The sequence below is a fragment of the Strongylocentrotus purpuratus genome, unplaced genomic scaffold (assembly GCF_000002235.5).
Source record: "Strongylocentrotus purpuratus isolate Spur 01 unplaced genomic scaffold, Spur_5.0 spur5_scaffold_20, whole genome shotgun sequence".
Classification (NCBI taxonomy): Eukaryota; Metazoa; Echinodermata; class Echinoidea; order Camarodonta; family Strongylocentrotidae; genus Strongylocentrotus; species Strongylocentrotus purpuratus.
Genome location: NW_022145606.1, coordinates 37,297,359 through 37,369,447, shown reverse-complemented (window position 1 = coordinate 37,369,447; position 72,089 = coordinate 37,297,359). Strand labels below are relative to the sequence as shown.

Below are 72,089 nucleotides of genomic sequence, written 5' to 3'. Positions count from 1 at the left end.
AGCATATTTTGATACCTTATACATGACACTGGCAGGTTACTAATTGGCGTGGGGTCCAGGGGGACTAAGCCCCCTGAAACTCGGTGATTTAAAGGTAATACAAAGTTTTGGTATATGGTCTGGATTTTTTTCCAAATAAACATAATGGAGGCATATTCGATCCTACAATATTCAGTTATCGTTGTCGCGGTTGAAATCGAGTCTACAGTTATGAAATTGTGAATAATAAACTCTTCATGTTGTATAGTTCCCTTTCAAGTTCAAGATATTAATTAAGCTATAAAACAATGTTACTTGACTACAATCGACCGATTTGCTATTACCGTTTGGATATTATATATCACAACTACATATTCTGAGATTTTCATGGTCGCAGCTACCATTGTACGACCGTAGGCGCTATTTGGAATTTATTAAAATGTACTGGGAGCAATTTTCCTCGAAAGCAGAAGTGTTTTGGTGCTCAATTTTCTAGTGCTTATAATACGTCCAGAGGGGCATCCACATACATAAAAATTGTAAAAATTCACTATCCACCCAATTTTCAAAATTTCCCAAAACTTTGCATTTAATACCTTTAATGCATTTTAAAACGGTCATAAAAGCATCCAGGGGCCCACATAAGGCCCCACTGGTGGGGTCAAATAGGGCGGAGCTCCCGGAAGCTCAGGAGTTTTAGGCATTTGCTAACGGTGAGATAAGCATTCAGGGGCCCGCCTTAGGGCCCCTGGTGGGGTCGAGGGGATAGCCCCGGCAGCTCAGGGATTTTAGGCATTTAATTACGGTCAGATGAACATATTTTGATATATTTGTTGTGACACTGGCAGGTCACCAATTGGCGTGGGGTCCAGGGGGCGTAGCCTCTATAAGGTCATGGGTTTTAGGTATTGAATCGCTATCATATGAGCATATTTTGATACATCATTATTTTGTGACACTGGCAGTTCACTATTCTTTCTTTCTTTCTCTCTTTCTTACTATTTCTCTTCATGATACTTTAAAAAAAAAAGGGGGGGGGGGCTCGAGGCCCCTAGACCCGTCGTTCCCCGGTCCCTGACTTTTAGGCCTATAAATAAGCATATTTCGTGCCTGACTGTAAACTTAGGAATTTATTATTTTCCAACAAACGCAAAATAAAGTATGATTTACTAAAAAAAAGTGAAGAAAAATCTCTGAAAATTGTATCATTTCAGCAACATTTTAAAATCACCGGTATCGAATCAGAAATAAGCCACTTTTGAATAATACTTTGTGTTCCCTTTTAGCTCTCCTATATTCCTTTCCCTTCCTTTTCTCTTTTTTTTGGCGGGGCTTGGGGGGGGGGGGGAGAGGCATCGTCCTTTTACCCCCCCCCCCGAATCACAGCTTGTTGGCGGGAAAATTGCAACTGATTTCCCCCTTCTTTTTTTTCTTCTTCTATTTTTTCCTTCCCTTTATCTCTTATTTTTCTCTTTTCTTTCCCTTGCCTTCCTTCTCTCTTTTTTATGGGAGGACCCAACCTGGGAGGCAAATCCCTTTGGACCCCCCCCGATCTCCTTCTTTTCTGTTCTTATTTCTCTTATTTCTTTGCCTTTCTCTCCTCATTTCCTTTCCATTCTGTTTCTACTTTTTCTCTTTCTCTCTTTTTTGCGGGGGGGGGGGGGGAGGCCCACTCACCCCCACTGGATCCGCCCCTGCTCTCATCCTTTATTCATGTATATCTTTATCTTTGATTCTTTTACCATCCATTTCGTGAATTCCTTCTGCTATAACTTCTTACCCATCCCCCCCCCCCCCTCACTGGATACGCGCCTGCCAATGACTACACCTCTCAATTGTGGTATACAAATATACACATTTCCTAAGGAAACATCCATGGGCCGATTGGCGGTGAGATTTGGGTGATTTTTTTTTCTCCCAAGAGCTGCTCTTTTTTTCCGGATCAAGGTCCAATCGATTTGTGGTCTGAGGGCTTCTTCATTTATCCATCTTATATATTGCGTGGACTGCTCACACCCAAATTTTTAAACAATTCTCAGTCCTGTTTCGCCCTAATAAACACCAAATGAGTTTGTGTCAAATACATGATGAAGACAAATATAGAGGCCTGTCTAAATGCTGTATTCTGCTTTTTCGACAGAGCTGTAATAGTTTTCGTTGCTTTAAGATCTAGTGATCTAGTGGATAGCCATATTTTTTCCTATTTGATTTTACCTCATTAAAATGGAATACAAAGACATAATATATCAATTTTGATAGTCAACTTGTGCTAGTGTGAACAAAAGTCGCCTAAATTTTGATAATGTCACCATTTTCTGCTTAATAGCCGAATCCAAGGTTAACGAAAATGCCGCCCCTCCCCCCTCGGAAACAAATAAGATAAAATAATGAAATTAATGAGATTGAAGGAACACAATTGGGGTAAAATACTGGTCTTCAAGACTCTCCTTTTCAAAACCAAAAGAGGGATTTCTATGTGTGGAAAATCAGAAATGAAAATGGGAATTTCATTCCCAATGCCAATTCATCCGGAGCAATAAACTAAGCTTTCGGGGGTATGAATATTCTTAAATTTTAGGAGTAATGAAACCAATGGTAAAAAGAAGGTTGATATATACGGTCTTCCACCTTTTACAAATTATTTTTAGTTACATTATTATAGCTAATACATTACTTATCTCAAATTACAATACATTATTTGTTAAGTTGGTAAAAGCATTTATTATTTATTTATAATGCAACCATCAGAATACAATAGAGTTAATTAAATTGATTTTGATTAGTTTCATAAAGGTGGAAGACCGTATATATCAACCTTCAGGAGCAATTCTGACATGTAAAATGCTGTTCTTTTAAATGTTTTTTCTTTAATAATGAAAGAAGAAAAAGAACTGGGTCAGCTTTGACATCCACCTGAAAATAATTTACACCCAATAAACGCTCCAGCATTCTGCATGGTCTTCTGAAAAAAATACTTGAGGGTTCACATGACCGGCATGTCAGTCTTGTGGGCATTCTCATAATTTTTCTCACGGTTCAAGAGACCTACATTCTTGGTCTCGTGGGTTGTCTTTATAATCCCAGCTAGACCAGAAGCAGGATTTGTTTTGTAGCTATCTCTCTTATATTATGTTTAAATATTTGTCTTCACCAGATAAACCGAGATACTGGCCGCACTTAGGGGGGGGGGGGTATCCACGAAAGCACCTTTTCCCGCTCAATATAGGTATTTCACATACTGCATAACTCAGTGAAATTTATAACAAATCGAAGGTTTTTAAATTATCCATCATTTGAAACCAAACCGTGGTGAAAATACATTTAACTTAAACGTTATTTTTAAAACCCAATGTTAGCCCCCCCCCCTTCTCCCCACTCCCCACTCCCCACTCAACGCTACGAGATTGAAAACACTGAATGGCGATGTTCTTTAGAACCAGCTATACCCCCTTCACATACATAGACTTGGGGGAAGGTATAAAAGCTGCGAAATCGTAAGGACTCGTAAATTCTCGTTACTTACTCGTAACTATTCGTAACGATACGTACACCGGTCGTTAAATGCCCGTAAATTGCTCGTAGTTATCCGTGACAACTCGTAACACGTCGTTGAATTTTGCCGTAAATACATCGTAATAACTCTTAAATCGGTCGTAAAAGTGGCCAAATCGTAAGGATCTGTAAAAGATCCTGGAATTTGTGCGGGGGTATTACCTGTACGACAAACTAATAGTACGATAGCATTGCTCTGTAAATGTCTCTTCGTTATGTTATATAGAGCTATTTGATTGTTTTATCCTGCAAGGGAGACAAATATTTATCATGCTTGTTGTGGCGGCTCAGAATCTTCTTCAAAGACAAGCACATAGCTGTAACTCCATCTGTAAAGTACTTATGATCTCACCCTCCACAGTACCAATACCATGTATTCTATGTTAACATGAAGTTAAAATTATCTTTACCTGTTATCTTATGTAATTAATGTGTACTCCCTTACAAATATATTCATTTATATTATTTTCAATTATTTTGTCCTGATAATTGTAATAATATCAACGCTTAATTATATCCAATGACAGATTGTCGATGAAAGCGTCATTCGAAAGAACAGGCATACTTTCTACTTCGAATTGGATTTTAAGGAGAGAGCAGATGACCTACTGGTGAAGCTGAAAGTGAAACAGTCAATGCCTCCGTTGGATATAAAGTTCAGAACACATTGCTTTGCTTCTCGTGGTGGGTTATATTTTTTAAACTCATGTCTTTTGTTCGATTATAGTAAATACGGCTCTGTACTTCACTTTATCTATAAGCCGTAACCGTTACTGTATTAACAATGATACATTATTATTTCATTTGATAACCAAAGCATTGAAGTGAATCGTTTTTATTAAATGTTATCCCTCTAGATGATTCAATTTACTAACATTCGGTAATCATGTTTACCTCCTAAATTAAAAAAAAATGTTCATAGCTACTGACGGATGAGATAATACAAGATTATTTTTAAAAATCTCGACTTCGGTTCTATTTATTATTTTAATATAAAATAATTTAGTTCCGACTGCTCATATCGATCGAATTTTAAACCAAGTTCCAACTTTTGTCATTGACGAATGTTTTGAGTGTCAGGGGCAGACATGAACTTTGATCAAAACCTATGGATTTCCTCTTTAAGATATATACACACCTACTGTGTGTTCTGTCCTTTTTTGGAATCTTTATATTTCCCTCCCCTCCAATTTTAAGAAAGATGCTTAATGGAGATGTAAGAATTTTGCTTACATTAATCAATACAAATCGATTAGATTCAAACTTAAACTAAACATCATGAATTGCATTTTGATCGCTAGCAGTTCACGCAATAAAATACAAAGGAGTCAACAAATGTAATCAATGAAGAAATATATTTGTCTAATTAAATCGTAATTAAATTGTTAAATGCAACATGATTTTACAACCAATATCATGAACATAATGAATACATAGTTTTACAAAGTAAACATATTTTCCCACTCTTAAAATAGGAGTAATCGAGAAATCACCAGGAAAAACAGATTCCACATGCCCAGGAGCGTCGGCATCCACACCAGTCGACATTCCTCCTCAAGGTGCATCAGCAGCCGGTGAATTTTCTACTTCTTCAGCCAGGTTCGAATTGTTTCCTAATCGTTATTGCCGCTAAACGCTAATCATTATTGACAAAAATATCATTGATGGAATCATTTATTCCTTACCAAATAATGTCTCGATATGATATTAACCATCATAGATTTTTTAAAACAACAACAAATATTAGCAAAATTTGCCATGATTTCGGTTTGCGTTCTATTACTATATTTTCATTTAACGATTTAGCAATGCTATTATATAAGTAGGCTATTTTAACTAATATTCAGATTTGTATAGATACATATATATATATATACCCCCATCTTATTTTAATGGAATGAGAAAAAATAGAAAAAAGTAAGATTTGAAAGAATTGAAAGTAATTATGTTCTCCTGGCACTCATAAATAATTTATACTTTGACTCCTATCATTCACGCTACACAAAAGGATGTATACCATATAATCCGGCTAGGAAATGTGCACAATTGCATCTAACAAAAAAGTAAGAGAGACCCCAAAAAGATGAAAATAATTATAATCAATGCGTAGGCTTCGGAAATAACCGAAAATCTTTTCAAAGTGGATATATATATAAGGCACATTATATAGAAAATGTGGTTTACAATCGTAATTATTTGAGGTAGTATACATTGTAAAATCGGTTAAGTGAGATTATTATATAAAAATTAATTTTTCATATTTTCTCCATACAAATAAAGACCTACCACGGAATCCAGTGAGCAAAATTTTGACGACCTTCTCAAGACAGTAGCTAGGCAGATTCATAAGATTACTGACATCGATAGTCTAGGCAAAGAATTGGGTTTTGACGCTGCGGAAATAGCACGTTACATACAAACGAACGAAAAATACCAAACTGTCACATACATGGGAACACTAAGTATGCTTCGTGATTGGAGGAACAGGACTACAAGGTCCGGAGAACGGGAAGAATTGTTGAAAGCCCTAATCGCAATTGGTCACCAACGTCTGGCAGACGACCACCTGAAAGACGATATGGCAAGTTTGTATGAACAAGGAAAATAGACAAACTAAATATTGAAATCTGTGATTTATTTATGGTTTAATTGTTTACCATGCATGCGAATTAGCCTTTTTTTAATAACAAACAAAACATATAGGCAAAACTCATTACCAATCCCAAACTTTTGCCTTTATAATAGTTTTTATTTAATGGTAGGCGTAGCCGTCAAAATGGCAAATTTGGAAACCTGTTTCAAATGTAGTCACAACTACAATCTTTTCGGATTGCCTGGTTTATATGTGAGTCCCAATTGTGTCCTTTTTACATTTTTTTCTTTTTTAGAATAGGCTATGTTCGTAATGTAGTAACATGTAATGTTCACATTTTTGTTAACTTCGTCGATACAAAATATTTCATTCACATGTTAAGAATAATTGTATTTCAATAGTCAGAATGTGAATTGCATACATTACGTGTTGTTAGGTACACGTAGGACAAGCTTTATATTTATGCTACCTAGCAATAATTCAAGTATGAAATTCGCAAATGTCTTATCAAATTAAACATCAATCACTGTAGAATTTACAAATAATAATTGGAAACCTTTCATCGCAGATTTATGTGTAATTTGAATACTTGCCTACCTTGAAAGATACTTATGCAATATTTAAATCTCCATTCTCGAAGTCTGCACCTCATAATGTTTAATGTATTCAATGTATGTATATATTTCATTAGATTTCATACTAAGTTTGGATTTTGTGTGCATACGTCTGCATATCATGTCCAACGTTTATATTTATATTTTATATGATGTCATACTGAGTTTGGACTTTTGTGCATAAGTCTGCATACCATAATGTTTAATGTCCAATTTGTATATTTATATTTCATATGATATCATACTGAGTTTGGACTTTTGTGCATAAGTCTGCATACCATAATGTTTAATGTCCAATTTGTATAATATTTATATTTCATATGATATCATACTGAGTTTTGATTTTTGTGCATAAGTCTGCACCAGTCCTCGTAATGTTTGATGTATCAAATGTATGTATATATCATATGATATCATACTGAGTTTGGACTTTTGTGCATAAGTCTGCACCTAATAATGTTTGATGTTTCCAATGTATGTATATATTTCATATGATTTTATACTAAGTTTGGATTTTGTGTGCATAAGTCTGCATAACATTTTTCATGTCCAACGTTTATATTTATATTTCATATGATATCATACTGAGTTTGGACTTTTGTGCATAAGTCTGCATACCATAATGTTTAATAATAATAATAATAATAATAATGGGTTCTAGTATAGCGCTCATGTCAGTCAGATTTGACCCTCCTTGCGCTCCCGATTATTACCCTGGCTTTGTATATTTCATATGATATCATACTGAGCTTGGACTTTTGTGCATAAGTCTGCACCTCATAATGTTTAATGTCCAATATATGTATATAGTTCATATGATATCATACTGAGCTTGGACTTTTGTGCATAAGTCTGCACCTCATAATGTTTAATGTCCAATATATGTATATAGTTCATATGATATCATACTGAGCTTGGACTTTTGTGCATAAGTCTGCACCTCATAATGTTTAATGTCCAATATATGTATATATTTCATATGATATCATACATAGCTTGGACTTTTGTGCATAAGTCTGCACCTCATAATATTTAATGTATCCAATGAAGATATAGTTCATATGATATCATACTGACTTTGGATTTTGTGCGCATAAGTCTGCATATCATGTTTCATGTCCAATGCATTTATGTGTTATATGATATCATACTGAGATTTGACTTTTGTATAAAGTCTGCACCTCAACATCTTCAATGTGCAATGTTTACATATATATGCTTTTGATACGATGTAATCCTGAGATTGGATTTGTGTGCAATTAGTCTGCAAAGTATAATGGTGAAAGTCCAATGCATTTATATTTTATATGATATCATTCTGAGATTGAATCTTTGTACATAATTCGTACATCATGACGGTGAATGTGAATGTATATAGTATCATACTGACATTATAATTTTGTGTATAAGTCTCAACTTTATAATGGTGAATGCCCATCGATATATATGTTATATCGTTTCATACTGAGATCGGATTAGTGTGCATAAGTCTGCATACTATAATGTTGAATGTCCGTCGCATATTTATTTTTATATCGTTTCATACTAAGATCAGATTTGTGTGCATAAGTCTGCATATTATAATGTTGAATGTCCGTCGCATATATATTTTATATCGTTTCATCCTGAGATTGGATTTGTGTGCATGAGTCAGCATATTATAATTTTGTTTTTTGTTTTGTAGCATTATTTTATTGTATTCATTCAGTACAAAATATATAACAAACAAACATACAGTTTCATTGATTTACATAACATTTCAAAATATAAAGAAAATTGTACATCTCTCAAAAAATACACAGTACATAATGTTTTCAAATTAATTATACTGAACGAATATTATAAATCAAAGAGTTACCTTCAGACAGACAGATACACCACACACGCTCACATACTCAGACACACATACAAACGTACATATCCTCCTCCCCCCTTCACTCCAAAGCTCAACAACCCCCCCCCCCCTCCCTTCCCGAGCATTCACATCTACACATTTGTTGGAAATCCTGTCTCTTCCTTTTCCTTAAAGATAAAGACCAGTTCTGGTCATGCGATTGCATTGTGAAAGAAACATTGTGGAATCGATCAGAAAAGGTTGATCATCTAGCATCTAGCATCTGCAAGGTTCTGAAATCATCAAAATGATAAGAAATTTGGCCCATTCTTTGTAAAGTTACAAGCACTATACACAGAAAGATGTATATGGGACTACCCTATATCTCTAACAGACCATGAGAGAAAAAAAATTACCAAATATATGAATTAGTAGGTGGTTTCCCAGCAAATTTGTATCATCATGTATTAGTCAAAACATATTCTTTCACATGAATCGTAATGAGAGCTTCCATTTCATTTTTTGAAATTGGGGCGTTTCCAATACTGGTCTTTACCTTTAAGACCAAATTATATATATATATTTTTTAAATTAAACAAATGTCTGAGTCTGAGAAAGAAGTATTTGCCTCGCCGTCCTTAACTGTAGAAGTTGTCCCTTTTTCTGAAGTGAAGTGTTAAAGAGCCTCTCTCCCGCGCTAATTCCTTTTCTTCTTGCCTATTTTCTATAAAAAAAAATTAATTCTTGAGGAATAGGGGGTCTATTTTTTTAGTTGAACTAAACATAATGGTGGATTTCCATCGATATATATTGTATATCGTTTCATACTGAGATCGGATTTTTGTGCATAAGTCAGCATATTATAATGGTGAATGTCCATCGATATATATTTTATATCGTTTTATATCGGATTTTTGTGTTCATAAGTCTGCACATCATAATGTTTTATATCCCATGTATAATATATTTCATATGATATCATACTTAGCTTGAATTTTGTGTGCATAAGTCTGCACATTATAATGGCGAAAGTCTATTCCATATATATTTCTTGTAATATCATACTAACATTAGATTTTGTGTGAGTCTGAATATTCAATGCTGAATGTCAAATGCATTTATTTGTTATATGATATCATACTGAGATCGGATTTTGGGGTTCATAAGTCTGCATATCATGTTTTATGCTAATGTATAAATATATTTAATATGATAATACACTGAGTTTGGATTTATGCGCACAATTCGTACATCATGATTGTGAATATCAAATATAATATTATACTGAGATTAGATTCTGGTGTATAAGTCTGCACAATTATGATTGTGGATATAAAATGTATATATAATAATTTGTGTGTAGAAGTCTGCACATGTTGAAAGTTTAGTGTATTTACATATATGATGTCGAGGTTGAGATTACTGTACATAAGTCTGCACATTATAATAGTGAAAGTCCAATGCATATTTCATGTAATATCATACTGAGATTGGATTTTGTGTGTGTGTGTGTGCATGAGTCTGCATATCATGTTTCCGATGTCCAATGCATATATATATATATATATAAATGTATTATATATATATATATATATATATGATATATGAGACTGGATTTGAGAGCATAAATCGTACATCATGATGCTAGATGTCCAATGTATATATTTCGTATAAATATCATACTTACATTAGAATTTTGTGTATAAGTCTATACATTATAAAGGTGAATGTCCATTGCATATGTATTTCATATTATATCATGCTGAGATTTTATTGTTGTGCATAATTTTGCAAATTTTCTCGTATTTTTTCCAATATATCATATATATCCAACTTTTACGCATTTCGGTCCGGAACACTGCACAATTCCATCATTTATTTCTCCTGTACTTTTAATTTAATTGATCTTTAATATAGAATTGTACAGATGGCATATGTCTACACAAAACTATGATTTTGAATTTTCATCGTGAATTGTGGACGTGACGGTTAATATGGTGCTTCACATGTTCAAGCGAAGCCGTTAATATAAATACTCTTGTTCTATACCATATCAACCAGTTGAAAATTCATATCCTTTCAGGGTACACACCACATCTTGATGTATCTTTGTAGTAAAGTTTAGATCTCTCCGGATTTGCATTATTGTGCAAGATTCTGCACACTTTGTGATTTGCTGTTGTAATTGTATCATTCGACATCATGTAGGCTCTTTTTTATTGGATGTGTGTCCATTATTCTATACAATTATATTTTTGAATGTCAGAAAACTATCGTGCGTATTATCGGGGTACACATTTTCAGAATAACGCATAATTGAATACATATAAGTCTACATATATATTTGCCCCAAGAGTCATTCAGATATGTTTGGTTTCGTTTCATGTGATGTAAAGTGTAAACAAGTTTTTGCAACTACACAGGGTTGATTATGTTGATGAATTATTGGCCTATAGGCTATGCTAATTCTTGTTAAATATATCCATTTTCCCGTTGCCATTATGTGCCTTCAATCCGAATTTCAATAATGCTATTTGTTTCGATAAATCTACATATTCAATAAATTGATTACAGTGAATAAATCAAATGTAATTATATGGTTCCTGTGTCACATTTTTTGTCATTGCTAAGTGCATGGTGCCGAACTACTAAAAACTAAGTTCATTCACCGCTTAAAGAGGATGAGTACTGGAAATGTGAAACATAATTTGTGAGACTTTACATTGTGTTTATGTTATTGTGAAACAGTGTCACAAAGAGAAAAAATGTCCACGAAAAGGGATAGACTTTCAAATGGCCTCATTTCCGAATTAAGCCAAGTAAAAGATAAATTAAATCAAAGGGTTGGACCACGTCTATTCATTTTGCAGTCCCGTATACACGTTTATGTGTATAGAGTATGTGACTGCTCCAATTTCCCATCATTTTGATAATGTCAAAACCTCAAAGTATACACCCATACTGGTGTGCTACACGATCAACCTTTCAAGTCAAACCTTTCAAACCCTTCAAAAGGGACACTTATTCCTTGTACAAGAAACTTATTGGACAGCCGACATTGAAAATAGTGTGAAAAGTGAGTGGCCTGGGCCGTGTTATTTTTCACCCGGCACAAATCACTCCAAATGAGTTGCTATACTATTTGGTGCACACCTAGACATAGATGTCACTAGTATAGAGTAGAGTGATGATGGAAGAAAGTTGTTACTAAAAGTTAAAATGGAAACCTTTTTATTTACAATGGTAAACGTATATGCACCAACTAAGAAAAAGCAAAGAGAACGGTTTTTTTAGAAATCTAAATACTTTCGTATCAAATTCTTGTGAAAAATATGAAAAATCTAAATTAGTAATGGCAGGAGACTGGAATTGTGTACTGAATGTCAAGAAAGACACTACACATGTTCACCCGATACCAATACAGTTACAGTAAAGTATCGAAGCAGATTACCCAAAGTTGCTCAGTAATATCAGAGCAGAATATGTAATCTGAAACCCAGGTGACAAAGTTGCTCTGGTAATGAACTGGAACTATTGTCACCTAGGTTAGATTTATAGAACAGTAGTGAACTGTAGGATTGAGTAATTTGTGCGCCCTGATAGTACACTGGTCTGATGAGTTTTCTTTACTCCAGACTTTACCTATTTTTAATCGCATGGGCAATGAAAATATATATGATATAAAATAAAACGCGTGCATGCTCCTCTGTGTAAGTTGTTCATGTTGTTTAATGTTCACTTATTGATTTAGATTTTGTTGGCACTGACATAACTTTTTTTAATTCACTTTTTTAAATATTTTTAGGGGGTTAGGGGCAATGCTTCATGCATGCATAAACAACGAATTAAGCAAGATCATAGCTTTAAAAGAACCTAGCGGTAAAGAGTACCAATTGATCACCAAAACAAAGGTTGTAGTGAAGTTAGGAGTTTCATTTGTTCATAGGCCGATTGTATAACATTTTAAAAGAGCTATACATTGATATTACCCCTATTTATAGACCCTCGATTAACATAAAATCGTCTTGTGAGTAGACTATTACCTCTTACTTAAATGTTATCCAGATTACGGTAGCCACAGTAACGCACTGTTCCTCTTTATCACCTGAGTATTATAGTGTCTCTCCTTCTTTCCTCGTCCCCTTCTATTCTCTCGATCCCTCATCCCCATTCTCCTTTGATTTTCCCCTGCCCCCCCCCCCCCCCCCCCCATGCACCCCTTCAGCCATTTCCCTCTCTTCGCCGTAAACCCAATCATCTTTCCCCCATCCTCTCTAAACTCGTTCTTCCGCCGGTTTGCTTGCTCATCCCTCCCCTCCTCCCCTTGCCTTACCGCTTCCCTTCTCTAGCTCTCTGTTTACCACTCTCTCCTTCTTTCTTCTCTCCCCTTTCATTCTCTCCTTCCTCATTCTCCTCCAACTTTCGTCTTCTACCTTTAATTCGCTCTTATCCGTTAATCCCAGTTTATCCAATCCTTTCCCCTAGTTCCTTCACTCCCTTTTCGCAAACCTTCATCAACTCATTCTCCAGTCGGCCTGCTTATTCCGCCACCCCCCCCCCCCCCCTCCTCAATCTTCCTTCCCTCCACCCCGCACGCGCTCTTTCTCCCTCTCTCTTTCCCTTCACTATATCCTGCGCTAGCTCTTCTTATTTCCCCTCATTTCCTAAACGCTCCACGGAGTATACGCCCTTATTCCCTTACCCGGCCGGCCGCCCTCTTAAATCCAAAAGAATGCCCCCTTTCGCCTTCTCCCCACCTCCGCTCCCTTTTCTCCGCGTCTTATTAATGTTGGTCCCTCTCTCGATCCCCCTTTCTCCCTGCTTCCCCTCTCAAGGCGCGGATCCAGGATTTCTTAGGGGTGGGGGCCCAATTTTTTTTCTTTTTGCTCTCGGAAATTTGAAAATCGCGCCAGCCGAAAATGCGCTCAGTGGGGGGTTGGGGGGGGGGGGGGGGTGGCGGGTAGTAGTGAGCACATTTTTTTGGGGGGAACCCCTCTAAAATTTGCATCCCCCCCCCCTCCCCCTTGAGCGCCAGGGGGGGGGGGGGAATCTCCCCAAAAAGGTAAAATTAACGTGTTTTTACACGTTTTATTTTTGAAGGGGGGGGGGACGGCCCCCCCCCCCGATCCGCCACTGCCCCTCTCTTACATCGCTCTCTCAGCTCCACCGTTCCTCTCTGTTTCCTCTACTTTTTGTTCCCCCTTTAACCTCCCCTTAGTGGGGTAGTGAGCACATTTTTTTGGGGGGGAGGGCCCTCTAAATTTTGCCCCCCCCCCTTGAGCGGCAGGGGGGGGGGCGTGGGGGAGGGGGGGGGGGGTAGGGTAAAATTAACGTGTTTTTACATTTTTATTTTCGAAGGGGCCCCCCCCCCCACCCAGATCCGCCACTGCCCCTCTCTTACCTCGCTCTCTCAGCTCCACCGTTCCTCTCGCTTTCCTCTACTTATTGTTCCCCCTTTAACCTCCCCTTAGTGGGGTAGTGAGCACATTTTTGTTTTGGGGGGGGGGGGGGGCCCTCTAAATTTTGCCCCCCCCCCCCTTGAGCGGCAGGGGGGGGGGGTAGGGTAAAATTAACGTGTTTTTACATTTTTATTTTCGAAGGGGGCCCCCCCCCCCCACCCAGATCCGCCACTGCCCCTCTCTTACATCGCTCTCTCAGCTCCACCGTTCCTCTCGCTTTCCTCTACTTATTGTTCCCCCTTTAACCTCCCCTTAGTGGGGTAGTGAGCACATTTTTTTTTGGGGGGGGGGCCCTCTAAATTTTGCCCCCCCCCCCCTTGAGCGGCAGGGGGGGGGCGTGGGGGAGGGGGGGTAGGGTAAAATTAACGTGTTTTTACATTTTTATTTTCGAAGGGGCCCCCCCCACCCAGATCCGCCACTGCCCCTCTCTTACCTCGCTCTCTCAGCTCCACCGTTCCTCTCGCTTTCCTCTACTTATTGTTCCCCCTTTAACCTCCCCTTAGTGGGGTAGTGAGCACATTTTTTTTTGGGGGGGGCCCTCTAAATTTGGCCCCCCCCCCCCTTGAGCGGCAGGGGGGGGGGGGGGTAGGGTAAAATTAACGTGTTTTTACATTTTTATTTTCGAAGGGGGCCCCCCCCCCACCCAGATCCGCCACTGCCCCTCTCTTACATCGCTCTCTCAGCTCCACCGTTCCTCTCGCTTTCCTCTACTTATTGTTCCCCCTTTAACCTCCCCTTAGTGGGGTAGTGAGCACATTTTTTTTTTGGGGGGGGGCCCTCTAAATTTTGCCCCCCCCCCCTTGAGCGGCAGGGGGGGGGGGGGCGTGGGGGGGGGGGGGGGGTGGGGTAAAATTAACGTGTTTTTACATTTTTTTTTCGAAGGGGGCCCCCCCCCCCACCCAGATTCGCCACTGCCCCTCTCTTACCTCGCTCTCTCAGCTCCACCGTTCCTCTCGCTTTCCTCTACTTTTTGTTTCCCCTTTAACCTCCCCTTAGTGGGGTAGTGAGCACATTTTTTTTTTGGGGGGGGGGCCCTCTTAATTCCCCCCCCCCTTGGTGCTCAAGGGGGGGGGGGGGCGGGGCATCTCCCCCAAAAGGTTAAATCGACGTGTTTTTACACGTTTTATTTTTGAAGGGACGGCCCCCCCCCCCCCTCCTCCCCGGATCCGCCACTGCCCCTCTCTCACCTCGCTCTCTCAGCTCCACCATTCCTCTCTGTTTCCTCTACTTTCTGTTCTCCCTTTAACCCCCCCCCCCCCCCATTAATTCCTCTTTTTCCCCCTGCTTTCACAGAGTCTCCTCATTGTATATTATATCAACTCCCATTTCTTGGCCTTCCTCCTCTTTCAGCCTAACATCATATATCGGGCATATATCATTATTATTGTCCCACTCATTTCTAGCCCTTCCTCCATTTTCTTCCCCATTTCATCCTCTTTTTCCTCACTCAATCCGTCTCCTCCCTTCTTCCCTATTCTACTCTATATACCTCTCTCTTCTACCTCCTGCTCCCGCCCTCCTTTACCCCTCCAATTCTGTTTTCCACACTCAGTCTCCTTCTCACCTCGTCCCCTTCTCACCTCGTCCCCTTCTATTCTCTCGATCCTCCTTCCCCACCCTCTCTAAACTCATTCTATCGCCTCATTCGCCGTCTTGCTCATCGTGTTGATATAGGTGATATATTACTATATTATCCTTGTCTCCTTATGTAGAAAACAAAACCTGTTACAATACAAAATATGGGGCACCTATCCCTCTTCACCAACCTCTCCCCGAATCAAAGAATAAGTACAACTCATGGTTGGGAGGAACAAAAATTTAAATTTCCTCATAAAAGGAATCAATGTTACTGATCATGCTGAGCTTATAATGCAGTCGCTTGTCTTCACACATTCTTTATATATGAAACAGCCCCGGCAACTGAGTGGCCGGTGGCCGCCTATCACACTGCCCAAATCGCGTTCCAGAGAAGAACAAAGTCCACACAAAGAAATAAAATTCTCGACAAGAGTCAAGTGTTGAAGTGGATAGTAACTTTATTACAATTTATTACATATAATCATGAAAAGTCACATCTATGGGCTGGAAGCCCCCAACTCTGCTAAAACTTTAGCACCTCATGGCGGCAAAGGAAATGAGGTATGAAACAAAATGAGGAAGTCATCCGAAAAGTAAAAGCTCGTGCCAATTCAGGAACTGCTTCCCATTTTATACCTTCTGACACGTGTGTTGCCCCTTAATAGGGCGTGTCACTACGAGGCATTGCGTCAAATTAATCCCTGGAACCATATACACCCATATTAAAAGGAAATTTATTAATTTTGCGAACTTAACCTCCAGAGTTGAGCTCACCGGACCCACCATTACTCCTCTACAATCCATTGATGTGTATTGCATGTAGTCCACAGTCAGGAGGGTCACAAACCCCTCTACATGTACATCCACTGTCACATCTTGATTCTTGAGATGAACTCGGTAGAAGTATCCACATTGTTTTGGAGTTGCATGCTCCTTCTGGTGACTGCTCCCCCCTTCAGCTACTAGTACAGAAAAGTCCAATGGCATCCTTGTACGCAATTCCGACAAGCCGGCTGTTCATGAATAAAATATAAACTATTTTCAAATAGTATACAACTTTAGGAAGTCAAGCTGACATCATCAGTGTATTTCTTCTTCTTTTTCTTCTTGTTCTACTTCTTCTAGTAAGTAATCTTCAAAGAGTTATTCGTTTTATAAAAACATATTGTTCGTTCGACAGGAGTACATTCCTTATTTTCCATGCTTATCAGCCCAACGACAGATCCCAGATAATTATAATAATACATGGTCTTCATGGTCTGAAATGAAATTACTGTATTACCAAACATGCCTTTCATTACTAATATACTACGTTTGCGTAAAAGATCTAATTAAACATTCAGACCATTGTTTTTATGTTTAAAATCACCAATCCAAACGTTGAACTTGGGTTACTGTTGTTAAGAAAATATATTGTGAAAGTGGGATGGGTTGCATGTGGTAAGGATGTGTTGCATGTTAACAATTGCAACAGAAAGTTCTCGCTCTTCTATGGGGCGACTTACTTCAGACACTGTCATCTGGCCTCCGAGCTTTAGACAGCAAGGTCCTTGTCATTGTGAGCTTCTCATTCTACCCTTCATTTGCATGAAATACATTACATGTACAGGCACCTGTTTGTATAGAGACATAAAATAAATTCACTTTTACGGCATGTTCATGAAAGCAATGTGAAGTACTAATTATAAAGTGAACAGCAGGGTAGGGTTCTTGCAGAATTTCTAGAACTCGCAGTAAGGGTGTAATAAATATAAACTTTGAACAATACTGGTATGTAGAAAGGGATTTAGGGTAGCCCGAAATTGGGTCTGGCAATGTTTAATACATTTAGGGTTGACATTATGTTTAGCAATGGATCCAGGATTAAAGTTAAGAATTCATTTTGTGTTACAACATAACCAGTACATAAATGCCAATAGAGCACGTTGTAAAAATCGCTGAATTCTTTTAATTGGTAATACAGTGCTACATGTTTCACAAACTGCAGGCCAGTGTGTTTTTACTTTATAAAATCTATTTTAAATGATACTGTGTTACATACTTTTTTTCTTCCACTCTACATCATGTTTCTGCTTTCACAATACAGAGGAAGATTTTAAAACTACCATTGATGAGTAAAAGATACATGCAGCTCCACCAGCACCTGGAAAATCAAGTTGTACAACACCTTCTCCTGTGACAATTGCTTCACATAATTTTTCTACACTATTAAACTTCATCCCTAGGCCTAACCCTAAACCTAAACCACCTTAATCACAATTCCAACCCTCAGTCTAACCCTACACCTTTGACAAAATAAAGCCTAGAGTAGTCGTTGCAGGAGCAAATGTTGAGTTACTAAAAATGCCATGACAGACTCATATGCTATGAATTTATCTCTGTTTCTTTCCCTGATTTGTTAAAAAAACATTGTAATATGCATTATGAATTACCAGTCCATTGTGCTTCGCTCATATATTGCCAGGCACAAGAGGCCATCGCTTAGAGGTAAGGGGCAGAACATCAAGACTGGAAGTGGAACCTCAAGGCACCCCATGATCTCTCAACAGCAAGCCCTTCCTCTCCATCTCTGGAACAGAATTATAAAAATATTCAATAAATATTAACCAAATATGTAAGAATACACAAAAATTGCATTATTTTTTTTTCTTCAATTGTCTTCAATGTTTACTTTCTTTTTCAGCAAAATATGAAGGTCAATTATTTTCTTTTTGCTTGTCATTCTGTTTCGTGTATAGGACTCCCCCCCCCCCCTCCCCCCATCCCTTCTTCAAGGCCTTCAAATGTTAATTATAAAAAAAATATATATTGGAAGTTAAAATACACTATAAATAAACACTACAGCAACTTGTTAGTAGACATCTTGTTGCACACATACCATGTAGCCACCCCTGAATCGATACTTCTCATACCAGCCCTTTGCATACCCCTCCAACTTGGCCTTATTTAATGCCCTCACCCATTTAAAAATTTCCTTTTACTTGACTAACTAAACAGGTGAAGTTTTAAAAAGTCCAAGTTAAAAAAAAAAATTAAAAAAAATTACCTTTTCTTGTTGTGGTCCGTTTTCTCCAGGACATTCTTGTTTCAGGCACATACTCAAAGAAGCAAGCATATGGTAATACACTCTGTATATTTCCTGTAAAAGAGAGGGGGAAAATTTATTCTTAAAATAGCTAGGTTCACATTCAGACTCAGTGACTGAAAACAACAGTCAATGCTACAATGTTTGCAGTCTAAAGACTGAGAGTAGAGACAGAGTCTTGACGTAAACTAAGAGACATAGAGTCAAGACTGCGCCAAAAAAAGATCAATACTCTAGAGTAAATTTAGAAACCACTAGCATGACTAGGCACTAGACTACACTACACTGCAGAGTGCAGTATACTTCTTCTCCTTCTTGAAGATAATCTGCCTCCTATCCTTCAATACCGGTACTGAAGATTCTTGCAGATGCCGTATATTCATGTATATATATATATATTCGGCCTGAGTGGGGTGTGCATGTAGACCACTACATCAGGTTTTTCCCCTATTCTTATACGAATAGTGCCGTGGGTTCTTAACGTGCAAGGGTAGTGATTATCCTGTACACGGGGTCTCCTTTTAACATCCTATCCGAGACGGATTGTTTTCCATGTAACATAGCCTGCGTCTATGAAACAACAAGGGGAGGGGCACGTTAACACACAACGCTTGCTTCAGTCATCCGCTTGGGTGCGATTCGAACCCAAGATCTTTGGGCCGACAGGCAGACGCTTTACCGACTGAGCCAATTTGCCTCCTAGTCCTCCTACTGTCTACCGACTAGACTCTAGATTATTTACATTTCTATTTTAATTCTAACTTAACTAAAGTCTAGTGAAATCTTTACTCCAGGGAGCTCCGTCACCGAAGCCCTTCGGAGGCCGTAGGCGGAGTTCTCTGAAGCATGTACATGTATAGCATGGAGTTAGTGAAATCTAAACACTGTTTGGGGGTTTGCAGTTTATTGCAGGAGTTGTTGTTTTGGCTGCTTACAGCTTAGCCTGCCCTTGAAATAAAAATGGAATTTTCAATTCTAAATTTATTAAATCCGACAGCCAAGTCCGGATAACAGCAATGGATGACAGTAGATCTACTACTACAGTATACCACTCCAGCAAAGTATAGACTGATATAGACCGAAAGCTTCAGTCTCTGATATCGACGGTTGTTCTGCTGAAATTGCATCTGGCTCATCTGACCGCCTCTATACATAGACTGAAGTACGTCCTATGGTGACTGAGTGGAACAAATGGTTTGGTTCGGCAGGACCGCGATGAATGAGATATGCAACAAGATTTTTACTCTTTACATCCTCATATATTCACTTTGGCTGTAAAATTACATTTGACTATATTAACAAATAAAAAATAACAAAGAAATATCTACTTTGACTTACGATAGCTTGCTCATTTAGATCCTACATTAACAAGTCAACGCAAAGCGTAGCATCCCCTCGCAGGGTACAAATGGCCTATATACATGTACATCAGAACAAGTTAACTCCATTGGACTATACTATTATATTACTAGGCAAGGAAGTTAACCACATTTTCACATATATGACCTTTCACCTTTCACCTACATACTCGGAAATTAAACTTAGCCTGTATTTTGATATCATGTACCTTCATATCAAATTTCATTAAAATCCGTCAAACATTACCGAAGTTATTGATCGGAATCCAAAATTGTTACGGACGCACGCACGGACGCACGGAAGGGCGGACGGCAGTGTTTCTATATCCCCTCCGACTTCGTTGCTAGGGGATAATGATTAATCCGAGAAAGTCTTGTAGTCAACATGATTCGTTGTCAGCCACCTGGTTTTTAGATGATGAATATTCATTTTTTCTAGACTAGTACTAGCCTAGATCTAGTAGTAGTAGTAGACCTCTAGGTGTCATCAATTGTCACTAGTAGGGTGTCTGATCGCGCACCCGTTGTTGTGCGCTAAAATTCTTCCCATAGAGATTGCACGCATCCCTATGCAGTCTACGTGCATTGCGCGACCATGCAAAAAAAGACAAGTTTTTTTTTTCAAATCGAGATTCAAACCTTTATCTGTTGTGATCCTGAAGGTGATAATCAATGAATGAGGTGTCATATGAAAGAGCAGGATAATTCCAATATTTCCAAAGGGGCGTAGCCCCCGAAATTCTAAAAATATCTTGGTCAAAACAGCGATTTAAACATTGTGTCCTGGCTAACTCCGAGGTTTGTCACTTTTGAGATATGACGCCCCGGTCGATAAGTAGTCCCAGTCCTAAGGAATATATGTATGTGTTTATTTTTTCGCTAGCCCCCAGGGATCACAACTGATAACAGTTTAAAAATACCCTTCTCGCTATTAGGTGGATCAGCTAATTAGGGAGGCGTGACTCTGCTCAGCCCAAATCCATGGTGACAGCGCTTAAAATCCGCTAATGCATATGCATTTAGATCACGCAACGTTCAGCGGCGCTTAGCAAATTTTGTGCGTGCTACCCGTGTCGCAACCTTTGTACACACTATGACGCAGCGTTGAATATGTGTGTATAATAAGATGGGTAGAAGAATCCCTGCAATCTGATTGGTCAATCTGTGATGCGTTTGCCCGTACCGTGTGTGTACTACTTGTGTGTGTATTCGGATCTGTCTGTGCTGGTGTGATGTATTATTAAAGGCGGGCAAGTCGCATTGTAATTGTCCCCACTGCCTGAAATGTATATGTCGCTAATGGTTAATTTACATTCATCAATTTGCAACGGGCGTCGCTGGGAACGAGCCCCTTATTCACGTGACATTATTGAAGGCGGGCAAGTCGCATTGCAATTGTCCCCACTGCCTGAAATATATATGTCGATAATGGTTAATTTACATTCATCAATTTGCAACGGGCGTCGCTGGGAACGAGCCCCTTACTCACGTGACATTATTGAAGGCGGGCAAGTCGCATTGCAATTGTCCCCACTGCCTGAAATGTATATGTCCCTAATGGTTAATTTACATTCATCAATTTGCAACGGGCGTCGCTGGGAACGAGCCCCTTACTCACGTGACATTATTGAAGGCGGGCAAGTCGCATTGTAATTGTCCCCACTGCCTGAAATGTATATGTCCCTAATGGTTAATTTACATTCATCAATTTGCAACGGGCGTCGCTGGGAACGAGCCCCTTACTCACGTGACATTATGAAGGCGGGCAATTAATTTAAAAGGCGGGTAATTTAAAGGGCCATCTAGTGCAACGCGTATGCGCTGCTTACGTAATTACGAGCATTATCGAAATCTACTCGATTTACGACTCTACTCGACTCCAGCTCTGAATTAGTTTGCGATTGAAGATTTTACTCTGTTATCACCTGGATTCAACTAGCTTTTCATCTAGCTTTTCATCTGACAGCCAACATTACGTAATTACGAGCATTATCGAAATCTACTCGATTTACGACTCTACTCGACTCCAGCTCTGAATTAGTTTGCGATTGAAGTTTTTACTCCGTTATCACCTGGATTCAACTAGCTTTTCATCTAGCTTTTCATCTGACAGCCAGCATCATGAACCCTGAAGCCGTAAGTAACTTTTTGAATTGTTTTCAGTCTCCTCCAATAAAGAAAGAATACATGACATTTCAGGACCTTTCTATTTTTTTCTCACATTTCGACATCTGGCAAGAATCTAGTACTGAGTGCAACGGCACACAAAGGGAGTGCCTCTTGGCATATTCTAAAACGGTTTCCAAGAGCCATATCAATGTCACTTCTATTCACTTTGGTAATCTTAGGAGGAAGACAACGTACAGCTTGAAAAAAGGGAGGGGGGATAAAGTTGTACAAGAATTGCATCAAGTGTCGGGGTTGGGACCAAACTGTTCAAAGATTGGGGTATTGGAGGGTGATGTTCAAGCTGCGTTGTGTGACGAGTATGGCCGTGAGAGGATGGGATGGGCGTGGATGACGAATGGTGTGGTTTTAGAACTTTATGCGTGGGGTAGGAAAAATGATCTTTCCACCGAAAGTTTCAAACAGTTGCTGCGTGCGCTGTTTGAGGTTAATGATAGTGTTGGTAGTGTAAGTAAACATAGGCTGAACAACAAAATACAAAAGGTAACTGAAAAAAGGAGCTCTGGATTGAATGAAAGAGACTTAGACATATTCTTGAAGGAGGTGTTTGTAATTTTGCCCGTAAGTGGTAATCAGGCAAGTGGGGTTGGGGGGAGAAGAAAGCCGGATGGCGGGAAGGAGAGGCAAAGTGGTGGGAAGGGAAAGCGCGGGAAAGGGGGTTCGAGGCCAGTTCGCGAGAAGGTTAGTAAAAGTCGAGAAAAATCCAATTGTAAATGTAGATTTCGAAAGGAATGTATAATACTCAAAACGAGGTTAAGGAAAATGAGAGTAAGGTTGACCGCCGTAGAAAAGAAACTTAACGACTACAAATTAAGTTTAGCAAAATCGGAAGTACAAAGGCGACGATTTAAGATAAAAGATGAAGGTAGGAAAAGGGCACTTGATGATCAAACAAAGGCAGTAAAAAAAATGCAAACCGAGTTGCTCTCAAGAAAAATGAAAATTTCGCTTCTTGAAGAACAAACAAAGCAGTTCAGAAAGTTAAAACAACAAAAAGGGGCGATGAAAGTAATGTGGAAGAAAAGACAAGTACGCTTGAATTATCTAAAGAAAAGAAACGACTTGCTTTCGAAAACTATCAAAGAAAATAAATCTCTCAAACGAAAATTGAAGAAAATGACAGTTAAGTTAGGCAAATTAGCGAATCCGCTATCGGAGATTGTCATTCAGTCAATCGAAAAAGGCAAGTACACGGATGAGGTTAGGCTGGTATACCAAGAGTTAGAGTGCAAATTTGGAGTCAGTTCAAGGAACTGTGAAGGGGTGGTAAGGTCAATAATCGAGGGTTTGACAAAAGCGGAGGTGGGGAAATTACCAAAAAAGGACTTTGCAGCAGATATGTTTCAAGAAGCCAGAGTTCTAAGTCAAATTCAAGTATTAGATACGCTGATGAATGAAGACCAGTCAAATCTTACAATAGGGGGAGATGGCACAACAAAGGGGGGTCATCATTATGGGGCTTTTGATATTCACACACAAGATGGTGACTGCTATGTCATGGGGGTAAGAGAAAGTGTGGGGGGTACCGCCGAAGAAACTTTAGATTTAATGAAGGAAGTACTAGAGGATATGTGTAATGTTTTAGATGATGAAGGGCCCCAGAAGATGAACAAAATTCTGCAAAAGATGAAAAACACTATCAGTGATAGGCATATTGCTCAAAAAAAATTCAATGAACTCTTACAACAGTATAAAAGGGAGGTGCTGCCTAAGGTTGACAATGGGTGGGATGGGTACAGTGAAATTCAGAAGGAAAGGGCAGTTAGTATGAACAACTTCTTTTGCGGCTTACATTATATGGTGGGATTAGCAGATCAATCGTCTCAAACATTGAATGTATGGGAGAAAATGATATTTGGTGAAACTAATGTTGGTGCCAAAAAGGTTGGGGTCTCATCAAAGGGGAATGAAGGGGGGACAGAGAGACTAGTCAGAACAGTATGCAAGGCCATACAGGACAGGGGTTGTGAAAAGTCAGGAAAACCTGTTCAATTTCGGGCATTTTTAAGGGAGAGAGGAAGAGACTGGGTGCCACTCGCTCCATTCAAGGGAAATAGGTTTAATATTTTATTTAAAAACGGGGCTGGCGTGTTCTACCTTGCAAGCGATTTAAAGGATTTTTTTAATGATTACAAAGATGATAATTTACTAATGAGAGCTGTCCACGCCGACCTACATGTACCACATTATCTGGCGGCGTGTAGGGCTCTTGGTCTCATTGACCGGTTCGTTACCAAACCCCTTTGGCAAATTCTTGAAACAAAAGAAAACATTAACACGATGAATGATAGATACAAAACGATGATGAGTAAGTTTCAGGAATTTGCGGAAGACTCCTCAGAATTCATGAAGGGCAAGTGTAAAATATTTGATGATGTAGATATTCCTAACGATGTAATGCTAGATAAGTTAGTTAACCATGAAGGGGATGACCATTTGACCCAACAAGTACTTGAAATGCTTTTCATTGGGTTTGTAACCGTAACGAATAGACTAGTACATGATCATCTACAGGATAAGTACAAAGACAAAGACGGGGAAGTAGAAAGCGTGCCAAAAACAAATGTATCTGTAGAAAGGGACTTTGGAATGCTTGACCGAACAATGAAATGCAAACCCAAAGCAAAAACAAACTGTTTGGAGAGCATTATCATGTATTCCAAAAACCAAACAAGCAAGTGGGTCTCCACTTTACCCGAAGATAAAAGAAAACAATATATGGAAGTAGCGAGAAAACAAAAACATGTTCAAAAACAGAAGTATGCGATGCGTGCCAAGAAAATTTGGGAGGGTAGGGAAAAAGCAATTAGGGACAAAAGGGAAAGCAAATTGCACAAAGAGGAAAAGGACAACGTAAGAAAAGAAACAGTATACAATGAGGTTAAAGATATGTGCGGGGGGATCTGGACTAAGGCTAATGACGTCACGGTGGGACTTGCAAATCAAACACCAAAACAAAAAATAGACATTTTAAAATTGCAACTAAAAGCTCGAAGACTTGTGTTCGGTGACAAAAATGAAAACGGTATTTTGAATTTTTCGGAGAAGGGCAGGGTTAAGACATGGGTTGAACTCAATAAACAACTACTAACACTCATTACAAAAAGTCAGGAACGTGCGAGGTTAGTAGAGGATGAAGATCGGGAAATAACAGAAGCATTGTGCGCTCCTAATGAGAAAGTAGAGGAATACAAAATAAAAATGAAACGGAAAAGGGAAATCGAGTTGGAAAGGGCTAGAAAGCGTCCCAAAATAGGAAGACAGGTGCAGTATAATGATCTGGTTGGGAAGATAATTGAACACTTGATAAAGGAGGATAATGACGAAAAATGGTATAGCGCGTTTGTTAGTTCTAAAACCAATCAGGGATTAAATCTTGTTTATCTTACTGACACCAACAGCGTCTATTTTTTTAGCCAGGAGGAAATAAGGGCAGACATGGAAACAGGGGATATCTATGTGAAAGAAATAAAAGCTACAGATTTACTGGGTTTTAAAATAAGACACAAGTTTAATGTAGAAGGGGAAAATGTGTGGTTTACTGGGTACGTAATAGACGCAGAAGAGGGGGAGGGAGTAAATAAGCCATGCAAAGTGGAATACGAATACTTGGAAGGGGAAGAGGAAGAGGACGAAGATTTAGAGACATGGGAAGGTCTCCTTCTTGAGGATTATTGGAAGGGTGAGGTGAGGCTGTTGGAAAAAATGTGAATTAATATGTACAGGAAACATATAGGTTTTTGTAATTATTTGATAATGAATTAGGCAGTAACATTCTTTTTTACCTACCTCATAATCAAGAATGCTAGTCATGTTTAGGTCACACGTTCTCCTTCTTCATCTTCTGCTGCTTTAAAGGTAGTAGCACTCATTTGCACACCTCCCCCAATTTCGACGAAATAAATGGACAATAACTGAAATTGTGCTATATAAATGATTTGATTTGATTTATTCATTTATTACAGATATACAAGTTTAAATATTTACATTTGACAGCAATTTATATATCGTACATTGGAACAAAATAGCAACATGCTAAATTAGGTTAGCCCCAATATTGTTATGAATTACGTCTAATAAATATTAAAATTATAGTGGTACAATTAAATTACAGAGGTTCATAATTGTTATTAATTCAATTGTAAAATACTTAGTACAGGGGTACACCTCTCTCTTTACTCAAGGTCAGTATCTGAGACGGGAGTTCCAGTATACATGGCCTATGTAGAGGGAGTGGTGTGTGGGCCCTCTTGAGGGATACTTGTTTTATTTTCGACAAATTATGTGATAATATTTTTGTAGTGTATAAGATCACTGAATTTATAATTTCATCCCTCTAGATCAATACCTTAATCACGGGACACAGCCTCATACGGGACCTCGGCCAGTACTCGCCCAACCTAAACCTAGCTAAAGAAAATATCGAGATCCACGGGTTCCCTGGAGCAACGGTAGGTTCCCTCATTAACAAATTTCATTCTTTATCATTTCTTAAATACCAGCTTGTCATTTTCCAAATTGGAGGCAATGACATCTCTGCCCCACACTCCCCCCCTGACAAGGTTATGAAGGACATCAGTCACCTCGTAGACAGCGTTAGGTACCTGAACCCACAAGCCCATATCACGTTCATGGAGTTACTTCCCCGTAAAAAGACTAGAGCTCACAAACATGACGTACACATTGATATTTATAATTCTAGGGTAGATCAACTAAATGATTTGCTAAGAGAATTCCTCCCTACTGTACAGGCGAACTTCTGGCAACATTCCCAGCAAATTAAAGACCCATGTAAGTTTTACAAGGATGATGGGGTTCACTTTGCTTACCTACCTCCATACTTTAAGTCCGTTAGAGGGTGTACCATAGAGGCTCTAAAAAACTAAACACTAAAAATGGGACCGGCCCACGAGACTGCTTTATAAATGGAAAAAGGGGAACTTGCTTTCTTAATGCTTTCTATAAACTTCAGTGATCTTTCACACTTTCCTTTTTTTGCTATAAGATTTAGATTCAAACAAAACACTCAAACATTGTAAGGCTAAAATGAAATTGTTTCAAGGTAGCATTAACTAAAAGCCAACACTTTATGCAAATGGTCCAATGTGTTTAAAATTACATTTGTATTTTCTTCCGTCCGTCTGTACTTCCTTCCGTATTTCTGTCCGTCCGTACTTCCGTATTTCCGTCCGTCCGTACTTACTTCCGTACTGCCTTCCGTCCGTCTACCTTTTGTCCGTCCGTCCGTCCCTTTGTACTGCCTTCCGTCCGTTTTTGCGTCCGTCCGACTACCTTTTGTCCGTCCGTCCCTTTGTACTGCCTTCCGTCCGTTTTTGCGTCCGTCCGACTACCTTTTGTCCGTCCGTCCGTCCCTTTGTACTGCCTTCCGTCCGTTTTTGTGTCCGTCCGACTACCTTTTGTCCGTCCGTCCGTCCCTTTGTACTGCCTTCCGTCCGTTTTTGCGTCCGTCCGACTACCTTTTGTCCGTCCGTCCGTCCCTTTGTACTGCCTTCCGTCCGTTTTTGCGTCCGTCCGTCTACCTTTTGTCCGTCCGTCCGTACTGCCTTCCGTCTGTTCTTCCGTCCGTCCGTCCGTACTTACTTCCGTACTGCCTTCCGTCCGTCTACCTTTTGTCCGTCCGTCCGTCCCTTTGTACTGCCTTCCATCCGTTTTTGCGTCCGTCCGACTACCTTTTGTCCGTCCGTCCGTCCCTTTGTACTGCCTTCCGTCCGTTTTTGCGTCCGTCCGACTACCTTTTGTCCGTCCGTCCGTCCCTTTGTACTGCCTTCCGTCCGTTTTTGCGTCCGTCCGACTACCTTTTGTCCGTCCGTCCGTCCCTTTGTACTGCCTTCCGTCCGTTTTTGCGTCCGTCCGACTACCTTTTGTCCGTCCGTCCGTCCCTTTGTACTGCCTTCCGTCCGTTTTTGCGTCCGTCCGACTACCTTTCATCCATCCATCTGTCCTTTCCGGTCAAAGCTCATTTAATATGCGAAATACTTGATTATATATGCAAAAATGTGGTTAACTTCCTTACCTAGTAATATAATAGTATAGTATAATGGAGGTAACTTGATCTAAGCTTTGCGTTGACTTGTCCATCTTTGTATTTGGCTACTAAATTGCAACTCATTATAGTGTTATTAATTCAATTGTAAAATACTTAGTACAGGGGTACATCTCGATCTCTCTTTACTCAAGGTCAGTATCTGAGACGGGAGTTCCAGTATACATGGCCTATGTAGAGGGATTGATTTGTGGCCCCTGGGGATATTTCGCTTCTAAATTGCAATTCATTATAGTGTTATTAATTCAATTGTAAAATACTTAGTACAGGGGTACATCTCTCTCTTTACTCAAGGTCAGTATCTGAGACGGGAGTTCCAGTATACATGGTCTATGTAGAGGGAGTGTTTTGTGGCCTCTGTTGAGGATATTTGGCTACCCAATTTTTAACTAAAAGATTCATTAAATTTCATGAATTCTATTGAAACTGCAGTGTGCCATGCACCAATAGTATTAATGCTACACGTACCACATGCAATGCAATGGAATTTTAAATAATATCTGAAATTTACTTTTCTAATAATTTCTTTATTGATTCTTTTTCTTCCATATCAATCATGTCATGACTGGATACTGGGAGAGAAATGCTTTTGAGACTTTGAATGGCAGACAGAGGTAGTGGACCCGGTAGCTTCATGTGAACAACTGATCCTTGCACTGTTGCAGCTCTCAGTACGACCATCAGCACTGTTTGTGATGCTGCAGATTGCTGAAGTGATCACCGGACGTTTCCTGTCCTAGGAAGGAGCCTGTGAAGAACTGATTACTCCATCAAATGATCATGATTTTATATTTTGTTTTTATACTATGTCAGAAAATTATGTGATATTTAAGTTTTCAATATCTTTAATTATGATTTTATATACCAGTATAGTTTTCAAACCATGTCAGAAAATTTGATTGATTTAATTAATACCCATTTAAAATGAAAGTTCTTCTGTAATATTTAAGTTTTCAATATTTGTATTTTGTAATCATGATTTTATATTATGTTTTTATACTATGTCAGAAAATTTGGTTGATTTAATTAATACACATTTAAAATTAAAGCTCTTATGTAATATTCAAGTTTTCAATATCGTTAATTATGATTTTATATACCGGTATTGTTTTCATACCATGTCAGAAAATTTGATTGATTTAATTAATACCCATCTAAAATTAAAGTTCTTCTGTAATATTTAAGATTTCAATATTTTTAATTATGATTTTATATTATGTTTTTATACTATGTCAGAAAATTTGATTGATTTAATTAATACACATTTAAAATTAAAGTTCTTCTGTAATATTTAAGTTTTCAATATTTTTAATTATGATTTTATATTATGTTTTTATACTATGTCAGAAAATTTGATTTGATTGATTTAATTAATACCAATTTAAAATTAAAGTTCTTTAATTTAATTAAGTCTTCAATATTTTAAATTATTAGTTGCACCAGTAGCATACGCAGGATTTTTCACGACTCAGCCAGCCACTGAATAAGCGCGGGGGGGGGGGGGTAGTTAAAGAGCACATTATTATTGTGAGCCTGTGTTTACATCATTTTGTCTTATACATGTAACTCTTGTCATCGGAATCTTACAAAGAAAAAGGGCATACTTATATAATGTTGGTGAATTGTGGGGGGGGGGGGGGGGTAAGAGCACATTATTATAGTGAGCCTGTGTTTACATCATTTTGTCTTATACATGTAACTCTTGTCATCGGAATCTTACAAAGCAAAAGGGCATACTTATATAATGTTGGTGGATTGTGGGGGGGGGGGGGGGGTAGGTAAGAGCACATTATTATTGTGAGCCTGTGTTTACATCATTTTTTTCTGATACATGTATTCCAAACTGCATCTGAAGAATGAAATGAAATGCAATTTTTCAAAGAAAAAGGGCATACTTGGTACACATATTTTTGGGCTAAATAGACCCTGACTTCTTGAAATTATTTTAAATTGTTTAAAAAAGAAAAAGGGGTATGATAAAAAGCATATCACATCCTTATGAAATTGGCCAGATCCAAGAGCATTTTGCTTGGCTGCACGCGACTTCTGATCGCAAACGTGAGCCGTAGGGGAATTTTCCAAACTATTGATTTAGACTGTTGGGTTTTTCGCCCCTACTTGGAGATGAAGTATGACGGTGCTGTTTTGGAAGATGCACCATTGTAGTAAATGACGGTGCTGTTTTGGAAGATGCATCGTTGTAGTAAATTACTGTAATCATATATCTACATTTGAAATGTACCGATAGATTATTCAATTTTTTTTGTATAAACATTGCCACTTAACGATAGAACGTAACTTGGTCTAGATATACATTGCTTGAATTATTTTTGCATGCACATTACTGTAGATAATCAGTGACATGTATCCTTCACTTTTTGAATGATGATCTTAAGATGATTGCATATTTTCTCATACCTGCATTCGGACTGCAGAGTATTGTCTGTGTCAGACAAACAGTTGTAAATAATTGTAAATTAAAAAATCAACCTGTGATTGTTGATGGAATAACACACAAATAATGAATACAAGCCTTTCTTTTGTACATAAATAGGAGAACTAGAGAGCGAGGAGGGGAAAACTACTGAAATTTAGATTTAGGGAGAGAGAGAGGGAGAGATCGAAAGAGACTGGGCAGGACAAAACACAAGATTGATATGAAAAAGAGAGCAATAAAATAAAAAGATAATAATACAACAAAACTGGACAATGTTTGAGTCAGAGAGCGAACAATAGAATTACGAGCAAGAAATAAAATGGTGTGTACAAATGTTAGCTGAAGATGGGGAAAATGAGAGACAAAATAGATATGAGGGAGTGGTAATGAGAGGATATAATTTCAAAGCACAAATCATGCAACAAAAGTACAATAAGCTGGTTACTGTAAGGGTATGAAAAGAGAGTGGGAATTAAAGGCTACTTTAAACAATGCAATTGATAGTCAAAATAAAAAAGAATGGTAGTAATAGAAGTTTTAAAAATATAAGCACAACAAAAATTGTTTCTGTTTTTATCATTAGATAAGTGAAAGAGATCGAGATCATGGTAACAAAAAAATGAAAGGGAAGGGGGAATCAAGCAAAAGAGAGTGATGGGATCCGATGAACAAATGAGTAAAAAATAATTAAAATCATGTTGGCAGTGTCAAGCCAGACGGCAGACAGCCAGCGATCAATGCATCATGATTATACCAGCCCATTGAAGCTAGTGCATTCCGAGTGCATTGCCCGTTCAAAACACGAAATCACCATACACTCAGCTCACTCAGTCACTGCATTGCATTGCACTGCACTAGCGTTTGTGTAGCTTTAGCTAGAACAGCACGATTGTATTTTGATCTGAATCTAATATCATTAGGGATCAGGCTGTATAAGGGAAATACCCAAGTGTTTTTCGCAACAATTAATTCATGCAACAAAGAGATTGTTATGAATACGCACCTGGGCTTGGGAATCCCCCCCAGCTGAGCTGACGTGATGACTCAGCGCGCGATCGCCAGCTGACTGCCGAGTTTGGCTGGCAAGCTGAGATCACGTCATCATCGGCGCCCATCCAGAAATGCAGCGCATGCGCATGAGGGAGCGATGACATCATGTGCAATGTCAAGGGTCATCTTGAGAACGGACGCGTATGCGGATGCACACTGAAGATGAAGGAGGAGGAGTTTAACAATCGCGCACAATAAGCGCCGCAGCTAAGCAACAGGCGTACGCTATGCATATAGCGCTACGCAGATTGCTGTGCGAGCTGCTCAGCTGTTGAGCACAATTTGCAACTCTGCGTGTAACATCTTTTTCGACCATTCCGATCAAAATCATATGAATATTGAATAGATTTGAGGGGGCTGTATCTTTTGATAGAAACATCGGTGAGTCTTGAAATTTGAAATGGGTAGTTATGAGTCCATGATTTTTCTAAATATCCAACAATAATGGTGACAAACGATCCGAAAGTGAAAATTGAAAAATCGTCCAGACACCCTATCACTAGATCTAAGTAAAGTACACATTTTGAGTGAAATCAGCTGAGTTTTGTACAGTGCTGTGTGAAATGTTGAGAATCAATAGCACAGCTTTTAATACACAGCCAGGACGCAGGAGGCGAGTTTGCTCAGTTAGTAAAGCGTCTGCCTGTCGAAGCAAACATGGAGATATAGATCTAGACCTAGGTCACGTCTACTAGAATAGCGCTTAATACAAATGTCTCTCAGCGCCTTTACTTTAGGCCTAGAGTCTAAGCGCTTTACAACAAGTATGTAGACCCTAAATATTATTAGATCTACTATCCTTCTTCTTCAAGATAATCTGCCTCCGGCCTCCTTCAATACTGAAGATTCTTCAAGATGCCTGCCCTAGAATCTATACCATTGACTTTAGTACTACTACTAGGCCTGATTGGGGTGTGCATGTGGACCATTACACTAGGGTCTAGATTTCACCACTTATATTACTAGACCTCTAGCTATAATTTATAGCTACGAATAGTGCAATGAAATGGTTCTTTGCAAGGGTGACTCTCCTGTACACGGGGCCTCCATTTAACGTCCTAGTCTGTCCTGTTTTCCACTTGACATAACCTGCGCCTAGACCTAGTACTAGTAGTAGTATGAACAAGGGAAGGGGAACGTTAACACTTCAGTCATCCGCCTGGGTTCGGGTCAAACCCGGGATCTCCCTTCTTAATCTTAGATCTAGACTAGACCTAGGGTCTATATAAAAATTAAATATTATTTATTATTATTATGCAGCTAGACTATGTAGGTCTATGTTCAGTAGACAGTAGGCCGTAGGGTCTGTTGCGAAAATGCCCGGCAGTTCTAGGGCGGGCACTACATGCAGCTTCCGCTCTCAGGTCGCGCCTGAAATTGGGCAATTTAATTAGGCCCAAGTTAGATCCGTCTAACTTAGGCCTACTCATGCACTCGCCCCGGCACACGAGCTCTCACTCTCAGGATCAATCTTTGTTTAACCTCCGGAAAGTATTCAAATATCAAAAAACACATAAATATCACCTTATGAATACGAAATTACGGAATAAATATGACATGTACTTACAGGATTTCTACAGAAAACCGTGTCCAGCACCGAAGTTGCCTAGCTGTTACTGTTGTCACAGATAAGGTCGTTGTTTTAGTAGTTGGATATAGGCGCGCGCGCTAGAGCGAGCGCGACAGTGCAATTAGACTCGTTCGCGAACTATCAATACATATTATTGACTATATAAACTTGTTATTTGTTTTATGAAACGGAATTTTACTTCTATCGCAGATTGAATTCTTAATTAGATGTGTTATAAATAACAAATTTGTTATATTTATTCGATTCTGAGTTCAATGCTGCGGATATATTCGAGTCTCTTAAGACTTCTGGTGCATTTGAGTCTTGAACAAGACTATTCAGTCGCTACCCTTGGTAGGCTGTTCTTAAAGAAAAGATCCGCAATTGTCAATGACTGCTAATTTGTGTCGATCACGTTGTCATTTAAGTTGTAGGCAGTTTTGTTTGTTAAAGTTCTGTTTCAAAGGGAAACAATTATCTTCATAAGTCAATTAAGTCGAATTCAGAAGAATGTTAGATGGTGCAGAGGTACAGCTCAATTAGACTATACTGTGAAACTAAGGTCAGTATATAGCTAGAGAAACACTGATAATGAATATATGATGATGACGATAATAATAATAATAGTAATAATAATGATAATAATAACAACAATAAAAACTTACAATAATGATAATAAACCATATGTTTGAGGCTTGGAGCTTTTATGTCACTGAGTCAATTCAGTTCGCACCATTTGACAGTTTTGGTTAAATTATGCTCTCGCCAGATCAGACATTGAATATATATTTTTCAAATTAAAACTTTGTATGTATTTAAAAACAAAATTGAATAGCGGAACTACAATTCATCGCCCCAGATTTAATACCGCTTGAACACTCATGCTGAGGATCAATTTACAAGAAACATAATAGCATATACCTCAAAGTTAATTGTGCTGAAAATAAAGTTTATTGAGGGGGTGCATTAAAAGAAAACATATGGAGATAATGAATAATTATGCAAGGTAAACCAAAAAAGCCCAAATCTATACCATATAGATGAATACCAAGGTTTGATTGTTCTAAAACGACTGCAGGATTAAATAAATTCCTATTATGCGAATGATTTATTTAACATGAAATGGGTATACATAAACATTGTTAATATCGTGATATCCAATAGTCATACAACTTAAATAGTTTCATACACACTAAGCAGTGGCAAACCCTACACACACAACAGCTCTTACATCTATTTGTCACATATTGCAGCTATAATCTTCTATAGATTTCTTGTGTTAGAATATTCACCACATAATGTGTATAATTTTGTTAGTTTTACACTAAGTATTATGGAAAGACATAATAACGTATTAGGTTCAACTTTGCATAATGAACTGCATAATAAATAAATGGCAGGAAAAAAAAAATCTGAATTCGTCTAATTGCTACGCAAATTCTACCTTTAATTAAACGTAATTAAACGGCGTGATACACCCTTTCCTGCATGTAAAATACACGACGTGTAAATCGATTTCCACACAATCTGTCACAAATGGGATCCATCCTGAATGGAAAAATGTGTATGTACGAAGGTTTATAGTTCGAGATGGTGTTATTGTCCTGTTTAGGTACTTTGTTCAACTTTTTGTCTTGCGCTTTAAATTGATGATTCAAACTTTGTAGAGTGATAGTTCATGCCATTACATATTTTTAGAATCAATTTTGAAACACGGTTACATTAAAAACATATTTTAAAAATTAATTAACCTAATCTATTTTGAAGAGCGCCCTCGCTTTTATCCTCGTATCGACGTACCTAATAATATTGCACTTTACTTTTATGTCAGCTTTTTTTCTGGTCAATATAGAGGTTTCTTTCAGCTAGATTCCTTTCGTGTGCATTCAACCTTCTTTCAAATTGGTCTTACAACTGATTGGATTCAAATGTTTGTCCCTAAACGGAAAATGTGCTTAAATAGCGCATTGTTCTTAATATGTGTGCCATGTTTTGTCAATGGAGGCTTCTAATTGTAGCCACTGCCCCCTTTTAAATATAAGACGGATTATCTACAAACTATATTAAAACCGTGTAACAATTTAGGAAATTTATCAAGGAGAATTACAAAAAATGATTATAGATTATTGAAAATAAAATTTAGCCATGCCCATACATTCAGTAGAATTGCCTTAGTAAGATATATTGAATGTCTTAAATCATAGATGTAATTTTAATTTTAACGGGGCATTGCAGGAAAATGTGAAAAATAGTATTTGACAAAATATTGTGCATCAGTTTATAAAATGTACATTGTATGAGTGATGAGGGGCAGCATTGTAATGAAAAGCTTGACAATTTTGGCCCTAGAATATAGTTTTTTGATTTTGTTGTTACATAAGGGTTTTCATGACATGCAGTGAAATCACAGGGTTATATCAATGCCCTTCTAGTTCCCAATTTGCGACATAGAGTAGAGAACACCGATGTGTTTTGAACAGCTATCATGTTTCTGTGGAGATCCAGAATATAATCTAGCTCTGAGCAGATGTTTTACTTTTCTCGGAATCTCACAGCCCTTAGTCCAAATATTTTTACTTTATTTTAGCGGCGTCCTACCGGTTTCTCGTAATATGATGGACCAGGACTCCCCTCTCCAAATCTCAACAACCCATTTCACATCAAGTCTCTCTTAATCACACCAAGGCACAGCTGGCAGCCATTATACTTAAAGTATGTGGCGTCTACACTCAGGAGCGGATCCAGCCGGCGAAAAGAGGGGGGGGGGGCAAATCTTGAGAAAACAATTTAGCGCCGACTAAGCCGGCCGGTGAAAAATGAAAAAACGCGGGGGGGGGGGGGGGGGGCTGGGTGTAGAAGCACATTTTTTTTTTTGGGTACAGTTTTAGAGGAAAAATTTAGCGCCGACTCAGCCGGCTGTGAATAAGCCGGGGGGGGGGGGGGGGGTAAGAGCACATATATATTTTTTTAATATATTGGGCCCACTTCGTGAGAAAATATTTAGCAGCGATTCATCCAGTCGGTGAATACGCAGGGGGGGGGGGTGTAATATTTTGTTTTGGTGTGGGCGAAATTTTTTAAAAATTTTTGGGCGCCGCTTTTGTTTTTGTTTAAAAAAAGGTTACATTTACGTTATTATCCTATTTTTTTAAACATTTTTTTTAGACTAGAGGGTGGGGGGGGGGGGGGGAGCAGGGCCGGAAAAATCGCCACGTGGATCCGCGTCTGTCTACACTGACTTAATGGCACAAACGAACAATTCAAAGACATGAAATTGCAAAAGAATAAATCTCATCCAGTTTGAAGTACATGTAGTACAATACTGATAAAATCGTTTATTAAAGATATAATTCTTCTGTCAATATTGTTAGAAGAAACACATTCTTGGTAATAATATAACGTCGGGTATTTAGGGTAGCTGAACAACAACAAATGTAAAAACACATAGATGTTTATACAGGCAAATAAAGTACAAATTGCATTCAGAGAAAGGATCCATCACCAAAGAAAAAAACAAATTATAATAGAACCTACAAATGTACTCGTTATTACACATCTCATGATTGCAATTAATATAAAGATGTCAATACAAGTTGATACTATGAAAGAGAGAAAAGACTAATGCACATGCCTCTCAAAAAAGACATACAAAAGACATAACCTCGCACTCATCAGAGCGAAACTGGAGAACATAGAGCCAAAATAACTACACTACTTTAAGATCCTTTTCTTACCAATCCAACAAGTCTGAAAATTTGAGACAAAAGGCATCATTATGTAATTGCTGAACTAACCCAATTACACATTCCTCTATCGATTGATTTGCTTGAGAGGAATACCTATAGGGGGGGGGGAGGGGTATCTGAAATGATATGTGACATCCCATCAAGGAGTGAAAAGAAAAGTAAAGGAATGCAACATGATCGACCCCTCCCACATATGCTCCAACTTGAGATTCCAGTTATCTGTCTAAACAATTAATTCAATTAATAAGAGCAGCAGCCCCCCCCCCCATGACATCAGTGCCCTCTCAGTAACTCAACCCATGCTAAACTATTAACACTACCGATTAATTATCAAAAACCAAGATCATGACAAGATATCAGTTGAAAAGTCTTAAACTGCCTATAACAGGAATATCAATTATTTAAGTTAAACTTACACTGTACATGCACTATGTATTTTCTGAGAAGACTGTAGGTATTTGTTTAACCTTTTCCCTCATAAAAGATAGAGAGATTATATAAAACTTGCACACCAGAGAATTCGAAAATTTACCAGCAATTACCCTTAGCTTAATTACCTAATGTGATGGGTGTATTTTTGCTACCAAAGAATACATGCCAAAATAAAATCAATATGATTTTAAAGAATTGTATACATTTGAATGTGGGCAATTCAACTAAAATTGACCATGAGCCGAACTCATGAAAATTGGCAATGACTTCAAAAATATATATTTCCTGTAATGACAAATTTAGTACCAAACACAGGAAAAAAGGTATACAAATAGGAAAAAAATCACCCCGTTCTTTTCTTTGAGTAGAATAATAATATTGAAAATTGTTTACGCATGGCTTAATTGGGTTAACATCTAGCAAGAACTTTAGTACCCAAAAAATGCTCCAAAAAGAAATTGTATAGCAATTGTAAATAGTATAACCTTATATTTAAACAATTATGTTCAGAGTATAAGCTTTTGTTGATACCTAAATAAGACTTATTACTTATTGAGCTCTAAAACTCATACAGTTTTGAATTAAACCGACAATGGGTAATGAAAGAAATGAAATCCCATCGCAAACACAAATAAAAGCAGTCACAAAAAGTCAACACCACCCTCTCCTCAGAAAATACTTGCCTATAATTGTGATTTCAAAATTCTGTAATAACCGATACATTGGTTAATTGGTGTGAAAAACCTAAATACAAGCTAAACATAATGAATAAAAAGATTGATTAAAAAGATACTTCATTCTGAGATGACTCTTTTGTAATTAATCAAAATTGTAATAATAATCATAATGCATGTAAGTACTTTAATTGCTGATTTAGAGAGAAGGAGAAAAAGTACATGAGAGGGGAGGATAAAAGAATGAAGAATGGAAAAGAGAAGAATGAAAAACAATAATATGGTAAGCAAAAATAAATAAATACAAACATGACAAAGATAATTAAAATCACAGTTGGTTGTTAAGGAGTTGTACGATATAGGGAATAATTGAAGTGCGGTGTCTCTCAGTTCTACAATAGGGTATAGTTATGTGTAGAGAGTTTCATAGTTCATGGCAAGAGGTTTGGCGACGAGTTGGCGATAGAACATAATTCGATCTCGTGATGACTTAAACAGTTTGAGAGAAAAGGATTCAAGAAGGGCAAGACGGCAAGAAGTTAGACTCTGGAGAGAAACGAGTGGTTTCATACAACTGTTCTTATCCAAGGATAATACAGCAGACACGTTTCTGCACTTTCTTCAGACTGCAAGATAACTGTTCGGGAAATTGATGTGGACCAAACTGGAGAAGCGTATTCTAGCGAAGATCGGATATATGTCGAGAAGATGTCTGCTAGATCTTCACATGATACTCTGAGATGTCGTAAATGTATAGTCGCTTGCCGGCACTTGATATCATATCAAACACTTGGAAATTCCATTTGAGATCTGACTGTAACTCCCAGAATTGTCGAAGTGGTGCAGTTTTGGATGGCCTTGTGGTCTAGGTGCAGCATTTGAAGGGCTGGTTGGATACACTTGAGGAAAACTTACTTGGATTTGGTTTTGAACTGCTCACGTGAGTAAAATTCCTTGTCCATTACTAGCTAGTACTTCTGTACTTGTCATGTCTAGTATAGTTACACAGAGTCCAGTTTCTCTCCAACTATTCAGTTACATACTGTGCAATGCAGTGAATGCTCCTGATGGTAAAATGTATCTAAATCACTGACTGTTCTTGCCCCTTTTAATTCTCCCGCAAGATGTCTGAAATGACCATGGTTATTTCAAAATCGCATGTCTTTTCAACTGGAGTTCACCATTCTTTGGGATGTGCTGTTTTGTTTTGGGGAAACCAGGTGAATATTGCTCCACTGATAACTTTGGTCGAGCCATTTGATGCAGTGTTGAAGTTGTTCCTTTGCTAGTAGCTCTATCAAATAAAAGAAACAAAAGAGAAAAGAAAAAATTCATTAAATTTTGATAAAAAGTGAAGGAATAATGTAATAACGGATGTTGAGCTTGAGCAAAGCTGCAAAGGAGATAAAAAAAGGGACACCAATCAGACTACTGTAAGATAATTTTTCATTTCAACACTTCGACACAAATTTCCTTACGTGCTTGAGGCTCTATTTTGTTTCCTTTGCAGGACTTTATCTGTTTCAAAGTATTGCAGACTGCTGGCCTCAACTTATCTTCACATTACTGATTTTTTTTTAAAATAAATAGTGTATAATATAGGCTTAAACACTATCATTTTAATCTTGAATAAATACCCTTTTTACTTTGTACAGATTAATGTGGCACATTTAAACATTAATATGAATATCATAAGTAGGTGTTTCTTCTAAATGATCCAACAGATGCAATACTAATTGGTAAAGATCGAAAATTACATATCTTGAAAACAGTCCAACATGAAGAAAACTGCACGTTCTCGCAAAACAGTTTATGTTATGCCTCAACAATAACGTTTGCTGTAAAAAGTGTGTGACTATTTCAACACTCTATGCTAGTGGGAGGCGGGTCCGCCAAAACATATATCTTGAGATCAAAGTATCATAAGATTAAATTTTCATTCCTGGATTTTGTACAGTTTGGGGTTTCAGAGATTAAAAAATAAAAAATAAAATCCCTCCATTGTGTAAATTCTATAACGTTATCTGTATTAAACAATGTGAGAGTTTTTTCTATTGGCATAAAGAGAAATCCTTATGTGACCTTTGACCTACTTACCCCAAAATATAATCAGATTGTCTTCCTAAAGTGATACATACATGTACTATTAGCAGGTTTGAAGTTCATACCTCAAATGATTACTAAGATATCGCAATTACAAGGCTTAAAACGCATTCATTAAAAAAAAAAGTGGCAACAACCAAAGGAAATTGGAAATGCCCTTTAGGCTCCCTGCACCAAAAGCAGGCATGGTGTTAGGACTTGTATGTGACAGAAGTAATTGTGAGGCAAAAGAAGCTGTGAAGGTGGAAGGATAGCGAGGATATCGTACATGATCAAGAATGTCAAATGCAATCAGATCTATAAACGAAACTTAAAACAGAATTGGGTGTACAGAATCATGCTACTTGTATGACATCAAAGTATGCCCCCCCCCATGCCCCATGCTAAAACAAAATTCACTCAAATGTGAAGATGCAAGGAAATTTATAAAATTGACTTAATCTCTGGGAAAATCACAAATGATGGGAACACTGGATGTAGCATTAGGTGTATAGGATCATGCTACTTGTATAGCATCAACGTATGACCCCCGCCCATGATGATTATACGACTGAGAGTGCGTCAACCATGATCACTGCTGTTAGTGAGACAGCCCCACATCCATTGCTGCTTCGATGTACTTACCCCAATATGTAATTTCTTTCATAGCAGGTAATTAGCAGGCAAGTGGTTGTGTCTAAGGGTTGAATAACAGCTTCAATTGAGGCAAAGTGTCCCCAGTGCTGTCAGCTGCACCATAAGCAGGCACGGTGTTTAATAGGATTTGTTACAGAGGCAATTGTGAGGCAAATGAAGCTGCGAAGGTGGATGGATAGCAAGGATCTCCTACATCTTCAAGCATGTTTGGTTTCTGTTCATAATAGATGCAATATTAACATGAAATTACACTAATTTTATGACAGCTAGCATTCAAATCAATGTGAAGATGTAATCAAATTTATAAACGTAACTTAAAACAGAATAGGGTGTACAGAATCATGCTACTTGTATGACATCAAAGTATGACCACCCCCCCCCCCCATGCCCCATGCTAAAAGAAAATTCACTCAAATGTGAAGATGCAAGGAAATTTATAAAATTGACTTAATCTCTGGGACAATCACAAATGATGGGAACACTGGATGTAGCATTAGGTGTATAGGATCATGCTACTTGTATAGCATCAACGTATGACCCCCGCCCATGATGATTATACGACTGAGAGTATGTCAACCATGATCACTGCTGTTAGTGAGACAGCCCCACATCCATTGCTGCTTCGATGTACTTACCACAATATGTAATTTCTTTCATAGCAGGTAATTAACAGGCAAGTGGTTGTGTCTAAGGGTTGAATAACAGCTTCAATTGAGGCAAAGTATCCCCAGTGCTGTCAGCTGCACCATAATCAGGCACGGTGTTTGATAGGGCTTGTGACAGAGGTAATTGTGAGGCAAAAGAAGCTGCGAAGGTGGATGGATAGCGAGGATCTTCTACATCTTCAAGCATGTTAGGTTTTCTGTTTGTATTAAAAAGATGCAATATGAAAATAAAATTAAAAAATTGCTCAAACGGCATTCGATCACTCCAATTTGAAGATGCAAGCAAATTTATAAAATTGACTTAAATAATGTTTGGAAAAATCACAAATGATAGGAACCACTGGATGCTGAATTGGGTGTATAGGACCACCCTACTTGTATGGTGCAAAGTATAACCCCCCCCCCCCCTTATGGCTTATATTCATGACTGAGAGGTCAACCTTGATCACTGCTGTCAGTGTAAGGGTTGAATAACAGCTTCAATTGAGGCTTAGGGGGGGGGGGCTAAGTTTTCAGAGGGGGGGGGGGTAAAATGTCCTTTTGCGGTAATTGTCAGGGGTGATTGTCCAGGGGGGGGGTAATAGTCTATAGAACCCTATAACAACACGTACTACACCGATGCAGAATTAGGTGCATAGGATCATTACCCCCCCCCCCCCCCTCCCTCCACTATAAATAGCTTTCCCTGAATTGTTCAAGTCAGTGCTTATTGTGTACTACTGTATATGCCCTTTGCTTGTTCGTATACAACAGTAATTACCAAAACAATAACATTTTTTTCTTCAAAAATAGAGTTGGGCCAGTGTATGATCCTAAGAAACAATTTTACCCCAAAAAAATTACATTGATAACTCATTTCAATGAAAACATATAAAATCTGATTGATTAAAATATAATGAAATTATAACATAAAGAACAATTAATATACTCCATCTACAAAATATTCAGTGAAAAATCCTGGTTATTATGTGTTAATGGCCAATAACATGCTGTCTGCTCCATAATGCATCATCATTCCATTTTGCCATTTAATGGTCCCAAATACAAAAATAGATAGTTTTTTGTTTTTTTTTCAAATCTTGTGATGTGTATTTCTAACAATGAGTTATTCCTATCATTCTCTATCTTTATAAAAAAGAAAAATAATAATTGCAAATTACAATTATGGATGTGGCTCTTTTACTTGTCCTTGCATGGCCCTAGCTTGACTTCCTGCAGGGTACTTTGTGCCAAGTTATTTCTCTAAGAGTGGAATTGATGTGAGGAATATTGCCATTTTCAGTAGGGGCACTGGTCTGAGAATGAAGATTGTCCGCATAAACAAGAATATCCTGGTAAACGCGGACAAGTCTCGACCTAAAAAAATAAGGATAGTCTGCAATTTTCACAGACGTTTTTTCTTCTTCGGTGCTCTGCGGGTACAGGGTTCCTGATCCGCGTGCTGGCAATTAATGCGAAAAAACGGATTCCGCGTAATAAAATACCCCCAGTTCACCGTCTACTTTCTATGGGTTGTCCGTCTTCCCTAGGATTTATTGTTCATAAAAGTGAAAGTCTCTGCGTAAGTGTAAAATGCATTATGGAGCATCATCGCGGATTTCGTTTTTCGCATCACCAACGCGCGGATCAGGAATCCGGATCCTTCACAAAAATGTGGATGATCCTTATTTTTCTGGATGCGAATGGTCTGCGTTTACGAGGGTATTGTCGTTTATGCGGACGATGCTTATTCACGTACCAGCACCCCTACTGATTTTGTGAATAAACCATTGTTGTTGTTTTTTATCGTGTAGGCCTATATAATCTACAGACATGTGCAAGCATTGCGCACAATGAACCGTTAGGCTATACTGTGCAGAGTCCTTGAATGAGTGGTGGAATATTTCACAAGCATGTCAAGAATTTGTAGACAATATGGTCATCTTGACTATAAAATAATTATTTAAAATGAAATACCTACATAGTACATTGGCTATATAGTGCCAAACATGCCAAATGAGGAGAGTGAGCAGCACAAATAGCCGCAGTATTATCAAGGTTTGCCCAAAATTTCATTGAATTTTCTGTTGATCTAGACAGAGTCTATCATAAAGTCTATCGATGCGCAAACGCTAGTGAAACAAAGTGCAATGGAATAAAATCAAGCTTTCAAGGGGCATTTTTTGCAGTTTTTCAACACGATTTTGAGCTGTGACTGTGAGTGTGAATCAGATGAAATTAAATAAGAGAAAAAGATTTTCAACATGGATTTCGATTTTGACCCATAATTTCCTAAAAAGGGACCATTAAACTGATTATTTCATTCAAGTTGGTAAGTGGAACTGATTTATTATAGCCTAGGCCTAATTTACAATATAGGTCTAACATGCATGAGGTAAAATGACATTTTGGGGGATTTTGGGGGCAAAACGCTACGACCTGAAATGGCCGTGGCGTTATCAAGGGAATGTGTATCTAGGCGGTTTCCGTCTCTAAAGAGAGAGCCGACCCTACACCAATATAAGAGGCTAACGAACGAAAGAGACGGAAAATTCGGTCTAGAAATCTACATGCATGTGTGGAAAAGTACTAGACTAGGCCTAGATAATAGGAAATGAGTTTTATGACGTCGATACCGGTTAATTAATGGCTAGACCTTATGCATTGAAATTATAGGAGTGTGAAGTGGAATTTGGTATGCTCAAGTTGGATGAATTTTGATTGTACAACACTTTTCGTAGAAAAATTGCCAACACACACACACAAATAACGATAGAATCACACACAGAAAAGTTTATATTTGGGACTAGATCTAGATTAGGTCTCATGAAATACAAAGGCAAATGGTTTTCAAACAATATTAGTCCTTATAATTAGACTCTATCGATTATTCCTCTGACTTAGATGAATATCTAGATCTATATATTTAAAACTTACGGTATACATTGTAGATATTTTTGGAGTGAAGACAAGGAACCACCAGCAGGGCAAGGCTAGCTGCGCCGACCAGCTGAAACTGTATCTGATGCTAGCCGCAGGTATGCGAGCTCTCCGGGTCTAGCGGGGACGCCGGCGGTCGACGCCAGTCCTGGACGTACTGCAGAGAGCTAGCCTTGCCGGGTCGCGCTAGCTAGCCCTGCCAGCTAGGCCGGACCCATGGGGAGCGTCGGGGTTTTAATGCCCCCTTTTCCTTCCAAAAAAAGCCAAGAATTTTCAAATAAATGTTCAGTTTACGCATTCAAAAATGCCTCAGAATGTACCATAAAGCATCTTATAGTTCAATTTTTTTGCGGGGCCCTTTGGCCCCGGACCCCACGCCGATTTAACACTTCATGCCCCTCCTTTAAAAAAAAAACTCTTGGATCCGCCGCTACACAGCGGGTCGAGCATGATGTATTTCGCATAGGCTGCACTCCATGATAATACGCACGCGTATTCCGCACAAGCATTCCCAGCAACTTACTGTTACAGAATATAATCTAAAGGCGACGATCTACAGAAGCTGAGTAGCGCGCGCGCGCTGGAAGACTTGTTTCCTCAGTATCTTACTGGGTCATCACTATACTCTAGGAGACAATATAGTTCCGGTACCTTACTATTGCAACTATATCACCTAGGTTATCAGATTATATTCTGCTCTGATATTAACCGACCACATTGGGTAATCCGCTACGGTACTTTGCTGACTCGATTATTGGTATCAGGTGACATGTTCAGGGAACAAACCGTTTATATTACAAGAAACCGCTAAATTTTAGTAGATTAATTGTTAAAGAAATACGAATTGTGTGATATCTGGTGGAAAATGAATGTTAATACTATCAGTTTACCTGGAGAAATAAATATCTAAACTTGCTTCAAGATGAGATTATTGGCTGGTCGATAACAGATTTTTAGGGAGAGTTGTAAACACAGATATCAGACCATCAATTAGAGCTGATCACAACGCAATTTCTTTACAAATCAAAACAAAAACTGTTCCAAAGGGTCCAGGTTACTGGAAGCTGAACAGTCGTGTTCTGTCTGATGACTGTTATTATAACAATATATTTGATGTTATTAGTTCAGTGAATTCTCAAAATATGAGTCCCCTACAGAAATGGGAACTTTTGAAAATAAAGATACGTGAATTTACACAAAAATATTGTAAACATAATGTTGCAGATCAAAAAAATAGAAAAGGGTTTTTAGAAATGAAGCTTAATGTGTTACAAAAATGTATTGATAACCAAAGTGGAAATAATGATAATGAAAACGAATATAGGGTCATAAAAGAACAGCTGGAAAATATATATAAAGTAGAATCTAAAGGAGCTGGTATCAGAGCTAAGGCAAGATGGATGGAAGAGGGATAAAGAAGTACTAAATATTTTCTTAGCTTAGAAAAGAGAAATGCTAGCAGATAAAACATAAATCAGCTAAAGACAGGAAACGGGAAAAGAATTATTGAAAAACAAGACGAAATATTGAAAGAAACCATTGATTTTTATAGTAAGTTGTATACTAAAGAAGATGTTGATGTTAAAACTGCAGAAGATTATATTTTTTCTCAAAATATTTCATCTCTCTCTGACGATGAAAATAAAATATGTGAAGGTTTATTAACCCACAGAGAATGTAAACAAGCTGTATTCGCAATGAAGAAAAACAAAACTCCAGGCTCCGACGGAATAACAGCGGAATTCTGTCAAGTGTTCTGGAATGAGATCTGTGATATTTTAGTTGCCGCTCTTAACGAGTTATGCTAATGAGAAAATGTCGGATACTCAAAGGAAAGGAATAATTACTTTGATATATAAGAAAGGGGATCACCGAAAGCTGAAGAATTAGAGACCGATCACATTGCCGAATAGTGATTATAAAATCATTGCAACAGTGCTTGCGAAACGTTTTCAAAAAGTAATTGGTAAAATTATTCATGAAAACCAGTCCGGTTACATAAGAGGTCGTCTGGCGGCTTGCAATGTAGGACTTACTAAAGATATTATCGAATACAAGCCTTTGATGTAATTGATGTAACTTTTATCAAAAAATGTCTGAGTAAATTTAATTTTGGGCCTGTTTTCCAGAAGTGGGTAACAATTTTATATCTGAAACTGTTAGTGTTCTGAGAGGAATACGCCAAGGGTGTCCCCTCTCGACCTTATTGTTTGTAATGGCCGCAGAATTAATGGCAAATAAAGTGAGAGAAAATAAGGAAATCAAAGGTCTAGATATTGATGATAAAGGTATTGATCTGAAATTGTTGCAATGTGCAGATGACACCTTATTTTATGTATCTGATATAAATTATTTTGAAAATATTTTTTATCGAATTAGAGGTTTTTGGCGATGTTGTAAGACTGTCTTGATTTGGATTGGAACAGCCTGTCAACGATGGTCGTTAACTTGTTTTGGCTTACATTGGACAGATCAGCCAGTAAAATACTTAGGACATCGTATCGCACCTGATCTGCAGTGTGCTTTAAAGATAGATTGGCAAAATAAATTAGAAAAATGCAAAAACTGCTAAATAACGGGAGAAAAAGAAACCTGACTTTGTTTGGAAGACTGACTATTATTAGATCACTTGCAATTAGTCAAGCTATATATTTAATGATTGTTGATACAATACCGTCTACTTTTTTGATAAAACTTAATAGCCTGATATTTAAATTTCTTTGGAAAAGTAAAATTGAAAAGGTAAAACGATGTATTGTTACTGAGGATTATTGTGAACGAGGAATACTTTTAGGCTAAAGTGGCTTGGGATGTTTTTAGATAATACAACAGGAAATTGGAAAGATATGTGTAAACATTGGTTTGACTGTTTTGGAGGGCTGCATCTACTGCTAAATCGCAATTATACTGATTATACTTTAAATCTTTTAAAAGTTAGAAATGTCCCTAATTTTTACATAGAAATATTACATGCATGGTACCTTATACAAAAATACACATCAGCTGAATGTCAGACACAGAAACATGTCGACGAAAATATTTTATGGTATAATCAAGATATTGTTTTTGAAAAGAAAATGTTATTTTATGAAGACTGGTATAAAAGTGGTATTATATACTTAAATGATATCTTTAAAAATGGTACTTTTGTTTCAGTAAATGAATTATTTATCCGCCTTAAAACTAGAATAAGTTAACAACTTTAGATTTTTGACTATACAAAGCTACAAAAATCAATTCCAAAAATTTGGATAAATGATAAGCATAGGGTACCTTTAGGTTTCAAAGACCATAATTTCTCTATCCCTCACTTTGTATTTGGAAAATCAGTTAAGCCTGTTAGTCTTTTGAGTAGTAAACAGTGGTATAATAATTATGATAAGTTTTGAACAAATTAAAATAAATAAATGTTGTTTGTATTGGGAAGATGTCTTGCAGAAGGACGTTAAATGGTCCTCTGTTTTTAATAGGAATATGATTGGGATTAAATACTTTCGTCTACGTGAATTTAATTTCAAGTTTTTATATAATATGCTACCAGTTCGTAAAAATCTGTTCAAGTGGGGTCTCTCATACGATGACCTTTGTTTAAAATTCAAAAAGACTAAAGATGTGCTTCATTTCATTTCATGTAAGGCAAATGAAACCTTCTTTGAATATTTAAAGGACTTAGTTTTACATGCTTTTAATTTTAAAATAGAGATAGATATTGTTTTATTACTCAAAATGAATTCGCAAACCGAAATCGATTCGATAATGACGATTGCTATTTGGTCGATTTATAAAACGATTATGTTCGTAATAATTATGGGTATGATAATAGAGATTTGAGTTTGATTTATCTATTTAAGAGAGAAATGACTAACAGAATAGAAATAAACGAACATTTGAAAGTACAAAATATGAAATTTCCTGGGAATTTGCTTAGTTATATTTGAATAAATAATTTGTGTATTATTGATGTTCCATTGATTTGCTAAATTGTAAGCAAAATTATGTTATTGTTTGAATATTGAATAAACACCTCTAAGAGGCAAAAAGAAAAAAAAAACCTTACTAGTCGCTTCCACACAGTTTCTTGCACATTGCAATTGCATGACTAGAAATGAATAAAACATATACATTCAAACCTGTCTATAGTGACCGCCCAAGGGAAACACAAAAAATGGGCTTTGTAGACAGGTTCTTTTAGTACATGTTTTAATGAGAAACTATTTTCAAGGAAAACGACAAATGTGGTCTTTGTAGACAGGTGGTCACTAAAGCAGGTTCTACTGTATTAGGAGTAGTTCGGCTTGACGAACCATAATGTGTGTAAAAGTTATTAACATGTACATGTAATACCATTCACATTATCTTCTTGCATTTAAAGCCACACTGTCCTACTTGTAGCTACTTGCTCCCTCTATATAACAAAACAATGCCTAATTGGTGACCACTGGTCCCCTATGATCCTCTTTTTCTTATGTTAATTGAGAGCTGAGTTGATGATAAAACCACCTGTCCCAGTGACCCAGTCCCACCTGAAGCATGCGTTGTGTGTTAACATGCTCCTTCCCTTGTTCATAGATGCAGGTTATGTCAAGTGGAAAACACTCCGTCCATCGGATAGGACGTTAAATGGAGGCCCCGTGTACAGGAGAGTCACCACCCTTGCACGTTAAGAACCCATTGCACTATTCTTATAAGAGTAGGGGAAACCCCGGTGCAATGGTCCACCTGCATACCCCATACTCGATACGGCATCTGCAAGAATCCTCAGTATTGAAGGAGGCAGATTATCTTGAAGAAGAAGAAGAAGATTCTTTTAATGATGAATGATATAGGGACCTAGACAAACAAATTAGGCAAAAATGTAATGAGGCAAAAGAGAGCTGGCTAAACGAACAATGTGTAGAAATTGAAAATCAATTCGATAAGAATAGTAATGTTTACCAAAGAATAAATCAGATTTCAGGTAAAAGTCTGGTTGTTCAAACCCTGGCTGTATCAAAGGAAAAGATGGGTCAATTCTGTTTGAAATGAAGGACAAAATGAGTAGGAGGACGCAATACATTGGCGAACTTTTTGAGGATAGTAGGGAAGCAATGCCGAGTTTTGCAGATGAAGAAAAAGGGGAGAAAATTCTTAAATCTGAAGTCCGTTGGGCAATGTCAAAGATGAAGAAGAACAAAGCAGCTGGACCAGATGGTGTGGTCACTGAAATGTTTGAAGCATTAGAGGAATATGGTGTTGATAGATTAACAGAAATTATCAAAAAATATATGATGACGGAACATTTCCAGATGAATTGGCCAGATCCATTTTCATTACTCTCCCAAAGAAACCGGGAGCCGTGGATTGTGAGCAACAGGGGCGGCGATCCCGGGGGACGGGGGGGGGGGGACCCGTCCCCCCTCGATTTTTGTAGGGGGGATCGTCCCCCCCCCCCCGGAAAATTTGAAAAAGTGCATACAAATAATGTACAGCAAATACTGACTAAAGACTGCAACACACTATTAGGCTTTGGAGGGTCCAAGAGTGCAGCGTTTAGACAAATACAAATCCAAAAATCTTGTGGCTCAGGAGCTATGCTCCCTAGCATATTATCCTTCAAAATATTTAAGTAATTATTGTAGAAAAGTGAATTGTGAAAACAGTATGTTGTTTCTTTTCATACTATAGATTTCCTAAGGAATATTATGTTGTAATACAACAAAACTTCAAAACCTGTGAGGGGGTAGTTACTTTCGTCACCTTCACCCCTCTCGATCACTATGCTCACTCACTCGGGTTTGGGGTAGTCCCCCCCCCCCCCCCCGATAAAATTCAAACGTGGTTTATTTATAATTCGATACCAGTGACTAATTTACAAATGTTGCTGAAATGGCATGATTTTCTCTGAGCTTCCGGAGGCTCCGCGCCCTACACCACACCAAGGACCCCTGGATGATCATCTGATCATAAGTTAATGCCTAAAACCGCTGAGCTTCTGGGGGCTTCGCCCCCTGGACCCCACTCCGATTACGAACCTGCATGCAAGTGTCACAAATAAGGTATCAAAATATGCTCATCTGACCCTTATTAAATGCCTAAAAACTCTGAGCTTCATCGGGCTCCGCCCCTACCCCCGCCGAGGCTTTGCCCCTGGACCCCACGCCAATTTACGCGCCACTTGCTTTTCTCTTTTTGATCGCAAATACTTTAGCCCCCCCCCCCCCTCCCAAAAAAGAAAAAAATGTTTTTGCTCATTACGTCACTCTTCCCTTGTTCCTCGCGTTTCATCCCCCCCCCCCCCCCCCCCGATCATGAAAAGAAATCGCCGCCTCTGGTGAGCAATATAGGTCAATCAGCCTTATTTGCCATATCACTAAGATTATTTTGAGGATTCTGCTTTTGAGAGCAAGAAGTAGCATAACTCCCATGGTCGGAAGGAAAAATTTGGTTTTGTAAAGGATGCGGGCACAATAAATGCAATATTTGTGGTTAGAAATATAACGGAGAGAGCAGTCGAAATGCAAAAGGATGTGTACATGTGTTTTATTGATTATTCAAAGGCTTTTGATAAAGTATGACATTCAGAACTTTTTGAAGAGCTGAAAAAGCTTGATATATATATATATATATAGGAAAGATCTAAGACTGCTACAAAGTCTATATTGGAATCAGTTTGCATGCATCAGGGTAGAATTATTATTGTTGTAATTTATAATTACAACAATAGATTTACTATTATAATTGTGTTTTTTCACAAAAATAACTACATTTCAATAACTGTATGCATTGTGTATATATTTCAATAAAGCCATAATGTAATAGAAACTTTACGCAAAATCCCATCTAGCGGTAAGGCATAATTACAACATTGGGTTTACTATCATAAGTATGTTTCAAAGTAATGGTATACACCATTTTACATGCAATACACAATCAACCCATTCATAATTACCAATAGACAATTTTTTTTTTTTTACAATGTAAACCCTTCAAAATTACTCAATTTCATTTAAGGTAACATGTAACAATTTTTTTCAAACCTAATGACACTGTAAAAGGTAATATAACTTGTCGCAACTGAACTGAAAACATATATGTACACTTAGAACTTTAATATTGCCTTGTTTAGATATGAGGTGGATATACCATTACGTTTTTTTTTACGGCGTAAAGTGTTATACGCTTCATATTTCTGTTTCTTATGACATGGAGCTCAGTGCATAAACGTGAGGGAAATTTGTGGCACACAGTTGCCTTTTATGTACATGTAGAAAAAGGTGGTAGCCTTTTCGCATCGGTTTCCCGCATATCTTTTATTCATTTACCGTACACGTTATAACAATAAACACCCCTATTTACCTCGTCATATCTGAACAAGCCTTTAAATGGCACATATAACATTCACAACCATTCAACAGTATGCACTGTTTTTTTAATATATAATATTTACAGAAAGAACTTGGTATTTCAACAGTTATGAACATCACATTATACAGGAATATTTTCATATGCATATATAAAATATATATTTAGCAAGTACAAAATAAAAAAAAATCCACCTTAAGCTCTTCAGGGGGGTGTTTCACAAAGCCTTTTTTTAATGACAAATGACAAAAATCAGTGACAAATCTGATGATAACCAATCAGGACCAAGGATTATATAGAACAAAAACTGACATTTGTCACTGATGACAAGTTTTGTGAAACGCCCCCCAGGAATAAATGGTCTGCCTAGATCCAGAAGGGCGTTAACGAATATACGGACTTTGTTTGTTTGTTTTACCTGAATGCTAAGAAAGCATGTGAATGATTGTAAGTATGCAAACAAGGGGACCGACGGCTTTAAGTCATCTCTGAGGGACATGGTAATGAGGATAAATGCCTTACCAAAGGGCACTGGCGCATCGACCTGCTTTCGAACCCTTGACCTCCAGGTTTTGAGACCACTGATCTACCACTGAGCCATCGCACCTCCTTAACGTTAATGCCATTTTTGTTCTCAGCACACCAAATAATTTGTATTCTTTACATGCTAAAGACCAAAACCCCATGCTACTACATTGTCTGGAGAAAATATATTTATTTATACACACACTGTTTGTGTGACAAAAGTCGATTGTGGCACTCCAATATCTGTACTGTTATATAACAGAAACTGTTAAAGGGCGATTCTGTATGCAATGTATCATTTAGAAAATATGTCTTTTTTCAATTTCGTCAAAAAAGTGAAAATATCTTGACATGATCGATCGCTAGTAATATCATAAATAACTATCAGCCAGCGGTTATAAAAGGAAATTTTCGAGATGAATTAAAGTGATGTCATATGTCGTATTAAAGGGAAACATTGCATAGAATCACCCATAATATTTAAAGGGAAATTCCACCCTGATATAAAATTGGTTTTAATAGAAGCAGAAAAAATATGAGAAACAATTCACTGAAAGTTTGAGAAAAATCGGACAACAAATAAGAAAGTTATGAATCTGTCGAAATCATGAAAAACATGGAATCTGTGAGACTAAATGACAATTCCGTCAGAATGTTGTGATGTCATCCCTTCAAAATTCACCACTGATCTGAATGACAGAATGACTCAAACTCTACATTTCTATACATGTTAATACAGTAGTAGACCCATCTTATATGGATTTGTATGAAAGAACATGCTGTATGTGATATTTGATCAAGATAGGCAGGACAAAATATATCTTTTGATCAAAATAAAATTTAATGAAATTTCTTGCATTTAACAAAGGATAAAATATGAGGGGGTAACATCATATTTAGAGATATTTCATGAAAAGCTATGGATTTAAAATATCCAATACTGTCTCATTTATTGTCCGATTTTTCTCAAAGATTCACTGATCTGTTCTTCTCATTTTCTCCTAATATTAAAACAAACTTATTCTAAGGATGGAATTCCCCTTTAACTCAGACACACAAGAATTCCAGAGACTATAAAATACACGAAGATAACAAAGATACAGTTTGTTCATCATTCCTTGAATAAATATAGAAATAGGAATGGAGGTGGTAAAAGGAAGCTTTACAGATAAATGGACATTGTCCAAAAGGTTGAATTCAGCTGTTCATGTATAGCAAGGTGCTGGTGCTAATATCAGCCATGCCCCATGTTTTATATTACTTCACCATTGATAATAACAATAATAATGATAATAATACTGTAATAGTAATAATAATAGTGGGTTCTTGTAAAGCCCTCATGTCTGTCAAATTGTCTGGCGCTACATGATTATAAGCATGGCTGTCATTAATAGCATCTCAAGTAGTCTTTGAGTGGTTAAGTCGCTGGACTGTCGATCTTAAGGTCCGCGGTTCGAGACCCGTCGCGGCACTAATGTCCTTTGGCAAGACATTGATCTACATTTGCCACACTCAACCCAGTTGATGTAAATGGGTACCTGGCAGGAATTCATTCTTTGAAATGCTAGAGCGCCGTAATAGCAGCACAGCTAAAGCAGAGGTAATAACCTCAAAGTTTGGAAGCGGTTAGGGATTGTAATAAACTCTATATAAAAATATGAGTATTATTATTATTATTAATAATACAGACAGTGGTTGAGGCAAAGGTAGATTAATCTCTTTGAAAAGGACCTCAGTGTACTACTGAATCTACTAGCAATCCGAATTTATGTACAAATTTAACATTCACGTGACCTGCACAGGGAGGTGCCAAAGGTCACGTTGAAAAACTTTGAAATCACATTGGAAACTAGCAAGCAATTCACCTGCAAATATCTAGATTATTTAGATATGGTCATAGTGTCTCCTTACTGTATTGCTGGAGTCACAAATCATCCTGTATACATAATGACCTTGCAAAAGGACTGGATGATAGAGAGCAGATAGACTGCGTCTTGTTAGACTTTGCCAAAGCGTTTGACAAAGTCTCTCACAGACGACTCCTCCTCAAAGCTGACTATTATGGTATACGTGACACTACTCTTAAATGGATCGAAAGCTTCCTTAGTGGCCGCACTCAACAAGTCACACTGGAGGGCCAGCGTAGTCACGAGGCCAAGATTACATCTGGAGTGCCCCAAGGTAGTGCTCTTGGCCAGCTGCTTTTCCTCGTATACATCAATAACCTACCAGACAGTGTCAATCACTCAACCATACGCCTCTTCGCTGATGACTGCATGCTAAATAGACGCATCAGATCAGTCCAAGATTGTACAAATCTTCAGGAAGATCTTGACAGGCTGCAGGAATAGGAGAGAAGGTGACGGATGGAATTCCACCCTTCCAAGTGCCAGACCCTGAGAGTCACCAACAAGAGGAAACGAATCTTAGGCCTGTATAACATCCACAGGCACGACCTAGAATTAGTGAGTTCTGCCAAGTATCTTGGAATCAACATCAATCAGAAGCTCAAATTCAATTGTCATGTTGATACAACAGTCAAGAGGGCTAATTCAGTGACCGGCTTCTTGCGACGGAACTTCAAACACTGTAGACGGCGGATCAAGCAGGCCACATACTTTACATACGTCCGACCAGTGGTGGAATATGCTGCAACAGCCACACACACAGCGGAATGTCAACAAGATTGAAATGGTCCAACGAAAGTGTGCTCGCTACGTCACCGGTGACTTTAATCAAACCTCCAGTGTAACGGCTATGCTTGAACACCTGAATTGGCCATTGCTACTCACCAGACGCCTTCACAGCCGCCTTGCCATGCTGTATCGCATCCATTTCAACCTTGTCGACGTTACCTGGCAGTCCTTTCTCACTGAACTGACATCGATAACAAGAGGACATGGATCTCGTTTTAGGACATTCAACTGCAGTAGTCAGACCTATGCTTCTTCTTTCTTCCCAAGAACCTGCAAGGACTGGAACAACCTTCCACAGGACCCAGCCAAATACCCCTCTCTTGATGCCTTCAAGGTCTTCTTGAGTGGGATGCAGATGTAATGACTACAAGACCGGGAATGTTTTTACTTACACATGTATACATTATGCACCTGCACAACAAGAACAACAAGTTAAAATGTGGAATAACAGGAATAACAGTGAAAGTCTCCACATATACACACAAAACCAGTGCGATTATCTTCATCACCATGAAGCGGCACTTAACTGGAAGAAGAAGAAGAAGAAAGGCTTTATCGTACAGGATTTTTAGTGGAAATAACTTGGTCTGAGTGTCTCCTTACTTTAGGAGTGACTGTTATAAAGACTGCCTTTACATTACTGGAGAAACACATCTTTCTGCACATGTAGGCTTTATCGTACAGGAGCTATATAGTGGAATTAACTTGATCAGATTGTCTTTTAAGTGCCTGTTATACAGACCCCATTTACATCCCTGGAGTCACACATCTTCCTGCCAATGTAGGCTTTATTGTACAGGATCTTTGATGGGAATAACCTGGTCTACATATTTCCTTAGTGTTGAAGTGACTGGTGTTAAGACTGCTTTGGCACAACAGTTCTTCTTTATGTTCCGTAGGGTTAGGTGATGCATAAGTGGCTCGATCAAACCCTTCTCGAGGTCCGCTCCAAAAGGATACTGACGACCGAGGGAAGAAATGCAGAAATAAAAAGAAAATTTAGCTGACACACGGGAAAGAAATAAAAGAATTGTAATTAACTTAACAATTGATATTTTATTGTGCTCATATCCGCAATGCAAAGAGCTCAAGATGCTCTAAGATTAATCACCCCAGCTTTATATTTAAAATCTCTTTGTATTTTTTTCTTTATTGATCATTTCAATCTCTCACGAATCATACTCATCAAGCATTGTATACCCCAGCTTAAGATCAGTTACCGATTAGTTACCGATTTTGAAGCTAACAGCATAGAAACGAAATCGAGTTGTTACTATTTTGTATTTATGATGGCAATGTAAACAAGTACTTATGTGTTGGGGCAATAATATACAGATAGGTAAATCATCAAACGCATTTAAACTGTGCGGTCTTATTATTTACTTTGTCCATGATGTGTACGTTTTCAATTGGTTTCAGTGACAAATGCAAGTTATCAATTTAGTACTTGATTCCCGAAATTGTGGCATTTAACATGTATATGTAAAGCAAACATGAATGTCAACACAGATATCCAAAACAAAAGATTACTCTTTCATTGAGAAGGGAAGACTGTTATAGCGCCACCTTGTGACTGACTTTGTAATAAACCACATGAAATACTGTGTATTCGATACCCGGTATAGCCAATGTGTTACTCGTGTATTTATTATCGTCCCTCAGTTATCAATTGGAACACACCGGTAATGGCAATGTTATGTAATGGTGGACAGTATTCCCACTTGTACCAACACAACGATTTTAATTTGTTTTCCCCAAGATAAATGACTCAGGGGAGTCTTTTTCTTTTTATATGACTTTTGATTATATGCTATCTCTGATACCTGAATAATAGTGCCCCAAGGAAGATGGCACATGAGAGAAAAACAGAAGAAAATATATTTTGTACACGACAAACGGGAAAGTTATTCTTGACGATATACGTCACAATCCACTGACTAAAATTGCAATTTGAGATTCGCATAGCTATAGTGGTCTCATATTTCAAACTTTCAGAACCCTTTATTATTGGTCCGATTTATTTTAACCCATCTACCATTAAGATTGCCTTATTGTTCTACTGTCATACAAATGAGGATTGGATGCCCCCCCCCCCCCCCTCTTCTTGCCCATATCGGAGGTATGATATAACAAAGAGCATGATAGGGGATTCCAGTCCGCAGATATTATCGTCGCATGGGTAGAAAACGGTTATTAGTACAAAACATAGAGATGACAACTAATATGTGGTCATGAGAGTTATGTAATCATTATTCATACATACAGGCCGGGAATGAATCTAAAGGAATACCGGGGAAGGGGGTCAAAAAGGAGTAGGAGAGGTTGGGATTAAAGAAACTTCTACTGCGACGGTCCATTCTGCGATAGACAGTTGGGAGTATTCTTCTCAAGAGGGAAAACAACATTTATTTAGGAAGCACCTCATTTACTCTGTAATGATTATTCCAAAATGCACAACCGGGCTTCCCAAAATTATAAAGATCTTTAAGAAGGATCAAAGCTATTTGATTTTGGCCGCCTTTGTTTCGATTGGTCACGACATGCCTTGTATTCGTTTGTTTTGTGCTAGCCCAACAAAGCTGTATTCGTAATATTCGGCCCAAGTCGATCCGTGGTAGCCAAACTGTCCTATAGTCAACATCACTAAAAAGGGATTGTTGTCGAGCGCCCTCTCACTGTGATCTTCGCTTACGAAAAACTAGTCTACGTTTAGGGTTTCAAAAAAAAAAAAGAGACAAGTCATCAGGCAGCACACTGTCACGGAATAACGCCTGGTGAGATTATAAGCTAATCCTCTTTGAATATATCTTTTGTCCCCATGATCTAATTTTAGTTTTAGCATTTCCTGACAGACTATAGTTTCGCCTCTTTATACTTTTAAAAATGTGGAAGCACCATGCATCTAACCATTATATTTTGACAGTGTTTTGCATGGCTGTGTTTGTCCAATCTTGGATTTGTAATGCTGATTTCAATTTCTTTACCACCCTGCCTACTACTCTCATTTTATATCCTATAAATGTAACCAGAGTAAGATGTGCGTTGCGTTGATGGCTAGGCAAAATTAAGAACAGGATATACTTTATTCTCATGTAAAGTCTGAGCACAGTCTGAAAACCCCTTCTTATACATTTCTACAGTGTTTAATCCTCCTTCACCTTGCATGAATAAACTACTTAATTGAAAGGCTTTTGAAATGAAAGGAAAGAAAGATAGAAACCACTGAGCGATTTATCGGCCGGCACGATTTTTAAATTTCAGCACACTACATTTCAAATTGATTTCAAATTCCCCCCCCCCCCCCCCAGGAAATCCTGGACCCGCGCCTGCCGACCCGGTATCATCTTTCCTCCTATAATGTATGTATGTCTAGAATTTAATATGTATAATAGGCGTTAAAGGAATAGAGATTTATCCATTCTCTGCCTTCTTTTGATCCAGACTTGCCGCGAGTGCCCCGGTAGTAGTTGTAGTTGTTGTTGTAGTAGTAGTAGTAGTATCAGTTATAGAAGGAGTAGAAGTAGTAGGAGAAGTGGTAGTAATAGAAGTAGGAGTAGTAGTAGTAGTAGCAGCAGCAGCTGTATCAAAAGTAGTAGTTGCAGCGTTTCGAGTGACAAATTCTTGATTATTGTATTGGTTTAAAGATATATGTATATAAACATACATATATGTATTTGAAAGGACACCTTTTCATTTGTGGTGGTAGTAGGCTAGTAGTAGTAGTAGTAGTAGTAGTAGTAGTAGTAGTAGTAGTAGAAGTAATAGTATTATTAGTAGTAGCAGCAGTAGTAGTAGTAGCAGTATTAGTTTGCAGTAGTAGTAGTAGTAGTAGTAGTAGTAGTAGTAGTAATAATAATATTAATAGGCTATTAGTGGTAGTAGTAGTAATAGAAGAAGAAGTAATTACAGTATCCGTAATATTGTTTTTATTTACAATTTATTATGCCTATGATTTGTTGCAAAAGATTATTTTGTATTTCAAAGGACACTTTGCTTGAATCCATTTGCGGTAATAGTAGTAGTCATTATAGTAATAGTTGCCCGAATCCGTCTGAAGTAGTAGTAGTAGTAGTAGTAGTAGTAGTAGAAGTAGTAGTAGTAGTAATATGAGTAGTATTAGTAGTAGTAGTAGTAGTAGTAGTAGTAGTAGTATTAGCAGTAGTAGTTTGCAGTAGTAGTAGTAGTAGTAGTAGTAGTAGTAGTAGTAGTAGTAGTAGTAATAGTAGGAGTAGAGGTATAAGTAGTAGTAGTAGTAGTAGTAGTAGTAGTAGTAGTAGTAGTAGTAGAAGAAGTAATAGTAGAAGTAATAGTAGTAGTAGTAGTAGTAGTAGTAGTAGGAATAGTAGTAGTAGTACTATATAGTAGTAATAGTAGTAATAATAGTAGTTGATATTGATTTTGTATCCATTCAGTTCTAGCTTATCAGGGTTAACCTCAGTGAATGTTTTACATAGTTTCGCAATGATATTACCGTAATAATTGTATACCCGTAGCAAAAACTTGGCTTCTCCGAACCAAGAATTTCAATTTTAAAAGGAGGATGGTAAATTCAGTCTTGCTGAGTTTGCATTATTCTTATATTACCATCCACCGTTTTGATCGTTTTGGTATCATAAACATTTAGTATATCATGCGGCCATACACGTCTAATGGGCCTGTACTACGACCATATTTAGATATTGACATACCGCTGTGATGCACGATATTTTCCACCCTATCCTTTTTTCTTTTTTCTTAAAAGGGAAGAAAAAAAAAAATTACTAGTATTTTCGATCCATACGCATATCAACCAATTTAAATCAACATTCCTGCAATATTTTGTCTTCGTCGCCGTCTTCTTTTTTCTGCTGTGATATTCTTCTCAAGAAAATAAAATAGAAAGTGAAATGGCTCCCGCTTTCTTTTATACGATGCCGTGAAGTGTAATATGCTTGAAGTTTCTTGTTTCAAAACAACGCGTAACTACCTTTGTTGCCATTCTTATACACAGCCATACCACTTCCTTGTTTGTATAATAATTGCAACCTATTAACAGTACCATAATACTTTTAGCGTTCGGTGTGAAATATATATACTCAAGTGTACCCTCTGAATTACAGAACATTTCAGAAAGATGTATAGTCTGGCAATATTGCAACTTTAACCGTAACCCCTGGCCTCATCCTCGTATGAAATTTATCCCGATACTATATTCTCGTCAAGCGTTCCCAGTGATGAAATAGCAAATTTGAAGACACCATACAAAAATACGTGGCATGTTTCAGTCAACTAACTCCACACAACACAGTGCGTGAAGTTCAGTGATTTCGGCTCACGAGGCTCACCTCGGCTCACCTCGCCCCAAGAAATAACTTTAGTTATTCAGAGAGATTTTTTTATTGTTCTATAATCTACAAGCTTCCCCACCAAAGTAAATGAGAGAGGTATATCGCAAAACATTCTTAGCATAATGAACAGTTTACCAGCACGACATGGGCATGCATCGCCATTTTCTTGATTACGTGATGTATAATGCGAAGTCGTTTATCAATTAAATGTATTCAAATTGATAGGTGCTCCTTCCCACGTGTGTGTGGTGATCATGTATTTCATTCACCAGCTTTTATCTTTTGTACTGCAATTGTCAGAATGCAATAACATCATGGAGTAAAGCTTTCGTAGGTCTATACATTAAATAGACTTGTTTAGTGCTAGGAAATGAATCTTCAGACAGTTACACAGATCTGCGATGTACGGTGCTGAAGCATTAAAGAGGAGATGTTAAAGATCATCCCTGATACAATGAAGGAGAATGTACAATGTCTAAAAACTTGTTTTCTTTTCCTTTTGAGGTTACAATTTGTAGACGACGCCCCTTTTCCCCATGAAGTGCCCTTTTTAGTTAATAATGCATCCCCACTTTGAAGGACTCCTGCAGTGCAACATTGAGATTCGTCACGAATACATATCTCTTTAATGTTAATCCATGCGAGCAAGGCATTGTTCAGATTATTTTCATTTGTCTCAACGTGATCGCGATTAACTAGACTTGTTGACGCTGTACGTTAATACTTCCTCATATAGGCTGCTGCATGTCGGTCTCTTCGGAACAGGGAGTCGACTTTTGAGAACTGTTGTACTTTCTCACCTCAATCAAGCTACATCACATTTGGGGAATAAGGAGATTTTAATACAAGCTTAATCGGACTTGATAATTTGGCTGTAGTTGTGATTCCAGCCAAATGTTTAAGTTTTCTTCATTCTCACAGTTAACACCAGTTTGAGCTGTTTATAGAACCTCATACTCAGTGAGCAGGGTTTTATCTTGAGCAGAATTTCATTACGGACAACATCCTCAACCAGTTGATAATAGTTCAATTATCACTCAATTCGTCTTCACATTGAAAGAACTCACCGTGCACCTAAACTAAAGGCCTACATGACGTTATCGACCTGCACTTAAAGGCCTACTGATTGAGCATACACAAAACGTGAGTGGTTCATACTGTTTCCTATTCTGGAAAATATCACAAGTAGTCAGGATTCCTAGCATAATAACTATTGACGTGTAGTAGCAATAGTACTAATAATAACTCTACGTACAAGAGAACTATGAAGGCGTACGCGCCTTTTTTCTTCGGGTACGTGGATTCATCGGATGAGCGCGCTTGAACGCACTCGATCAAAGGAAAAAATATTAACAACCACCAGAATCTGGTCTATTAATATTAGGCTATGTTAAAACGATTCCTAGTTTCTAGTCCTAATTTTTCGTTAGTGAGGAGGAGTCGTTTCCATGTTACTTGATATTTTGCTTAAATGGTCGCCGAACATACAGATGCTTTTATGCAGGGGTCTCTGTGAGATTGTGTTCTTGTGGGAGTTCATCTAGACCCCACATTTGATTTTAGGGGTATGCATAAACATGTTCCTGGTAAATTGCAAAGAAAGACAAATCTAATTTCATTAAATTAAATATGGAAATCTTGAATTAAGAAGATCTATACAGTCTTCAATATGAAAAAAAAAAAAGATTCGTTATTACAATTCAACCAGTTGAGGAGTTCATAGATATTTTTTAGAATATAACAAAAAAAGTTATCGATTCATAATAACAACAAGGCATTATTATATTGGTAGCTGTGGTATAAATATCAAACTTGTTATTAGTACATGCATATCTTGTAAAAGTCTGAATGATTTGTTTTTGTTATGCGTGTTTCTGTAGATTGGTGTTGTTTTTCGGGCGTGAGTGTGGATTTATACACGTGGTTTTGAGAGGCGGTTGCGTATCAATGAATCTGAAAACAAATCAAAGCATAACAACTCAGAAGAAAGTTTATAAACAGTCTTCTTCATGTCGATATGTATTCATCATGTATGTCAGTTTGTTGTTATTGTTGTTAGAATTCATGTTGTTTGAAAATACATGAGACATTAAAAAATAATCAATTGTGTTGACTAAATCTACAGTCGTTACCATTCAGAACCTAACGGTAAACTTACTTTTACAGTTACCTACGACATTAGCATGCACGTGCCATGTACTTTCTATACCCTCATCAAAATAGAACGACTTGAAAACGCAGAACTACCCCCAAATTTGCATTTTATCATGAATTTGGAAATTGTGAACTTTCTGACCACAAATATGTTACCATAAATTCATACCAAATATCAAATGTAGTATTCCCCCCAAAATATGAAAAAATAAGCTGTTAATTATTAAGATTGGTTTAGCCAGACTCACAAATAATGAATTGACAGCGTGTTTAGAAAGCCTCTGCCAGACTTGTGTCCGGTTAATCGAAATTTTCACATGATTATGATAATCACTTTCATTACGTTACATTTGTTGTTAAAAAAGGCATATAATTACATTTAAGATACGTTTGCTTATTTAGTAACCTTTGAATAGACAAGGGCCAAATTAATAGTCTGAAGTATTATATTTTGATCGTATCCATACTCAAATAACTTCCCAAGTAAAGTATACAGCTATACCTCAAAATAAAGTAGCTCAGTTGTGCTGCTCCATAGCTTTCAAACAACCAACAACTAGACATAATAAAAAACCCACCTGTTGCCGTCTCCAAAGCTTTGTTGAAGACGCACTTATTTTTAGGAGCTTTATAGTAATTTATTTATTGTGTGTCCGCAAAGTAGCGGTTGTTATGAAATTGTTTTTGTTTTTTGCTTTCTTCTTTTTCATCACAGCGCAGTGGAGTATATTATATTGCTCTTAAAGATACAACAATTTGATTGGTCCCAAACTCGTCATTAGCATATTTACCTACTGGTTATTTGTCGATGTGATATTGACCACCCGGTCAAATGAGTATAGTTTGGTTCCAGTTTGGTTTGGAAATAGTGACCGCACTAGCGCAATGTTGGACGACTCGAACAATTTAACCGGCATGGGATCACAAATAACCTTCATTATATATTACAAAGTGCATATAATGGACATTATATAATGGAAAATATTGAGTAGTAGAATGTGGAATATAACATTTTGAACCGCTCATGAGTTATATTTTTCCCTCGTGAAAATATAACCCATTGAAAGTTCCTACGGTGATCCACACTTGTAATAATAACACAACTTTTTGGTCAATATCTGTATTATATTTATAAATAAAGAGCTGCGGTATATACATTTATATAATTGGTATTATTGAAAATCTTGCAGTCACCAGCTAATCGGATGGGGTAGGGGTGTTACTGAATGATTCCTCCCTGAAGCTCTGGCTGTAATGCTCCCTTGCGCAAACCCTACAGTTAAAGCAACTGGCGAGTCGTCGGCAATGCGCTGCACTTAAATTAGTTATATTCTTATACTTTTTAAGACTAAGTATGGAGGAAATTCAGGCAAATTAATTCACATATCTTGTGTAGTTTGTATCATTTTCTTGTTAAAATGACGACACTCAAGATCAAACTTAATCCCATTTAGGCCTAATCAGAATTATTCAGTTCGGAAACCGCTATTAATGTCAGAAACATTTACTTTGCACTACATTATTATACACAGGTTGGAGAGACCACTCATTAAATCGTAATCAACTCCATGCTTATGTTTGGACTTTAATTAAGTTCCCATTAAATACAGTTTAAAATTTTACTTTAATGCTTAAAAAAAATATGGAATATTTGTCAAAGATATCAATATTATGCATGTTCTCTTAAACTTATTTTAGATCAAAGTTTAAGATATTACCGAATGATTTTTTAATCTTGAACTAAACAAAAAATCAAAAAATACAACAACAACAACAAAACCAACAAATATGAGGCGGGCGCAAAAGGAATGCTTGCGGGGACGGGAAACTCGGAATGATTTTTACTTGGCCTTAGTGTGGAAGAATACGAAAACAACAACCCCCTGAAAAGGAGAGCTCTTCAAAGGGTTTACGCATAATTGATTCCTAGTATAGTGTAGTGACGTAGTGACACTTGTTTTCGTAACTATTTGAGACATATTTCAATTTCTTTAGTTTTAGGCATACATAATAACGGGCACAAAATGAAATTAATCTCTCTCTCTCTCTCACTGTTCGTCCTTCAGTCATCTGTTCATCTCTCTCTATCTCTCTCTCTCTCTCTCTCTCTCTATCTCTCATATACACACACACTTAATATTTCAATTTTCCTCTTCCAACCTCTCTCTCTTTCTTACAAACACAATATCACTTTATTACTATCTCGCTGTGATTGACCACTTAATTATTCGTTTCTTTTAATTTCGCTCTTCCTCTCGCTCTTTCAAAGTTGCTGTCTCTCTTTCCCTGCATTGACCTATTTCTTCTATTGACATCAAATAATTCAACAAACTCACTCACTTTTTCCCCTCTCTCTCCCTGTGTCTCTCTATCTCACCCACGCACTCACAATCAATTCTTACCCCCCTCTCTCTGCCATTCATTCGCCACCATCCAGCATATCGTGACTGGCGCCGGCGTTCACCTTTAACGCCCCGCCCCCTGAGAAACTTATTGAAGTTGCAGCGGATCTGATCTACCAATATTGCAGTCATGACAGTGGTTGTGCCCATAGCTTTCTGATTTGTTTTCATAGATTGTCTTAACAACAGGCATTAGATTTTACAATACTGTCTTCAAGTATACTCTTATTTGCATTTTCCCTGATTTGTGCTTGGTTAGTTGGTGCTGGAAGATTAACAAATCTTGTTTGCATGATCATTTTAACCTGTTATTCATTCTATTTTCAATATCTTCTGTTTTAAAAATAATTTCAATTGCTGTTGATTATAGTTTTATCTCTTTAAAAAAAAACGTTTTAGCCCTCCATAGGCTATTTTGAGTCGAATAAACATTTTTACAATTCAATGAAATCAAGTATTTCCTTAACTCAAACAAAACAGAATACTTTCACATTTCTCTCCTTGTTGTTCATACAAACAAATGTTGAAGTGACTGTCATTTGGTAACAAAAATTGTTATACATACCAGTTATAGAATTAACATATCTCTCGTCTTCATAATAGTGAATAATTTCTTATTCAAAGAACTAAAATTTGGAATTTCGTTATTAACTCTTTGTTTGCTTTGTTCGCCGATTTGCACGGACGTAGGCGTGCCAACTTCGCATTTTTGCACAGATGTATACGAGTCAATTAGACATTCATAATACCGCTCGCAGTGTGTAGCCACGCGTTGCGTTTACTATTGTTTACATTGTATACATCGCACACTTTCCGGTAAACTGTTTTTCTTCATAGTGTTACATTCGAAATTACCGTGTATTTAGCGGTTTTCTTTGGATTTTTTTTACTGATGTTACGATGGCACCTGCTGGAAAACGTCAACGTGTGTTTAGTGTAGAGGAGGCTCGAGATCTTGTTACTATGGAAGCATGGAGCATGGACTCTGATTCCGACGAATCGAGCAGTGACGAAGACTCTAGTGATAAAAGTGTTCCCTGAGAGTAGACTGATAGAATAAGAATGAATAAAAATTAATGAAAGAGCTAGAGATGACAGCAAGAAAGAGAGTAGACTGATAGAATAAGAATGAATAAAAAAAATGAAAGAAGGAGATAGAGATGACAGCAAGAAAGAGAGTAGACAGTGATAGAATAAGAATGAATAAAAATAATGAAAGAAAGAGATAGAGATGACAGCAAGAAAGAGAGTAGACTGATAGAATAAGAATGAATAAAAATTAATGAAAGAGCTAGAGATGACAGCAAGAAAGAGAGTAGACAGTGATAGAATAAGAATGAATAAAACTAATGAAAGAAAGATGTATCCTGTCTTGCCGTCATCTTTATATCTTTCTTTTATTATCTTTATTCATTCTTATGCTATCAGTGTTTACTCTCTTTCTTTCCGTCATCTCTATCTTATTATTATTATCATTTTCCTATCTATATGTACCCTATGTCTTGCCGTCATCTGTATATCTTTTTCTTATTATCTTTATTCATTATTATGCTATGAGTGTAATACTCTCTTTCTTGCCGTCATCTCTATCTCATTATTATTATCATTTTCCTATCTATATGTACCCTATGTCTTGCCGTCATCTCTATATCTTTCTCTTATTATCTTTATTCATTCTTATGCTATCAGTGTTTACTCTCTTTCTTTCCGTCATCTCTATCTTATTATTATTATCATTTTCCTATCTATAATTATGTACCCTATGTCTTGCCGTCATCTCTATATCTTTCTCTTATTATCTTTATTCATTCTTATGCTATCAGTGTTTACTCTCTTTCTTGCCGTCATCTCTATCTTATTATTATTATCATTTTCCTATCTATATGTACCCTATGTCTTGCCGTCATCTGTATATCTTTCTCTTATTATCTTTATTCATTCTTATGCTATCAGTGTTTACTCTCTTTCTTGCCGTCATCTCTATCTTATTATTATTATTATTTTCCTATCAATATGTATCCTATGTCTTGCCGTCATCTCTATATATTTCTCTTATTATCTTTATTCATTCTTGTGCTATCAGTGTTTACTCTCTTTCTTTCCGTCATCTCTATCTTTTTATTATTATCATTTTCCTATCTATATGTACCCTATGTCTTGCCGTCATCTCTATATCTTTCTCTTATTATCTTTATTCATTCTTATGCTATCAGTGTTTACTCTCTTTCTTTCCGTCATCTCTATCTTATTATTATTATCATTTTCCTATCTATATGTACCCTATGTCTTGCCGTCATCTCTATATCTTTCTCTTATTATCTTTATTCATTCTTATGCTATCAGTGTTTACTCTCTTTCTTTCCGTCATCTCTATCTCATTATTATTGTTATTTTCGTATCAATATGTATCCTGTCTTGCCGTCATCTTTATCTCTTTCTCTTATAATCTTTATTCACAGTAAAGTCCTTTCATTTCATATCACTATTTCTCTCTCATAATGTCTCTCACGTCCGTTCTCCATATTTTATTCATTGCATACTCCACTCGTCAATCATTTCTGATAATAAGCTCTCTCACAATAAAGTAAATGGAAAACAATGCAATATAGTTTATATTTTAAGATTGATTCATTCTTTCTTTGTATATCTATGGCTGTGATAAATGTACTTGAAATCAATTTTATTGAGGGGTAAAGAAGGTGAGAGAACAGATGCGGTGAACATTCATAATGAGACATTTCAATAAGATGCTGATTATGTCATGTATATCACATATAATATATTATGCCTATACCATTTTTACATGCTCATACCAGTGGGCAAAATCAATAACATTCTCTTATTTCTTATTGACTTATCATGGCACAACAAAGAAAAACATCCCCACGACGTCCCTTTTCATGCCCCGCTAAACCGGACATTGACAATAACCTGGGGTAATAGGGATTTCAATGGGCAGATTAGCCCATTGTCAAGGGTGGCTGAGCGGGGTACTTTCAAGTCTCTCCCTATTGAACTTCTTTTCTTCAACAACCTAAATACTAACCTTCTGAATTGTTAGAATACTTGAGCAAGGTATGTAAAGAAAGGTAAGAAGTCCACCTTTCTAATAGATTCGATTTGAAGATGTCTTATCATTGCTAAATAAGAAATTCTAGAGGGATAAAAAACTGCCGTAAATAAGAAAAATTAAACATTATATAATTATGATTATTATAAAAATGATAATTCAAAATATAACAAATGACGGTTCATCGAAAAGCACGTTTTCCGGTCTACAACTTTGCTGCACAATATTTTTCATCATGATCATCCAGTGAAGAGTTATAGCCTCTTGATTCAGCAGAGTCAATAAAGATTCCCTCGAAATGTGTGACCCTAAAAGAATGTGGCACAGGGGGGTTTTTTAAGTGGCGCATAAAGAGTTAAGCTTTTGAACAAATAGTTAATGCTTAATCAAAGTCACCATGCAATTTAAAGCATACTTTCTTTTGTCTTCAAAACCAAAGATTACATTTTCTTAATTAAACTATATCTGTAATCGACAACCTTCATTTTTCCATCACCATTTCATTCCAGATTGATATACTGATTACACAATTGTAAAATAAATGTACAATATCTTCCAGCTCTTTTTTTTTTTTACAAAACGAACATTCATCATTACTCACTATTTTCATTTTATACAGTTGCTTATTATAGTTTTATCTAGCTTTATGTCTCATGCTGAATTTAAGCAACAACCGTTCGCCCTTTAATACAGTCATGACGTGGCAATTTAGTGTTTCTGGTAGGACTCATAATAATTTGTTTAACAGTTGATTCCGCTTAGTCGATTTCATTGTTCGGAGGATTAAGCAGAGTTGGAAAGAAGTGAACTTTGATGTGTTATTTTGATTTTTTTTGTTCATTTTCTCTACTATGCTGTTTGAAAATTTTGATGACAATATACATTGCGGTACTATTAATAAGGAGCCGTCACATGGCAGATAAATTTACCATTACAAGGCATAATAACATGAAAGATAACTGAATTTTAACGCCGGGCTATATTCCCTTCGTCTTTCTCGCTCTCTCTCTCTCTCTCTCTCTCTCTCTCTCTCTCTCTCTCAGTACGATCGAAGAAATGTACGTAACCCCCTCTCATTGAAGCTACGCAACCAATGTACAACATTATCGATCTTGTTCCAGACAGCAAATCTTACAATAAAAACTAATAGTAATGAGACCCTGGAACACTATTTACAGCTGCCTAATAAAGAAATAACATGAGGTGGTTTTTAGGGCAGAATCAAAAGAAATCTATATTCTGGAAGCCAATAACTGCAGTTGAAGATAGACGTCAAGCTTGAAACCAAAATTGCTTGCTGTTACGAAACAATTCCAGTGCAATTAATTAACGATAGTGCTAACTATATTTCGCATCCACTGACAAATATATTTTAATTATCAGTAGATGATGGCGAGGTTCAAGATGAAGTTAAAATTGCAAAGGTTGCTCCCCTACACAAAAAATGGACTATAGAAGATCCAGGTAGCTACATATCAGTATCGGTCCTACCTCTTGTAGGTTAACACACACACACACACACACACACACAATTGATAAATATCAGAATAATCCAATTTCTGTAAACAAATGATGCATTCTATTACCATCAATATGGATTTTGGAAGAATTGTAGTACTGAGTTTTGGTATCAATCTAAACCTGCAAATTAGTGGGACTTCTTTCAATCCATGGGCACATTCTCAAGAACTATCCCAGAGACCTATTGGAATGAAAGCATTTCCAGGCATAGCCCAAACCCCTCTCTCTCTCTCTCTCTCTCTCTTACTCACAGCTATATATATATATATATATATATATATATATATCTTTCTCTCTCTTTCTTGCTCCTATGTCTCTTTCTCCCCTTTCTCTCGATTACTGTCCTCTTTCCTTTTATGTCTCTCTCTTTGTCGCTCTCTCTCTCTCAGACACACACACACAAACCTACTCTCTCACACTGTCTTTCACAGTGCCCATGCACACCCTCTCTCAAACGCTCTCCAATAGTAATCCTCTAACATTCCCACGCCAAATGTCTGATTTGCGATAAACATAATGCCTTCTCCGTCTCACTAGGCAAGAGATATGTATTCAATTGTCTGGTTGCCTGGCTATCATTAAAGGCAATTCCCCTCATATAAATAGTTTCATTTTCAAAGGGAACAGGCCCCTAATACACAAAGTAACAAACGCACGATTTTAGCTCTTTGAGCATAATATATTAACCATCAATAAAAGCCAAACCCTTTTTCTTTATATTAATCTTCCAAATTACATATTGTGGAGTTCATTTTCTTTCTTTCTAACCTGTTCAATAACAAACAAATTCTAGTCAGTGTCATCTGTTACCTTAATTAGGATTATCATGATTATGCTTTCATACCATTTATGATATTGCAAGTGTAGAGCAGTGGTTCTAAAACTTTTTCATTGACGGTAGGGAACGGATGTAAAAACATGGGGTGCCATTCGTGCAAAAGTTTCTCCCGGTCATTCGCATACGTCCAATGAAGTGTCAACAATTCTGTTCATTTCAAAGAAGTGCATATACCTCATCAATCAGAATTACTTTACCCTTTACGGCTATAATTGAAATGGCTCAATATCCAGTGGTCATAATCAAAACATTCATATACATTAAATGTTGTGCTTTATGAAAATTTGATAAAACACCGAATTAAGTTAAGATAATATTGTGACGTGACTATAGAAGGAAGGGGGTGGGGAGGTCGTTAAATGAAGAAGATGGGAATAAGAGAAAGAAGGGAAGGGGCGTCTATGCACTTCTGTACACAGGGAGGGAAATCTCACACCCTCTTTTATTAGATGATAATTGGTAGAAATACTGGATGAATGGCATCTACCGATAAACATAGCTGGCAAAAGGAAAAATCACTCTCTCGATTCTGGTTCACTGCCACCATATAGGGAAAGGACCCCTGGACAAAAGATCGAAGTTTCACAGTCGATCAAAACTCTCTTAAAATAATGTCCCACACACATTCTGAAGATCAAGCATTGTGGCGTAATAATAGTCAAGAGAATCTTGAAACTTGAATATGTTGCACCCTAAAAGCTTCGTTGGTAGCTGGCCAAGGTGGAGTGAAGGCAATAGTGTGTGAAGTGAGCAAGTAAAAAAGAAACATGTCTAGGAATTCTGGTGAGTATTCAATTCTCGCACATTATTCACTTGTACATAATAAGCGGTGCATAGCCTCTCACAGTGGCGCTTAGCTCCAGGAGGTTTGTCTCCCTCAATCGAATACCCCCCCCCCCCCCACCAAAAAAAAACAAAAACAAAAAAAGAAAGAAGATGGACCGAAGGGAGACATGAAGGAAGAAAAACAAGCAGGTAACATATGGAGATAGATTGCTCAAAGATGATCTTCAAGACAATGATATGTAGGTGAATCAGTATCTATGTGAATCAGTGGCTATCTCATCAACTCAGCTCTCAACTAACATAAGAAAAAGAGGATCATGGGGGACAAACAGGCACCGATTGGGAAGTTTTATACATTGAGGGAGCAAGTAGCTACAAGTAAGACAGTTGGGCTTTAAGGGAATCGGCTCCTTCTTATTTTATACGATGCCGTGAAGTGTAATATGATTGAATTATAAAACACAGAGCTCGGATAACGCGTAACTATCTTTGGTGCCATTCTTTCACACAGCCATACCACTACTGACGTATATGGCATTTCAACCTAATTTCAGTACCATTATATTGTTAACGTTTGGTGTGAAATGTTTATAAGTGTACCCTCTGCTGATAAGCGAACTTTCATACAAATGTATAATCTGGCAAAATTGCAATTTCTACTGTAACCCCCCCCCCCCTCCCCCCAACCCACCATCTTGTGAAATTTATCTAGATATGATATTTTTCAAGTGTTCCCGTGACGAAATAACACACTTAAAGACACCATACAAAAACACGCGGGATGTTTCGGTCAACTAACTCCACACTACACAGTGCGTGAAGTTCAGTGATTTCAGCTCACGAGGTGCCAACTAAAGGAGACCTCACCCCAATCAATACATTTAGTTATTTAGA

General features: G+C 37.5%; 2 long non-coding RNA genes across 5 annotated transcripts; both read right to left on the bottom strand.

Moving 5' to 3' along the window:
* Positions 1 to 16,047: 16,047 nt before the first annotated feature.
* On the bottom strand, positions 16,048 to 33,451 carry LOC105443319. 4 transcript variants are annotated; one of them, XR_004065632.1, is made up of 5 exons: positions 33,358 to 33,451; positions 18,656 to 18,748; positions 18,042 to 18,178; positions 17,115 to 17,222; positions 16,048 to 16,644 (listed from the first exon to the last, which is right to left on the bottom strand). It is a non-coding gene; the product is annotated as an uncharacterized LOC105443319 (long non-coding RNA). The 4 variants fall into 4 exon arrangements; XR_972710.2 differs by having other exon boundaries at positions 16,048 to 16,622; XR_004065633.1 differs by having other exon boundaries at positions 16,048 to 17,752.
* Positions 33,452 to 36,634: 3,183 nt separating this feature from the next.
* On the bottom strand, positions 36,635 to 44,665 carry LOC115927435. Its single transcript, XR_004065630.1, has 4 exons — positions 44,533 to 44,665; positions 41,587 to 41,813; positions 40,940 to 41,165; positions 36,635 to 39,506 (listed from the first exon to the last, which is right to left on the bottom strand). It is a non-coding gene; the product is annotated as an uncharacterized LOC115927435 (long non-coding RNA).
* Between the last annotated feature and the right edge of the window lie 27,424 nt (positions 44,666 to 72,089).